Source organism: Prunus persica, chromosome G1 (assembly GCF_000346465.2).
Source record: "Prunus persica cultivar Lovell chromosome G1, Prunus_persica_NCBIv2, whole genome shotgun sequence".
Lineage (NCBI taxonomy): Eukaryota > Viridiplantae > Streptophyta > Magnoliopsida > Rosales > Rosaceae > Prunus > Prunus persica.
This window is the reverse complement of record NC_034009.1, coordinates 27,685,630-27,741,313: the sequence shown is the minus strand read 5'-3', so window position 1 is coordinate 27,741,313 and position 55,684 is coordinate 27,685,630. Positions and strand designations below refer to the sequence as shown.

General features: G+C 36.9%; 3 protein-coding genes and 1 pseudogene across 3 annotated transcripts; 2 read left to right on the top strand and 2 right to left on the bottom strand.

Moving 5' to 3' along the window:
- LOC18788535 lies at positions 20,289–22,950 on the top strand (annotated as a pseudogene).
- Positions 23,090–27,790, bottom strand: LOC18792698 (protein IQ-DOMAIN 31). Its single transcript, XM_007221951.2, has 7 exons — positions 27,626–27,790; positions 26,988–27,115; positions 26,179–26,484; positions 25,827–26,015; positions 25,620–25,688; positions 23,951–25,133; positions 23,090–23,464 (listed from the first exon to the last, which is right to left on the bottom strand). Exons 2-7 carry the CDS (start codon positions 27,069–27,071, stop codon positions 23,433–23,435), a joined length of 1,863 nt encoding a protein of 620 aa, XP_007222013.1. The 5' UTR covers positions 27,072–27,115; positions 27,626–27,790; the 3' UTR covers positions 23,090–23,432.
- LOC18790092 (probable LRR receptor-like serine/threonine-protein kinase At1g14390) lies at positions 43,846–47,460 on the top strand. Its single transcript, XM_007225155.2, has 7 exons — positions 43,846–45,688; positions 45,837–45,970; positions 46,084–46,327; positions 46,419–46,612; positions 46,705–46,766; positions 46,846–46,954; positions 47,067–47,460. The coding sequence occupies exons 1-7, from the start codon at positions 44,449–44,451 to the stop codon at positions 47,298–47,300; spliced, it is 2,217 nt and encodes a 738-aa protein (XP_007225217.1). The 5' UTR covers positions 43,846–44,448; the 3' UTR covers positions 47,301–47,460.
- LOC18791234 (ubiquitin-conjugating enzyme E2 2) lies at positions 47,652–51,197 on the bottom strand. Its single transcript, XM_007223606.2, has 6 exons — positions 50,931–51,197; positions 50,042–50,175; positions 49,903–49,928; positions 49,711–49,800; positions 49,202–49,290; positions 47,652–48,106 (listed from the first exon to the last, which is right to left on the bottom strand). The coding sequence occupies exons 2-6, from the start codon at positions 50,164–50,166 to the stop codon at positions 47,978–47,980; spliced, it is 459 nt and encodes a 152-aa protein (XP_007223668.1). The 5' UTR covers positions 50,167–50,175; positions 50,931–51,197; the 3' UTR covers positions 47,652–47,977.

The window sequence follows — 55,684 nt, the reverse complement described above, 5'->3', positions numbered from 1 at the left end:
CTGGTTGTAAGTGGTGATAAGATAGTACCTAAAACACAGGCAGGGAAGTTGGCTAACAAGATAATTGTCTTGTCTTTCTCCTGTATCTGATATCCATGTTCATCTTCTGTCTTTTTTTCCTAAGAAAGTGGCCTAATCAAACCCATTATGCGCAACATGGTACTTTTTGTTTTGTTTTAAAACTTTCATAACCAGATTTAAATTAGTCCATTAACTTTTCCTATTTGATTCTTGTCCAAAATAGGTGATATGCCTACCTAATCAGGGTTTATTAAGACTCTACTGAATTAGAGAGGAAATGCCAACGATCATGAAGGGCATATATGTCCTTTGATATAGTTAATAAAATGGTGGCCTTCATCAGAATGGGAGGACCAGTAGAGAAAAGAAAAATGCCAGAGTCGAAGTATTGAAAATTGAACCAGGTCAGGATTGCAGTCAGATGGAGAGAACAAAAGTGAAGTGCGTGGGTTGGCCATAAGCTCTCACAAATACTCTCAACCCTTTCATATCCCAACCTGTTCCTTTCAGCATTTTCATTGGATGCAAAAGCATACATTCCAGAAGCATGGCTTAGCAAGTAGCCACAGCACATATGAGGTTCTGATCAGCCCTGAGACAATCTCATAGATTTACTTGAGAATGAGTGTGGGCCAGTTAATTAATTTCAACCCTTCTTTTATTTGTGCGCCTGCGATTGAGTGTATATACCAGAATCTAGTAAGTACGAGTGCTTGTATATATGAGTAGGGCGGTGTTGAGATTTTGAGGGCCCTGTGCCAAATTTTAATGCTTTTGTTATTTATTTTTTTTTTAACTACTTAAAATTTTGACATCACTAACACCAAAACCTGGGCCTTGTACTAAAGGATATGCACTAGAAACCATCTCCATCAAATACACTTTTGTGTCAATGTGTTGCACGCTTAAGTATATATAAAGTTTTTATAATATTAATATATATAATATAAAGTAAAAAAAAAATTGAGGCCCTCAAAAATCGAGGGCCTGTGCAGTGGCTCCACTTGCACTATGCCAGGGCCGCCCCTGTATATGAGTTGAACGCTGAAAAGGAAAGGCTTCTCTCATGGAGGAAAATGCATGTGAACAGAGGATAGAATGGCACATGACAATCACCTCAATATTATTCCTTTCTTCCATCTAGCCTCCAATGTCGTCTAGGTTCATTACTTAAAAGATCGATTTCCTCCTCTGATTTTCTTCCTATTGACCAAGGACAAGGAATAAGGAATAGCAATGCAACATAAACACAACCAAATGCAAAGAGGGCCAGACACTATATATATAGCAGAGGTAGTTGCAACTCATAACCAACAAACCAAAACAAAGCTTTGAAAGTAGTAGAAAGAAAGAAGTAGGAACTTTGTCAGGTGTCACCTAGAGTTCCTCTGACCACTTCATTGGGAAATAGTCTTCTTGTAACTATACATCCTACTGAAGTGTTTGGGGGAACTCCAGGTGGCATTTGATTTTACAAAGAATAATGAAGGGGCTTATCTGTCACAGCTCTAATAAAGGACGAATGTTGTCAGGTGTCACCAAGAGTTCCCTCACTCACTTCATTGGGAAATAATTCTTTCTGATCAATTATATATCCTACTGAAGTGTTTGGGGGAACTCCTGGTGGCATTTGATTTTACAAAGAACGGACGGGCTTATCCGTCGCAATGTACTTATTGTAGATGCTGTGATGAAGAAAAAGGAAATATTGTCAGGTGTCACCGAGAGTTCCCTTGAACACTTCATTGGGAAATAATTAGTTCTGATCTATTATGTATCCCACTGAAGTGTTTGGGGGAACTCCTGGTGGCATTTGATTTTACAAAGAAGAACAAAGCGCTTACAAGCCTTCCACATTTCCACCACCATGGATTTCGAGTTTTAGTCCCCCATCGCAATGTACTTGGTTTATGAAGCTCTGGTAATGATCTAGTTTGCTACATTTCCCTTTTTGCAGCTAAATCTTAAACTGTGAGCACACGCACTTTTTTTTTTCATGTATTGATCAGCATGGAATAACACTGGACAGTTTTGCGACAACAGCAGCAGCAGCCGCGCAATAAGGAGTTATTCTCAGCAATGTCATACAATAACTGGTTCTTATATATTTTCTTCAGTTTTGCTTTTCTTTTCAAAAACTCCATTAATCATTTGCTTTTTCTATTTTGTTTTGTTTGCCGCAAGATATCAACAACAGGACAAAACTAAATCAAGATAGACAGTTGCAGGCAGAGCAGTGCAAGAACGGACGAACCTGTCAAAGCGAAGTTTGTGCCTTAAACCAGGGACTGAGGACCATAGGACTTATTGGCCGCCTTTGTATTGCCCACTAGGCCATTAAATCTATGGCCAAGACCTTGGTTGGATCCAAGTCCATAAAACCTTGAATGCTACAGAATAGTAGAAGCAAAAGTGGAAATGTCAGCCACTAGATTTACAGACAACAAAGCAAATTAAGGAAAACAAGTTATATTATGTTTAAGTTTCAATGTTTCATTGTATAAATATCATACAAGACAGAGCTATTAGCTATTTTCATGCCTTGTCTGGGCGATCAAATAGAGAAATTGAGGGAGTAACTTTGAGTTTAAAGTTCACAATTAAAGATCCAATTTTTGCCCCAATTCCTCCAAAGCCAAAGCGTAAATTAGGGTGTTATGCTGGAGAGAGAAAAAATAGAAAGAACTATATGACCCCATTTAAGGAGTTGATTGACAAAAGAAATGGGCCCAATGTTAATATTAACATCCAAAAGCACTATGGCCCCCAATAGAAAAAATATCCAAATGAAGTTGTTCCAGTAGAAATGATTTGGGCCTTGGAGGAGGTGTCCAAAACAAAACACCTTCACGTGATCACTCAAAATAATCAGAGCAAAGGACTCACTAGTGTAGTGGTTTGGAGTATTTACTCTCTCAGGCAAGGTTTTGGGTTCAAATCCTAGCATCCGTGTTATGTGTGTGAGTTTAATATGCTATCGCCCCTTTCAATAGGAAAGGTCCTCAAAATAAATAAATAAATAAATAAAATAAAATAATCAGAGAGCTGAGTACACCCTATGATCTAAGTACACGCTAATATTTAAATCAAAATGTAAAACTAGCTAAGTACATCCTATTTAATTACCAAAAATACCCTCGGTATAATATACTCTATCACACAACACCAAATCAAGCAGTCTGCAAACGCACATTACCTATCAAAATCAAAACCAGAACAGAAAACCAACAAGTGTTAGACTTATAATATATATGTTTAAAAGTAATGCATCATCTATATAGTTTAAACTTAGAAAATAAAATTATTAGTTGTATCTTTTCCTACAGGTTTTTTATGAAGAGTTGTATCTCTTGACTATATGAGAAGTTGAATCTTTTAGATATCAAAAGTTGTATATATATCTCTTAGAATTAATTCAAGAGCTGTGTCTTATTATGTAAAGGTGTAAATGTAATTATAAATAGCCAATGTTATAAGCTGTTGTTGTATCGAAGAAAGTTAATAAAATCAGTTTGTCTAATTCTCTGTTTTACAAACACTCAATGCCTTACTTTATATTTCTATCCTATTCTTTAGTTTTTGTGATCATTCCCCCCAACAAATTTGGTACCAGAGCAGTATTTGATCTTATCCATACCACTGTTATTAGCAATGACATTAAGTTCAAATTCCTCAAGCATTGGGAATATCCATATTCTAATGCTTATTTTTTATGGTGAGAATTATGAGTATTGGAGCGTTCAAATGAAGACTCTATTTATCTCTCACAATCTTTAGGATATTGTCGAAGATGGGTATGCGGAACAAGAAACTTCAACAGCAGGAAAGGAAACACAAGAAAGGCAACAGACTTATAAGGAAAAAAAGAAAAAATATGCCAACGCGTTGTTCCTAATTCAACAAGGAGTAAGCAAAAAATCTTTCCAAGATTACTTTCAGCAACAACATCAAAGAAGGCTTGGGAATTCTCAAAATTGAGTTCAAAGGTTCAGAAAAGTTGATATCCATCAAACTGCAATCCTTTTAGCGGGAATTTGATAACTTACTTATGAAAGACAATGAATCCATTCAAGCATTCTTCACAAATGTTTCCAGGATTGTGAACAAATCAGATGTTATGGGGATACAATTCTAGACAAGAAAATCGTAGAAAAAACTTTACGAAGTCTACTGTCAAAATATGATCATGTCGTTGCCGCAATAGAAGAATCAAAAGATTTATCTACACTTTCTTTACATGAACTAATTGGTTGATTGGAAGCACATGAAAAAAAAAAAAGAATCAACAGATCCACAGAACACTTGGTGGAGCACACTTTCCAGTCCAAGGTGAATTCGAAGGAGAAAGAAGACAGACAAAAAGGAGGACAATTCCGAAAATCTCAAAATGAGAGAAACAAAAAAATTGGGCGTAGAAATTCCAACAAAGGAGGCAACAGTTTTAATAATCAACAAGGAAGCAGTAGTCCTAATTATCAACAAGGAAGCAACACTTCCAATAATCAACAAGGAAGCAACAGTTCCAATTATCAACAAGGAAGCAGCAATTCAAATAATCAAAATGGAAGATTATCCCTTCAATGCTATGTTTGCAACAAATATGGGCATAAAAGTGTAGATTGCCGATATAAATGTACCTGGTGCAGGATACCCAACCGTTCACAAAGTGACTGGAGATATCAGAAAAACAATGAAGCAAATTTTCCAGAGAACATGACTCTCAAGAGCAATTATTTTATACATGTTTCAATTCTCATCAAGATTCACAAGATGTTTGGTACGTGGATAGGGGATGCAGTAATCATATGACAAGAAATAAGCAATGCTTTGTCAAGTTAGAAGAAAAAGTGAACCCACAAGTCAAGCTTAGTGATGGAAAACTACACAACATGGAAGGCAAGGGTATCATTTCAATGCAAACAAAAGGAGGTACTCCAAAACTTATCTATGATGTGTTGTATGTTCCTAATTTGGCTCAAAATTTAATAAGTGTGGGACAACTTTTGCAAAGAGGATTCTTGGTGAAATTTGAAGATGATTGTTGTGTTATTTCTGACAAAAAGAATAACACTCTGGTAGCAAAAATAAAAATGACAACAAACAAAGTTTTTTCGCTGTTCATGACATCAAAAGAAAACTATGCTTTGGAAGCAGAGAAAGTTGATGGTTCGTTATTATGGCATCTAAGATATGGGCATTTGAATCAAAGAAACATGCAGCTATTACACCAGAAAAATATGGTGGTTGGACTTCCGTCTATTCACTATGAAAAGGAGATATGTGAAGGTTGTATTTTTGAAAAATCTCATCGATTACCATTCTCACAATCAGCTTGGAAAGAAAAAGCCCTTCGTGACTTGCTACATGCAGATATTTGCGGACCAACTCGTACCCATCCTTCAATAACAAAAGGTACTTCATTCTATTCGTAGATGATTTCTCCAGGATGATCTGGGTATATTTCTTAGAAGTCAGAAGCATTTTCTATTTTCAAGAAATTTAAAGCTTTTGTAGAAAATCAAAGTGGTCACAATCTGAAGGTGTTAAGAACAAATCGTGGTAGAGAGTTTACATCAAATGAAATTTATGAATATTGCAAAAGCAATGGTATTAAAACAGAGTTGACAACAAGGTACACCCCACAACAAAACGGAGTTGCCGAACGAAGAAATTGAACCAATGTCGAGATGGCAAGAAGCATGTTGAAGGCAAAGGGTCTGCTGATTGCATTTTGGGCTAAATCGATTCATACAGCAGTGTTTATTCTTAATCGGTCTCCAACCAAGGCAATCAAAGATAAGACTCCTTTTGAAGCATGGCATCGTTTTAAATCAAAGGTGGATTTCTTCAAGATTTTTGGCTACATTTGATATACACATATCCCTTCTCAAAAGAGAGAAAAATTTGATGAGAAAGGTGAGAAATACATTTTTGTGGGATATAATGATTAGTCCAAAGCATATAGATTAATTGATCTAAGAACCAATAGTCTGGTAATTTCAGAGATGTTATTTTTGATGAACTCAAGGCTTACAAATGGGAGAATGATGATACTGAAGTGCCAAGATTTTTTAGAAACATCAAATTCAGAAGAAACTAAGATGCTTCAAAGTCCAATATCAAGTACAAGAACACATTCATCCAGTTCTAGTTCCTCTAAAAGAACACCACTTTCAAGTGCAAGGATTATTGAGAAAATACGTTTAATGGAGGATACATATGAGTCCACTGATGAAATTGTTTTGAGTGCCATTGAACCTCAAAAATTCAAAGATGCTGTAAAAGAAAATATTTGGCAAATGCAATGGATGAGGAAATAAGAATTATCAAGAAAAATAAAACATGGGGACTTGTTGATCGACCCAAATCAAAAGATATCATCGGACTTAAATGGGTCTACAAGATAAAGTTTAATAGAGATGGCTCAATCCAAAACCATAAGGTTCGCTTGGTTGCAAAAGGATATTCTCAACAACCATGAATTGGTTTTAATGAGACGTTTGCTCCAGCAGTTTGAATGGAGCTTATAAGGACTGTTTTGGCTTTGGTTGCACAACTGAAGACAAAGGTTTATCAATTGGATGTCAAATCTACATTTTTAAATGGAGAACTTGAAGAAGAGGTTTTTGTGGAGCAACCTGCAAGGTTATATTAAGAAAGGGTGGGAAGATAAAGTTTATCGCTTCCATAAAGCCTTATATAGCTTAAAGCAAGCGCCAAGAGCCTGGAACAATAAAATTGATCACTATTTTCACAAACTAGATTTATAAGAAGCTTAAGTGAGCCATCACTTTATCTCAAGAAAGAAGGTACACATGATTTTCTAATTTTGTGCCTTTATGTTGATGATTTGATCTATACAAGCACAACTCCAAGGTTGGCAGAAGTTTTCAATAAGAACATGATGAAGGATGAAATGACAGATTCGTGCACTATGAGATATTTTCTTGGAATACAAGTTCAACAATTAGATGAGAGGATATTTATTTCTCAAGTGAAGTATGCTGAAAATTTGTTGAAAAAATTCAATATGCTGAAGAGCAAACCAATGGATACTGCATCCATATATAGAAGTGTAGTTGGTTCATTAATTTATCTTACAAATACAAGGCCATAGATATTGTTCATGACGCAAGTGTGGTATCTAGATTCATGAGTGACCCAAGTAATCACCATTTTGCTGCAGTAAAAAGAATACTCGAGTATATACAAGGAACCAAGGGATATGGTATTAGATATACACAAGATAAGGAAGCACAGTTGGTTGGCTACACAGACAGTGCCTGGGCAGGTGCAATTGATGATAGAAAGAGCACCTTTGGATGTGTGTTTTTCGTAGGAAACAAAGCTTGGTCATCAAAGAAGCAAAGTACTATGACATTATCATCAACTGTTTGATATGTGCTTTACTAACTAATAATTTCTCAGTTTGTTCGTAATTAACTATCCAAACTCTCTTAATTAAGACTCGACTAACTTGGGCAAAATCAAATTTATTGGGAATGTCATGTACAGTGTATGTATCCATTTGCTCAAAGTCCGGATCTTCTGTCCCTAAACTCTGTGTCCCCTCCCTATTACCTACTTCTATCCATAAACTTAACAAAAGACAAACTCTGTTAATACTCTTGGTCCTTTCATCTTCTTCCCATCACCTCTACAATTTCATTAATTTATCCGTTGTCAGTCATCAGCGGACAAAAGCCCACAATTTCATCCATCTTGTTTTTCTAAATTTTTTTCCTATCCATTTTTTTCCCTTTAGCAAAAAAAAAAAAAAAAGCAATCCCAACTTCGAAGCTCCCTTCTTGACTTATGAATCCTAATTTCTAGCAATTGCTCTTTTTAGAAATTTCACTTAACCCATAAGCCCATCTGACATTATCAGCATGTTGGAATTTTTTGGTAATACAAGTAGCAAATCACTCAAGAGATTATGCAAAGATAAGAGAGAGAGAATTTTGGAATTGGAACTCATAGGTCTAGCTTCAAAGAGAAGTCTAAACTTGTTTCTCTATTTTTTTTTCTTTTTCTTTTCAATTGATTCATAATGCGAGCAACTCACTCTATAAAATATCTATTACAAGCTTAATTGCCCACTTGGTGGTTAGCTTACCTACCAGAATGAAAGGCTAGAAATAGCCAATTCACATACCACATATGTGGCCTCCTAATAGCCATACAAACAAAAACATCGATATTAAAGTTTCCAGCAAAATTTGCTCAAACTGTTCTTTCAGAGAATTACCACACTAGAGTTTCTCACAAACGTGCCTCAATCTCTATTTTTTTTCTTCAAAGAATTACAACAAGAGCATTACTCAAATTTAACACTCCCCCTTAATGCATTGTTGTTGAACTCCCATCGAAGCTCTCAAGTATTGCAAGCTGTCCTTTGGTAATGGTGAAGATGTCAACAACTTGCTCCTCTGTCCTGCAGTAGACAACATCCTTCTCTTCAACAGCATCTCTGATGAAGTGATGCTTGATTGCAATGTGCTTGGTTCTTCCATGGAAGAATGGATTCTTGGCCATTGCAATTGCTGATTTACTGTCACAAAGGATAGGAGTTGGCCCTCTTGCTTCTCACCAAGATCTTCTAAAATCATCCTCATCCATATAGCTTGAGAAGTTTCCAAATCCGCTGATACTTACGCAGCTTCTGCAGTAGATTAAGCAATAGTTTGTTGCTTCTTGGAAGCCTATTAAAATACAACATAACCCAAAGAATATGCATATCCCGATGTGCTCTGCCACCTCAATCACTATCACAAAATCCAAATAGCTATGGCTCAATCTTCCTTTCATACACAATGCCAAAATTTTATGAACCTTGTATGTACCTCATAATTCTCTTAGCAGTCCCCAGATGAATCTGAGTTGGTTTGTTCATAAACCTCGATAGCAAGGAAGTAACATACATAATATCTGGCCTTGTAGATGTCAAATACATCAAGCTCCCAACAACGCTTCTAAAATTGAGGCATCTACTTCATCACTTCCATTTTTTTTTTGTAGCTTTTCATTAGCCACTAGAGGTTTAGCAACAAACTTACATCCTCTCATTCCAAACTTCCCAGTGAGACCTTTAGCATATTTTTCTTCATACACGAAAATCCTATCATTACTTTCACACACACCAATTCCCAAAACATGATGCAACAATCCTAAATCCTAAATCACTCATTGCATACTTTTTCATCATATCTCCCATGAATTCAAAAATTATTTTTTCACAACACAACTTCCAGTAAACACCAAATCATCAACATAAATGGAAACAATAATGATTTATGAGTTGCCTTCAGTCCTGGGGTACAAAGTAGCCTCACTCTTGCATCTTTGAAAACCATTGTTGATGAAGTAAGCATCTATCTTCACATACCATGCACGAGGTGCTTGCTTCAACCCATAAAGTGTTTTCTTTGACTTGTACACTTTCATTTCTTCTTCATTCAAAACCCCATTTAGAAATGCTGGCTTCACATCAAGTTGGTGCAAAAACCAACCCTTATGAGCTGCCAATGCAATCACGATTCAAATTGTGTCAACTCTTGCCACTGGTGCAAAGGTTTCATGAAAAATCTACCCCTTATTTTTTTGAGTAGCGTTTTACAACTAGTCTTGCCTTGTTTTTTTTTTTATAGAACCATCCAAATTCAACTTTTTCTTGTAAATCCACTTCACACCTATGATGTCTTTGTCACTAGGACTATCCACCAATTCCCAAGTGGAACTCTTCTTTATCACAGTTATTTTTTCCTTCATAGCTTTCTTCCAAGCTACATCATTCATAGCTTCTTCAAAACTCTCTGGTTCAATAACACTGAAGTTACACCTAGCAAACACACCACTGAGATTCCTTATCTTCATTGGAATTGAACTAGGCGAAGAAGTTCGTGATGTTGAAGAACTTGCTACTTGATGAGATTGAGGTGTTGAAGGACTTGCAACTTGTGGAGATTATGGTGGAATGTGAAGTCCTTCCTCTTCATTCTCTTCTACTTAAATGCCATCATTAACATGAAGTGGAAAACGTTGGACTGATTTGTTCTTCCAATCCCAACATGCTTCTTCATTGAAGATAACATCTCTACAAATGATCACTTTCTTTTTCTTCAAGAAATAGAGCATATAGCCCATTGTATGACTACTGTACACCACAAAGATAAACTTCTCACTATTTTCTTCAAGTTTGTGCCTAAGGTTCTTGGGAACATGAACATAACATATTGATCCAAACACCCTCAAATGACTCATAGATGGCTTTTTACCACTGTATGCTTCAAATGGTGTCAAATCCTTCACTGCTTTAGTAGGAAAATGATTCAATAAATATACACAGCTGTATAAGCTGCTTCTCCCCAAAACACATAGAGTAGTCCCTTCTCATGTAACAAAGAATTTACCTTTTCGACAATAGTCATGTTATTCCTCTCTGCTACTCCATTTTGTTATGGAGTATAAGCTGGAGTTAGTTGCCTATCAAGTATTCTCACAAAATTTTCTGAACTCATTTAAAGTGTGCTCACCACCTCTATCACTCCTTAGAGTTTTGATTTTCAAACCTCTTTGATTCTCCACCATTGCCTTAAACTTTTTGAAAACGGAGAATAACTCTAATTTTTGCCTCGGGAAATATATCCATGTCATTCTTGAAAAATTATCTACAAAAATCAAAAAGTATCTATTACCTCCATGGGTGTCGGTCTACATTGGTCCACACACATCCGAGTGGATGATCCCAAAGGCTTAGATGCTCTCCATGCTCCTTCACTTGGAAATGAGTCTAGATGTAGGTTCCCCTTCGCACACCCTTCACATGCATATTTTGCTTTTTAGATTGAGGGTAAACCAGTCACCATATCATGTTGCTAAAGAATTTTCAGACTTTGGAAAGTGAGATGCCCCCATCCTTTTATTGTTATGTTTTCCTATTTAGATCCGTGCACAAGATACTAAGTTATATCATGTTTTATAAGAGTCTAAATTAAGTTATACCTTGAGGCCCAAAACCTTGTGGAATAAGGAAGGGTTTTGAAGCCTATTAAGGAGTCCTATTTTATTTACCTTTTGCGTGAACCGATTAAGTGGGCTTGGAAGATTAGTCAAGTCGGCCCTCGGTGATGAGTAGAGATGACTTGACCTAGCCCTATATAAGCTTAAGGATCTGCTCTCATCAAACACGTTCTCTAACCCTATTCTCATCATAAAGAGATAGTTAAAACAGATTCTAAGAGAGAGTAGAAGTCTTGAGCCGTTCCTATTTTTGCGAGGATCACTGTTGCTACGGATTGGATGAGTTCAGAGGTCGTGTACTCTAGGAAAATGGCTCCAGGTATGTGTTCATGTATTTAGGTATTTCAGATTATGTGAAAGATCTAGAACATATATAATATAGAATTCTAACAATTGGTATAAGAGCTTAAGGTTATTCACACACACTGAAATCGTTGTTCAAGCATGTCCACTATGTTTTCATATCTGTTTAGGTCATGTTCAGTTATTTGGTTATGTTTATTTTTTGAAGATGAATTAAACATGTTTATGAAAATATCAAGAATATTAAAGAATCTGGAAAAGCATGTTTTGATTTGGTTTTTCATATTTTCAAAACTTTAAACACGTTTTTGACTTACTGGATGACCTAAACCCTAAAAATGCATATATGTCACAGCAAAGCAGTGAGTTGTGTTAATTAGGTCATTCCCTGTTAAGAAATGTATTTTGCGTCAAAAACAAACACCAAAAACTCCTAAAACATTGTTCACGACAGTTTTTACTATTCACTGCAATTTAGTGTTTTTCCTTATTGAACTATGTTTTGTTTGGTTATTTTTCTGAGCTAGATAGATGTTTGTCTTTGTTCTGAGAATCAACAAACTTTTCATAACAAAACCAAACCTAAATACTCAAACCCTAAAGAAATAACCAAAAATTGCATTATGCCTAAATTGCTTGATAAGTTTCTTCAACAAATAGAATCTGTCATGTAATTTGTTTGTGATGGCACAAGATAACATGTAATTTTGTGTAAGTTATGAGTAATCTCTTGCCACAAATGTGTGATATTGCATATATATTATTTGTTAGTTCTGTGAATATAGTTAAATGGAACATTGTTTCTCTTAACAAATTGAGAATCGGTTTCTTGGAAAGTATTCATGCTTTTCTTTTGCAAATCCTTATAGCTTTGAACACTCTCTCAATCAATTTCTCGCAAATTGAAATCCTCACTGGATCAAATTTCAAAAGATGGAAGTTTGATCTTGATGTTGCGCTAGGCATGAGTGATATCGATTATGCTATCACCCAAGATGAGCCGACCAAACCAATTGCTAATTCCCCTGCTAAAGTTAAAAGGGTGCATGTAGCTTGGAGGATGGCTAATAAGGTTTGTCTGTTGGTTATGAAGAAGACTATTACGGAAGCTATTTTTGGTGGAGTTCCAGAAACAAAAAGTGCCAAGCAGTTTATCTAACTCAGGATTCTCAACAACTTGTTCTTGTGGTTCAACTGGTTCTTCAAACTGAGGATTTTCCAATACAGTTTCACTTAAAGGAATCAAGGATGTAACATCTTGCTCAGCATTCTCAATTACAACTACATCACACTCTTCTTCAAAGACAAAATCTTTATTCCCAGTGGGATTCTCCTCATGCTCTATAAACTTTGCACATCCAATCTCAACAATTCTGGTACCATAATTTGGACAGTAAAACCTAAAACCCTTTGACCTTGCAGGATAACCTATAAAGTGACAACTAATCGTTTTAGGATCTAGCTTCTTCTCTTGAGGGTTATAGATTCTAGCTTTAGCCTTGCAACCCCATACATGAAGATGTCGCAGGCTATACTTTTTGGTAGTTCAAATTTCGAAAGGTGTCTTAGGCACTCTATTAAGTATGTAGTTTGTTGTTTTGATCGCTTCTCCCCATAGACTCTTAGAAAAATCAGTTTTCGAAATCATGTTACAAACTATATCCTTCAAGGTTCGATTTCTTCTGTCAGCCACACCATTCTGTTGCGGAGTTCCTGGCATTGTGTACTAAGCAGCTATTCCATTATCTTGTAGATACCTAGCAAAAGGTCCAGCTCGTCGTCCTCCTTCATCAAAACGTCCATAATATTCACCCCCTCTGTCTGACCTCACAATTTGATCTTTTTCTCAAGTTGCCTTTCTACTTCAGTTTGGAAAATCTTGAACATTTCAAAAGCTTGAGACTTTTTTGCTATGAGATATAGATAACCAAAACGAGAATGGTCATCTATAAAGGTGTTGAAATAGCGATTTTTATCAATTGTTTAATGAGGGAATGATCCACAAATATCTGTGTGAATAATCTCCAAAAGATCACTACTACGTGTTGCACCTTTCTTCTTAGTCTTAGTGAGTTTTCCTTTGATACATTCAATACAAATTCCGTCATCACCGAAAGTCAGTGATGGCAAGATTTGTTCCTTAACAAGAATTTTCATTCTTTCTTTTGAAATGTGCCCTAAACGCCTATGCCATAACCTAGTGGATGATCCTTCACTTCTAATCCTTTTCTTACTTGATTCAGCCATTAAAACTTCACCCTCTTTATTGTAATTAAGACAGTATAATCCATTTGAGAGAAAACCAGTAGCAAGAATATTTGAATTCTGAGATAATGCAAAGCCATCTTTATTGAATTGAAAAACAAAACCAAGTCTTGATAATCTTGAAACAAAAATCAAATTCCTCTTCATTGAGGGTACTAAAACTGCATTATCCAACTCTAAAATAAATCCTGAATCCAATTTCAACTGCACTACTCCAATGGCTTCCACATCTACTTGCTCTCCATTCCCTACACTTTAACTTCATGCTTTCTTAGTTTCCTCCTTCTTGTGAATTCTTGCACATTATGAGCTATATGAATCGAGACACCCGTATCTAACCACCAAGAATCAAAAGGAACATCCACTAAATAATACTCAAAACTCACTAAGGCTAATTCTTTATTACCTCTGTTCTTGTTCTTCTCGAACCACTTCTTGTAATTGTTGCAATTCTTCTTCATGTGACCTTCCTTCTAGCAAAAGAAACACTTAAATTCAGTGGTAGGGGTCACGCCAAGAGGGTTGTTCTTTTGAAACTAACTCTGCTTCTTTATTCCCGATTTTGCAGCACCCTTATTATCATACTTCCTAGCAGTGACCATATTAAGCTTCTGTATTTCGAAAGGTTTGATAATCTTTAAATTAAGTTATACCTTGAGGCCCAAAACCTTGTGGAATAAGGAAGAGTTTTGAAGCCTATTAAGGAGTCATAGTTTATTTCCTTTTTGCTTGAACCGATTAAGTGAGCTTGGAAGATTAGTCAAGTCAGCCTTCGGTGTTGAGTAGAGACGACTTGACCTACCCTTATATAAGCTTAAGGCCCTGCTCTCATCAGACACGTTCTCTAACCCTATTCTCATCATAAAGAGAGAGCTGAAACAGATTATGAGAAAGAGAGCAGAAGTCTTGAGCCGTTCCTGTTTTTGCTAGGATTACTGCTGCTACGGATTGGATGAGTTCAGAAGTTGTGTACTCTAGGAAGATGGCTCCAAGTATGTGTTCATGTCTTTACGTATTTCAGATTGTGTGAAAGATCTAGAGCATGTATAATATAGAATTCTAACATTTATGCCTTAACCAAGATGGTTCAACTACATCCACCTTCATTGCAACTGAATTAGAATAATTCATTTGAAGTCGAAAGCTTCTATTTCCTTTCCTTCTAACCCTTGCAATAACCTGACTTTTGTCCTCTTTATCAAATATGTCACAGAAGTCGTCTTGAAAGTACACACGATGACCATTCTCATTCAGTTGGCCAATACTTAGCAAATTTTGATCAAGATCCGGAACAAGCATGACATCACATCCTTGATGAATCTTCTTCCCTTCTTTTGTTTCAATTGCTAACGTGCCCATTCCAATCACATATACCCACAATTCAACTCCCATCTTGACCTTAGTCTTCTTTTACTCATCAAAGTCAAAACACAGGTTCTTGTTGCTTGTCATGTAATTACTACAACCATTACCAATAAAAACCACACATTATCTTCTTTTGTTGAAAAATAATGTTCATTTGTGTTCTACACAATGCTAAAAGAATCATGACTACAATGATGATTCTAGAGTTGTGGAGAACATACTATGTCAGCTAGACAAAGAGATTGAAGTTGGAAGAACTCTCTAGAGCAAGAACACTCATGTTGCTAGACTGGCTGTGGAGCATGATGGCTAAACAATAGCCACAAAAATAATATTGTAAAATATAGAAGTTTCTAGTATACATACACTTGTGGCTGGAGTAAAAGAGACCAAGTCGGTGGAACTTGGTGATGTCGGCAAAGGTGCCTATAAATAGGCATGCAATGCAACAAAGCAAGGTGGAGTGGAGTCATCCGCCAACTCCCAATCTATGGGGAATTCAATGAAAAGAACTCCCAAACTAATGGAGCCAAGAGCTACCCAAATAAACTATGTTTAGGAGCCAATAAGCTCATCAATCAAAGTGTAAGGGCCAAATAGCCCAAACTAATTTAAATCAAGTGTGGTAGCCAATAAGCCAATATGCTCAAAAAGCCAATTAGTCTACACCATGCTATGTACTATTCTCCTTAATTTAATAAAATCACTTTGTTTCCCTTACAATCTAACATCTTTCTTCTCAATTGTAGCTGTCTGGCACGCATAGAAAAGGTTGCCTTCTTTGCTTTTCTTTTCAAAAATTGCAGTGCAAGAACGGACGAACCTGTCAAAGCGAAGTTTGTGCCTTAAACCAGGGACTGAGGACCATAGGACTTATTGGCCGCCTTTGTATTGCCCACTAGGCCATTAAATCTATGGCCAAGACCTTGGTTGGATCCAATTCCATAAAACCTTGAATGCTACAGAATAGTAGAAGCAAAAGTGAAAATGTCAGCCACTGGATTTACAAACAACAAAGCAAATTAAGGAAAACAAGTTATATTATGTTTAAGTTTCAACGTTTCATGTTGTCTACTAAATATCATACAAGACAAAGCTATTAGCTAATTTCATGCCTTGTCTGGGCGATCAAATAGAGAAATTGAGGGAGTACGTTTGAGTTTAAAGTTCGCAATTAAAGATCTAATTTTTGCCCAATTCCTCCAAAGTCAAAGCATAAATTAGGGTTCCATGCTGGAGAGAGGAAAGAGAAAGAATCATACAACCTCGTTTATGAAGTTGATTGACAAAGGGAATGGGCCAAATGTTAAGATTTAACATCCAAAAGCACTATGGCCTCAACAGAAAAAATATCCAAACAAAGTTCTTCCAGTGGAAATGATATGGGCCTGGAGGAGGTGGTCCAAAACAAAACACTTTCACGCGATCACTCAAAATAATCAGAGAGTTATGTTATTTTATTTTTCAAAAATGCTAGTCATACAACATTGTATATCACCTCTCTAATAGAGATGAGCCCTACTATTTTAGTGGGCTCCACTTGGTATCCCTAACATTGCTCTTTATTGTTCTTCGTCAAAGAGAGCAATTATGTTATTGGAACCTAAAATCGTGATTTTACTCTTAAAAGAAATGGGTGTTGTTAAACAGACCCTAAAATTAACTGAGTACACCCTATGATCTAAGTACACGATAATATTTAAATCAAAATGTAATATTAACTAAGTACACCCTATTTAACTCCTAAAAATACCCCTGGTACGCCCTTATACACTATCACACGATATCAAACCTGTTCGAGAGCTGGCTGCCGAACACTATCAGACCACCAAACATGAGCAATTGAATGAAATTTGGATTTTGGATTCTTCCAAAGTGCAATATCGAACTTGTTAATGAGCTGGAAGCCGACTATGGAAGTATAACTCTACTAAACATCTACCAAATTTATATCATATACATCAGAATTTAGGGAATCCATGTTGTATGCGATGCTTCAGGTTTTTCAGTATGAATCACTTATCAACAATTTCATAAGGCTTAGAACAGAAAACAAATGATGTACTCATATACTAATGGTCAATATGCAGTTGGAAACAAATGGTGTGCTGGAAGCGGATGGTCTTACGGTGCCTCGCATCTGATGTTTTAATTTTAGTCCTTTGTGAGTCTCTCTACTTTGCTATCTATGGCGTTGTGTGTACTGGCTAAGTTTAGTTTGCTTTGTTTATGTGGGTCTTTCTTTCAATGAAGCTATCAGTGGTTTGCAAATCCATAGAGATTGATCATCACTTGCACGAATTCGGGTCTCTGTGGAATAACATATCTAGGTAAGTCTTTTTTGTCATTTTATATGAGGGTAAATTAGTAATTCAATAAATAATTTAGTAGTAGAGTGTACTCAGTTAATTTTAATGTTCGTTTATAACAGCACCCAAAAAAATCTGAAATCAAAATTGACTAAGATTTCAAGTATATTGACCCATTGACCCCAATTTTTTATTATATACAATTGATAATCTAAATTAATAATTTTCAAGGAGGGGTTTCGAATTTAAGTGCAAAGGGATAGACTCACTCTCATGACCATTTTACGTAATATTCCACATATACCCTATTGGCATTGGGGTTAAATATTGACTCAGGTAGGAGCTAACATTTCAAAACATATATAGAGAAAAATGTCCATAAATTACTTGTTCTTCTTCTTTTTCTTTATTTAAATTTTGATTGAGAAACGTGCAAATTGATGAGAGGAAGGTTACTTGCACTCCATATAAGACATTCAGTCACAAACACAATGAAGAATATGGTTGGAGTAAATAAAAACTGACGAATTTAAATCATGTAAAATTCATAGTCTAAGCAATCTTCTAAGAAGAGTGCCAGCATGAAATTGCTTCGATACATTAATTGTGCGAATGTATAGTTAATCAAGCCATGTCTTCATCATCATAGTCCTAGCAGTCTGCAAACGCACATTACCTATCAAAATCAAAAACCAGAACAGAAAACCAACAAGTGTTACACTTATAATATATATGCATCAGAAAGTAGCTGGGAATTATCAGATTACTGTAGAAAGCTATTTAAAAAATAGCAGAATTTGTAATTGCATGCATAAGACTCTTTACATTTATCCCTGTGATCTTGAATCTTTATGATATATGGTATCAAATGATCCCAGGAGTTCCCCCAAACACTTCAGTAGGAACTTCTATTTGAGAAATAACTTATCGAAAAAGATCGTTTATCGGTTCATCACCCAATGAAATGGTCAAAGAAACTCTAGGGGTCATCTGACTTGACATTTGCTTTCTTTGTTGTTCATATTCTTGCTTGATATATAATAGGTAATGTCAACTCCATGGATCTATGCTATTTATAGTGGTTGCTAGAGGCCTTTAATTGTGGTATTTTGGGTTGGAATTCAATTGGAAGAAAAATATGTGGGGATAAAGTTGTAGGTGGTGAACCTAGACTGTTATGTGGGCTACATAAACAGTAGGGAATAAAATGTTGCATGAAATGAAAGCGAGTGCTCATTCCTCCCCCCATGCTAGCTAGCTATATAACTTTTCCATTTTAATTCATTCCCAATCCCAATCTATCCATCCGTTTCCATTCCCACAGCCACAGCCACAGCCTTTTTTTTTTCTTTTTTTTTGTTTTTCAATTCTGATATGAAGCGATCATAATCCATCTAGATTTTCTGGTATATATACATGACCCCATCGATGATATCACATCACACAAAAATAAATATATTCTTATGGAGTTGCAGCAGGTTCTAGTGATCAAAAGTTGGCATGGTCAACTGGACTGGAGTGCCAATCTGATAAAAGTAACTGGCCCCACACCAGTCAAAATATGCCACATTTTAATCCCAACTTAAGTTTAGTTTGATATTAATTAAGGGAGCTAATTTTTTCACTTACACTTCTTTTTGTTTTTATATATTTTTAATCAATCTTTTTCTTTTTTATTCTTTCTCTTTCTTACTCTACTGTTATCATACATTAATTTCTTTATACTTGACTTCTATATTATTTCTTTGGCTTTAATATCAAAACGGTCCCTATGTTTTATCACCTTGGCCAATTTAGTCAATGTGTTTTTAATTTGGCCAAATTGATCCATGTGTTTAAGACCATTAATTAATTTGGTCTGTTCTGTTAAAGTTGTCGTTAAATGAACATGATAATCTTTTTTCATTTTATTTTGAAAACCTATAAAGCTTTTTGAAGTTAATAAAAAGTTGTATTAATTTTAAAATACATTAAAAGTTCAATTAAAGTAAAATACATCATTAGAAAAAATATAAAAACTTGAAAAGAGAAAGAAAAAAAGGGCGTAGTTTAGTCAGGAATGGGAGGAAATGCTCAGCCGGGTGGAGAAGTGGGAAGGACCATTGCAGAGTGCTAAGTCTGCATGAGCTTTTAATATATATATTAGAGGTGAATTAATGCATGGAGTTGGGGAGGTAAGTGTGGCTTGGAGAGTTGGGGTCTTTGGGTGTAGGTGGGGAAAATGGTTGGGGATAGAGATTGACATGGTTGTTGGGTTGCTCCCACTTCTACAATCGATGTGCAACTCCTCCCCTCCCCGACTATGCCCTTCTTTTCTTTTTTCTAATGCTTTTAATTCAACTTTTTATTAACTTCATTAAGCATTATAGGTTTTCTAAAAATAAAATAAAAATATTATCATGTTCATTTAACGGAATAAAGAAAAAGAAATAATATAAAAATATAAAGAAAAAGAAAATGTAATGCAAGTTGAAAAATTAAGTATAAAGAAAAAGAAATAATATGAAAGTGAAGTAAAAAGAAATTACTGTAGGATAGGGGTAGAATAGAAAAGAGAAAGAACAAAAAAGAACAAAATTAATTAAAAAATATTTTTTTTTTAAATAAAAGAGAGTGTAAGTGAAAAAAAAAAGAGTGGGAAAATCAGCTCCCTTAATTAAATGCAATTTTTATAACTAAGTATCCCTACATTGATACCTTAAGAGCATAAATATCTTAGAATAAAGTCAATGCATATCTGGCTTGGATTAATTTGTGTTTTATACATAGCTCTCTCATTAGAATATATATACAATGACCCCCCCTCAAATATATATATCTTTCTTCAAACCCTTCGTCTGAATCTGATTCTGACCCACAATTGCGGCCAGGTTCACTTGCGGCCTAAAATCCCACTTCTGCAAATTTCTCTCGATCTCCAATGGTTCTCCTAGACCACCTAAAAATCTAATCTAAGAATCATGAAAAGTGAGAACTCATGAGAGCCTTAGGTTATAAATATGGGGTGCATATATTTGCTCACCCAGAAACCAAATTGAACAAGAGAAAAGGAGATCAAAGGGAATGAAAGTCAGTTGTCCCCTAGAGTTTCCCTGACCACTTCACTGGGATCAAGCTTTCCAAAACCCTTCAACTGAGGGTGAAATTCCATGCATGCCATCCCACTGAAGTGTTTGGGGGAACTCTGGTTGCCACCTGACCAGTTAATTATACCAAACTGGTTAATCTAATTGTGATTAGTTCGGTTTTTAATTAACATTCTTAATTTCTCTGCAGGTCATCATGCTTCTGAATTGTGTGTTCTTTCATGCTCAATATACAATAACCATGTTTTCATTAACTTCCCTGCTTGTTTTCTCAAAAGCCCGGATGACATGAGAATATTGAAGCTTGTGAAAGAAATTATATGATGACATCATGGAGAGAAGGCAGCTTCCTCAATACAGTAAGCTTTTTTTACCAAAATTCTGTAACTTATAACTCTTTTTGCCCGATAAGCAGCTGAAACTCAGTCACTTTAACCAGCTCTTTTTGAACTTAATTATAGCTTGTTTAGAGTGGGGCTACTTAAACCCGACTTTTTTCCTAATTAAGTTTACCCTAATGTACAATGACAAGAAAAGGTCTACTAAAAGAACTGGTTTGGGTCTTAATGGGGGTATTTTCCGGAATATTTAGATTTCCAGTAGCAAGTTGGGTGTAAGTAGATGGGAGGGGTTGGCATACTTAGGAAAAAGTTGGGTTTAAGTAGAGCCGGTAGCCAATGATTTAATGGTTCCCAAAGTAGCAAGCACGTAAACTTATATCATCCATAGCCAGAGAGAAGAGAACCATTTCACCAGCCATGGCTTGTAAACAAAATCTGATGAAATGCCATCACACCATGAAAATGGTCGTCATGGTGGTATGTTGGCTTACACTTCTTGATGCCACATACGCCATTGTAAGTACCAATTAATTAATTAAGCTTAATTTTTCCAATGTGATGTTTGTTTTGCTCTAATTTTGATTATATGTTTTCAGTGGACAAATCACGGGGGTGACATTACCAACAGAAGGAACGCTGTTGGGGAAGTGCTAATCAACCCAAGGACAGTGTTAAACATGAGGTTAAGATGGTGATTTTTCGCTGCGACGCCGGCAGTAGCTGATGGAAGGGTCTATTTTCCTTCATGGAATGGATATTTATATGCTGTGGATGCGTTCACTGGTCGTTTAATATGGCAGCAGAACCTTGGTGCCTTGACTGGACTCAATGGAACAGGAGTTGTTGTGAACGTCACCGTTTCAAGATCAACCCCAACTATAGCCGGTAACCTCTTGATCGTTGGAATTTATGGACCTGCTGTTGTGATTGCTGTTGATCGATCAAATTGGAGGCTTGTGTTGTGTGGTCAACTCAACTTGACCCACGTCCAAGAGTTCTTATCACCATGTCCGGAACCGTACACTTAGGGTTAGTAGTACACTAGTCAAGTACTCAAATATTTCAACTTTTACATATTGTTCTGCGTTTTTTAGGCTTGTCAATGTATTTTTCGATTTTGCAGTGCATTTTATGTTGGGTGTCGTCTTTGCAAGAAGGTGGCGGACATGCTACAGGACATCCGCCGTAGATTGGGAGGTTACTCAGGAGCTGCAGTGTGGGGAAGCAGCCCCGCCATTGATATATCCAGGAGACATGTATATGTGGCTACTGGAATCCTCTACACAGCTCCACCTGAGGTGACCAAATGTCAAGAGAGGCAGAATAAACAGAGAGGAAAACCTACCCATCCTGATCAGTGCATTGGTCCAGATATCAACTTCAATTCAATTCTGGCGTTGGATTTGGATTCTGGGAGGATTGTATGGTCCAGGCAACTTGGCGGATATGATGTTTTCTATTTTGCTTGTTTGGTACCAACAACCCTGACTGCCCACCGGGACCTAATCTGGATGCCGACTTCGGAGAGGCACCCATGCTGCTCACCATACACCCTAACCGAACAAGGCGTGATGTCGTAGTGGCCGTGCAGAAAAGCGGGTTTGCATGGGCAATAGACCGTGACAATGGAACGATAGTCTGGTCTAAGGTAAAATGAGTTGCTAAAGGAGTTGGGTTTTGTGCTTAAGATAAATCAGTGTGGAATACTCAGAGGCTAATAAATTTGCTGGACTTTGTAGTTGGCGGGTCCGGGTGCCAGCGAAGGAGGCGGCATATGGGGTGCAGCCACAGATGGGAGAAGAGTGTGTATACAAACATTGCCAACGGCGACCGAGAAAACTTCACTCTTGATGCAGATTCAGGGGAGATTTTGTGGACAACTGCAAACCCTAGCAATGACACTGCCCAAGCACCTGTCACAGTTGCTAATGGCGTTGTTTTTGCTGGGTCTGTAGCTTCGAATGGTCCCATTTATGCTATGAAAGCAAACACTGGAAGAATTTTGTGGTCGTATAATACTGGTGCCACAGTATATGGGGGTATTTCGGCAAGCTACGGGTATATTTACGTTGGAAGTGGGTATTCAGTTGACCTGGCCAAGTTTCACCCTACTTGGACAGCTGGGACTTCACTCTATGCTTTCTGCGTTATATGAGGGAAACCTCTTTGTGAAGAAATCTTAGAGATGTGGCTTCAGATTGAGGCTAGGCTAGTTAAGGTGTAAAATATTGCACTTCAACCTCTGAGAAAAAGATTTTAAGAATAATAAAATCATTGCACAAGCAATGGACTTTCTGGTAAATAATGTCACTGTGGCCTTATAGCAGTAATCTATGAGCATTGCAGTTGGTAGTATATTGAGATCATAAACACATGCCCCGGCATCAAAATATCAATTTCCAATAGAAAACCCCGAGTGTTTAACATGCAAAAGAAAACCAGAAACTTAGAGGCTTGAAGCTCTCACATTTGTACATAATTTGATGACACGGAAAATCACAAAGGATCAAGGCTAACACAAATTATCCAAACACCAAGACCTATCAAATCAACCCCTAATGCTAAGTAAGAGAACAAACTAGGCACTTCAAAACACTGATTACACAACAAATCAATCTTGGTCTCAACTATACTTTGGTGACAACATCAATAAAACCAGAAACTGGAAATGAGTTGATATGTTTCTCTTGAAATATTTCCATGGGGCAATACCTCGTCGGAATTCACCTCCTCCACTCAGGTTGGATTACTTTATCTGAAATTGGCATTACCCACAATAAAAGGACAATTAGAAAGCATACCATAAATTTCAAATGGTCCAATGACACCAAGCAATTCATTAGACTGATTTTTTTTTCCCTAATAAAAACAAGATAAGAAACTTTATACAGCAGATGACCAAGACAAGTGATCCATAAGGAAGCAAGCAAAAAATTTTGTACACAGTTTTATTATATAAACTATAGAAAAATTGATATGTCCTGCTTAAATTCAACATAGTCTTCTCTGACCCTGAGACCAAAGGGTCAATGTGCATCCTGAAAATACCCCAACTTACACTAGCATGAGCAAATAAATGCTTGAACAGATAGGTGTCATGTATAGAAGGACAAACACATGTGCAAGAGAGCTTCGAAATTTGTTGGGGGCATAGGGGAATGGAAATTAAGAAGAAAAAGAAGTGTCAACAAGACATGGAACTGAAAAGCACATGGTGCAACTCCTCGAGTTCACAACTTACCTAAACCATCCCTCGAAGATGATAAAGATCTGTCACTTCTGATCACTCCTTTGCCAGCTGCTTGAACCAGTCCCTGTGCTCGTGGGGAAAGGGAAGTTAACTTGGTGTTGGTGGAAGCAGACAGAGAATGCCGCCTGGTTATAACATTCTTCTCAACCATATCTCGGTCAAACCTGGGGGAGCCCTGTCCTCTCAGCCTAGCTTTTGCTGATGCAGTTGGTGCCATATAACTTGGGACTCTTGGTGTGTTATGAACACCATTCTCCTGATTATCAAACTTCACAGGGAAAGAAGCCCTTCTCTGGCTTGTTTTCTTATCCTCATTGCTAATAAAGTGGTCCCTAGAGTTTGGCACCTCATTGATTGCTTGAACTTCTTCATTTCTGACATTTTTCTCCATGAGTTGCATCTCAGCAGAAGGAAGGTCTTCATTTCTGACATTGTTCTCTGTGGGTTGCATCTCAGCAGAAGGATGGTCTTCATTTATGACATTGTTCTCCATGGGTTGCATCTCAGCAGAAGGATTGTCTTCATTTCTGACATTGTTCTCCATGGGCAGCACGGCAACAGAAGGATGGTCATCTAACTTTTCCATTGGTTCTTCTGCTGACAGCAGATCCACACTTCCTTCTAGATTGGAGTGTTTTGACACTGCAACTGCCATATGTTTCATTTTCTCGGAAAATTCACTAGTGCCCTGCTCTGAATCATCAGGAGCAGCAGAAGCCAAACTCTTCATCATACTGTGCTTTGATCTCTCATCACCGACTACTGACCGATCAGAAACCCCCTTCTTGGGATCAGAAGATTTTCTTACATTACTTTTAACCTTCTCAACTTCATTTTGTTGATGTTCCGGAACTGAGCTTGCTGGATGCCTAGAGAATTTCCTCAAATTACGTTTGGTCTTTTCAGAATCTGGAGTGGCACTATTTGACACATTTTCAACATTTGTATTCGACAACCTCCGGACACTTCTTTTTGGCCTGGCTTTTTCAGTTTCTATTGTTTGACCCTTCTCATGCTTCCTACGAGACCTTGAATCGAGATTTTTCTTTGGTTGTAAAACAGGTTCCCAAAAGCATGACCTGGTCCAGCGCTCAAGCCACACCCAGGTCGAATTAGGTTCCTCTGGACCATATTGGAGATGTAGAGGACTAGTAGTAGGCAAGGAAGCCAGAAGCTGAAAGTGAAAATTTATAATCAAATGCCCATTTTCTTTTTCTGGCAATCAAATGGCCAATACAGACCAGCAGTAAAAGTGACAAACAGGTGCAGGCATAGATTGTGCATAATGCTCCTATTTTTAAGATCAAAGCTTAAAATGGAAGTGGCATTACTTAGTTTCGGAACTGGTGTTTGGAGCCATAAGTTGCATGGATCTCTTTATTAGGCTGAGGACACAATGGTTATTTCCCTACATGATAATCTAAATTGGCGGAAAATCATTAAAAGTAATACAAGCATATACGATACCAGACTATTCCCCAATAGAGTGAAACAAGAGCACAGTGCTGACAATAGTGAGAAGGAAAATCCCTCTGTCATAGATTGTGTTACTCTATAAAACAAAGTTGATTTCAGTATATTTCCCGTAATGAAGAACCAAAGAAATGAATATCAAATAACCAAAATAACCAAATCTTGGGCAATACTAATGTAATCTCACCTTTTGAACGAAAGCAATTTTTGACAGCCTCTCCACATGGGAAGATGCACTTACTTCTGATAAATCACCCTGATTCACACATAACAAAAATCATATTGGCATATTCATTTCAACAAAAAACTAGGCAGGCTTTTGCTCTGGTCAAAAAGCATGAATCACTAAGCTCCAGTCAATGCATGAGCCAACTGAAAAGTAACCAGAAATTACCAGATGAGTTTTATTCACTTCAACCCCAATATCAGAATGTCTAGCAAGATGACCACGAATCAGAGCCTGCAACTTGACAATCCCCTGGACACAGAATAATGTGGATACAGCTTGTCTTCTAACCAAGTGACCACGAATAAGTGCTTGCAGCCTTATGATGCCCTTAAGGGTTCGATATGCACGGCGAGCCTTCAAAGATAATAGAAAGCATTAGTGGTTGGAAGATTGCCAAAAATAAATTCATCAGTTACTTAAATCATCTCACAGAAGTACAACAGAAAATGTGAAAAAAATAATAAAATAATAATAATAATTGTCAAGCAAAAGCAGAACATCTATGGGAGGAAAGTACCACATAACCCCTATAAGCACTTTGCGCCTTTGTGGCCGCTTGCTCTTGCTTGATTATTTCATGATCTTCCTGAGAATTCGAACTAAAGATAGCTTGTGTTTGGCCATCTTCCTTCACAGATGAAAGAATAATCCCATCATTTGGCAATTTGGCAGCTACACCGATCTCTGAGTCTACTGCATTGCTAGCACCAGTCCCAACCACTGGTGGTGAAACTAAAGGTGGTGATATTAGGGGAGCACTCACAGTTAACTCGGACACAGATAAATTTGAAGAGACAATTGCCTTCCCTTTATTAGTAGATTTCTGTGCACAATAATCAGATTTGCAAATTAGAACTTAATGACCAGCAACAACTATACAAATAACAAAACTACATAATTATTTAAGAGTTGAAATTTAAAACTATAGTGTAATATGAAATTTGAACTTCCAGGGTCAACATTCTTTATGTTTTTGCTTAATATCAAGATATAACATGACAATTCACTTGCCAAAGAAAATAGACATAACATACTAACTCAAACGGTCACTCTCAAGAGTTTGTTATCCATTCCCAAATTATCGAGGGAAAAAAAAAGCTCAATCAATAAATTACTTAAACAACCAGCCATGGTATAGGCCACAATGACATAAATTTCGGGTCTGCTCTGCTCTCATCAGGCTCATATAGAACAATTTCAATTGACAGGCTTTCCTTTTTTCCTAGGTTAACTCGACATGAAATTACAACTTTGTATCCTTTTCAACTTAGTGCTGTTTAATCACAATACTAATTGATTGCAAAGCAATGTGCAGCTTAGCAATACCTCTCTTCCTTTGGACAAACTATACTTGGATGATTTCTTCCCAAGAAGCAAATTCTTGATCCATTTTCCGGGAGTTTTTCCCATTGAGAAAAGTCAAAGACAGCCCACAAAACTTATTTCGTAGAAACCTGCATGTACATACACAAGTTGAGCCATGATAGTAGCTAATGATCAGTTGATCTTCTTAAGATGAATAAAAAGCTAAAACGCAACATCCATTTAGGAACAAAAAATTTGGGTCCTAAACAACATGGTATCTTCTACTAGTTAACCTAAACTGAGATTTTACAATAAATATGAATAATGAATATACCACAAGGACACAAAATTGAAAGCTTTTCTAGCTAAAATATAAACCCTCAACTTGAAATAGAAAAAACAAGTTTTGAACAAAAACATATACAAATACACTGAAATAGCGTTAAACATAAAAATACTGGAAGAATGCACAAAATGCAATAAACGGTAAAGATGGTATGATTTGAAAAACAAATATGAAGAGGGAAAAGAAAATTCAAAGCAAATGAAATGCCAAATCCATTCGATCTAAGCATTCCCCAAAAATGCAGTACTTGGAAACCCTAAAGCCTCCCGCCACTACCGAACAAAGAAAAATGAGAAACGAAAATAAGAAGTACCAGGAAACGACGAAGGAGACGAAGAAGAAGAAGATGAGGGTCTATGTGTGTTGTGCTTCAGTCACAGAGTCATTTGGCTCTCTGCTCTGCTCTACTAACGACTGTGAGCTGAGCTCTGCTTTCACTGTTGAAATCACCTGAAAATTTTGCTAAAATGGAAAGTTTGCAAATCTAACGCGGAAATGGAAAGATATCCACGAAACTAGAGGGAACACAACGACGACGTTTAGGTGGGTTCACTTTATTTATTGGGAGGGAGCCCAAATTTGAGTTGACCCAAAAACAAACAAACCGCAGGCCCAATACTAGAGCCCAACTTTAGGCAAGAATTTTATAGTGAGGGCCTTATATATGGTCTTTATGTAAGGCCCTATCTCTTAATTATTGGATCAAATTAGTTAGTCGTTAATTGGTTAGCCTGATCCAACGTTTAAGAAATAGAACCTCACTTAAGGGCCATATATAAGGCCCTCACTATAGAATGACTCCAATTTTAGGTAGGTTTACTTTGCTGTGATGTAGAATTCTATAGCGAGGGCTTTATCTTATTCTCTATCTCTTAATCCTTAGATCAAATTGGTTAGGACCTCATCTAAGGGCCTTGGCCCTCACTATACAATGACTTATGATGTGGTTAGTTTTGCAATTAGTTAAGAATATTATTTGGTCGCTTTTGTAATTCAAATAGTAAAGGAATATTCATTCCGCATTTAGTGTTCGATTTTTTCTTCTAATTATTTCATTATTAGAAATATAATATTATTTGTTGGAGAGAAATTCTTATAATAAGAATATCTTCCACGGATTTTCGGCTTTACTCTGCACGCAACATAAGTAAATCTCCAAGCGACGCTCCTTCGAAATCAAATGAGAGAGGGTAGGGTACCTACAAAAGGTACTCCGACGCTCAAGTCAATTTTTGTATGTATTTGAGTGCACTAATTAACTTGAAATCGCATACCTTCATTTGGCTGTGAAACTTCACATTTGTACTTGATGACAGCTTTGGGATGCAAATTCCACTTTGCACGTCATATGCCCACTTTCGCCATTTTCAGGTCATTAAGAGTCATGCAAGATGAACCCTTAACCATGTTTGTCTTGTCCCGCAATTCATGCGGATATAGGAGTATGAGTATTTGAATATACCCACGAATCCATGTCGAGTTGTTCGTGTATGAGCCCATATAGGGTAATGCACACATGAACCCACGTTGATGCACATCCGAACTCGCATTGGGTTAATGCACATACAAACCTACATTGGGCTAATGCACATCTGAACCCGCAGTGAGTTAATGCACATCCAAACCAGCATTCGGTTGTGCTTAAATCCAATCCCGTAGCAGATTGGTACCAAATTTACTTGCTCCCACATTGCCCCCTTTTTTTCCTTTTCCTACTCGTGCCTAACATGCGGTAAAGGGAAAAATTTAACTCATCTCATATTCTCTCTAGGATTTTAACCTTGTTATCTTGGACCATCAGGTATAGGTTTGTACTGGACTCTCTTAACAATAAGACAATAATAATAAATAACGTTGTAAAGGCTCATAAAAGTTTGATACACCTAAGGGAATTACAACTAGCAATGTTGTGTTGATAGCAAAAGCAAATTGCAGCTCCAGCAATTACACTTCACCCACTTTGACAAGACGCATCCTCTAACCCACCATGCACTTAAGGGACTCCCCAAAAGTAGCAGATTTTGATGGGCTAACAGTTCAACCTCCAAAGCCCTTACACCCGACATTGATTTAATGTTTCCCTTTCTCCCTTAGAATTACGTGCCCTCTTCTCCATTTACAAAAGAATATGTGTATATGATAGAAGCAATCGAAAGGAAAGCAAAAAGAAGGGAGAAAAGGAAGAGGAAAATAGGAAGGGAGGAGAGGAAAAATCTCACCACAGACATCGTTCTTCTTTGAAGTTAAACAATTTGTCACAGTTCCTAAACGTCCCGAGTGTTTGTGGTTTCCTTCGCCGCTGATAATCTTGTTGTCAAGGTATCAATTAGATAGGAAATAATCTATATATGTCTACTCGCACTAATTTCCCCTTAGTGCACTAATTTGTTTGTGATGAGCATGCATATATAATTATATTCATATGCTTGTATGCATGTACACGAAAGAAATAAATTATGTGTACGCACAGATACCTCAAGTAGACATAAGTGACATTTATATATGTGGGTATGTAAAAAGACTCGCATAATAAAATACTTATATATATATATAATAGTCGCCCGTCCCTTTAAGATCCCTGATCCAGAAAATAAAATAATAGTTCAGTAGAATAATTACACCAACTAGAGTCTAGTTGTCATAGGTAAACAATTAGATAAGATAGAAACAAAAGTTGACAAATTATTACCGAAAGAACTCACACCTAAGCAACATGAAAAACCTTTAGTCACATTCCAAGATTTAAAATCAAATCCCACTTTTAAGACGAAAGAAACAATGACAAAAATTGAGAAAATGTTAGAAGAATTAACCCCAGTCAAAAGAAAAGATAAAGAAAAAGTTGAAACAAGTGTTAAAGTCTTAGGGTCTTCCGAGTCACCCTTTGTTTTCCATAACTCCTCTGAGTCTGAGTCAATTGTCAGTATGGAAACAGAAACTAGTAATATTTCTAAAATTGAAAACATGTTTAAGAATCTTGAACTAGAAAGTAATCCACAAGTCCAAAGAATAACGAACAAAGTTAGCCCAACTAGTCATACAATGAATTGGTATCCTAAGCCCACACCTCCTGATATACAATTTGAAGAACGAAACACTCAAAGTCAGTTTTCAGTCTCTTCAGATAAGCTATATGAATGGAATATTGATGGTCTTTCTGAGCAAGAAATCCTTAATAAACTTCAACATATGTCCATGGTCGCCAATAGTTACATCACCAACCATAGTTTCAGACAGTCTGAAATCGTTCCCTTATTAGAAACTGGTTTCACCGGAACTCTTCGTTCTTGGTGGGACGAGCATTTAACCTATGAGTCTAAGCAACAAATAATTCATGCAGTCAAACTTAATGAAGACGGTCTTCCTATTTTCGATGAACAAATAGGTCGAGGCATTGAAGATGGAGTCAACACCCTACTATACACAATAGTTGAGCATTTCATTGGAACACCCAGTAACACTACTGCTAGAATTCATGATCAGCTTAGTAATTTAAGATGCCCTAAATTATCTGATTTTAGATGGTATAAAGATGTGTTTATTTACAGAGCCATGATTAGGGACGATAGTAATCAATCATTTTGGAAAGAGAAATTTGTTAATGGTCTTCCTAATTTATTCGCCCATAAAATCCGAACAACCCTTAGTAATGAGCAATGCCATATTGATTGGGATAGTCTAACATATGGAAATATAATTAGCACGATTAATCAAGTCGGTATGAGAATGTGTGTTGATATGAAAATTGGTAAACAAATTCAGTCTGAAAGAAATTCTGCTAAATATGAGTTAGGTAATTTCTGCGACCAGTATGGTCTAATGTCTACTCCCCCATCTAGAAAGAATAAGCCCAGTCATCACAACCGACAATTTAGTAAACGTCGTCATTATTCACACAGAAGACAGTCATTCCAACATAATAATGATGATAAAGAATTTTATAGTAAAAAGAGATTCTCCCCTAAGAAAAATTGAGAAAAGAGTCACGGAAAAGATAAGAAAAGCCACTTTAACAAAAATACCGACAAGAGAAAAGTAAAATGTTACAAATGTCAAAAGTTTGGTCACTATGCTAATAATTGCAAAGTTAAAGACACAATCAAACAATTGAAAATCACAGATGAGGATAAGGATAAACTGATTAAAGTCCTTGAGTTAAGAAATTCTGAGTCAAGTGAAAATGAAACAATGGTTAGTGACACTGAGTCTTTAGAATCTATCTCCTCAGATTCTCATTTAAGCTCACCCAGAAGTCAATTTGGTTGCCAAGATAATTGCTGTAAGTCTAAGTCGATTAGTTATCTTACTAAGCAAGAAAAACAAGAAGAATTATTAATTGATTTAATAAGTAAAGTTGAAAACCCATAGTTGAAATCTGAGTATTTAAAGAAATTAAGAAAGTCATTAGTCAAGAAGAACCGAGACAATCTACCTCCCAAAAGATAAGTCTAAACACAACCTTAGAAAAATTTAATATATAAAAAAAAGTCACTTTATAGGATTTACAACTAGAGGTAAAGTTAGTCAAAAAAGAAATCATTGAGTTAATCATATTGAGTAGGTGAATCAGGGGACTCAAACTTAGTATCTTCTTGTACTGGGGTTTTTCCATAAACAGGATGGGTAACTTGGGAAGTTTTCCGCAGTGATTCTAATTTTAAATCAATTAAAGCTTTCTCTAACTCTAGGTCTCGTTCTAGAGTAGAGGAAGAAGCAAGGATCTCAGTGTGATCTACTTTTTCCCATTTTTCATGGGTTAAAGTTTTTAACTCATTGGGCAAATGTCGGCTTCCTACAAAATCAAGATAATAAATTTCAACTTTAGCAGTGCGCATGTATTCTTTCCAATCATTAAAAATTATTTTGTCTTTTTACTCTATCAGGGATGACTGAATGGTAATAATCTCTTCTAACTTGATTCTCAGGGACATGAAGGTGACTATCTAATCTTTTCCAATCAATTACAATTTTTTTTTATTAAGTGTTCTTAGCTGATTACCTATGAAATCAGATTGAGTAGGTGAATCAGGGAACTCAGACTTAGTATCTTCCTGTACTGGGGTTTTTCCATAAAAAAAAAGAAGTCAAAAGCTGCAAAGTGAAAATTATGAGATAAAACAAGATTTAGTTAACCTATTAGAGAAAACTTCTACGTCTACACCAGTAAGTCCCACAAATTCTAATGAAGAACCCTCCAATCAGGACCCTGTCATCAATTTAATCAGACAAGTCAATTTTAGAAAATGGTACGCTAAGGTCACCATATTTGTTAAGAATTTTGAGTTAAATACAGTTGCCCTATTTGATTCAGGAGCCGACCTTAACTGCATCCAGGAAGGTCTAATCCCTACTAAATATTACAAAAAGTCAAAAGAGTTATTAAGCACAGCTTCAGGAAAGTCATTTCAATTGAATTATGAGATCCCTAAAGCCCATGTCTGTCAAAATAAAATCTGTTTTAAGACCTCATTTGTCTTAGTTAAGAACATTATTGATGAAGTCATCCTAGGTTTACCCTTTATAGCCCTTTTATATCCTTTCCAGGTAGAACAGATGGTGTCTTTTCCACCTGTTTAGGAGAAAAGGTTAAGTTTGAATTTCTGAGTAAACCAGAGTTACATAATTTAAAAGAATTACAGAAGAGTGCAGTCACTAAAACAGTCAGAGTCATTCAGAATAAGAATAAGCAACTAAGATTTCTCCAAGAAGAAGTTAAATCTAAAAGAATTGAGCAACAGCTTAGTCATGAGCCTTTACAGTCACAAATTCAATAGTTTGAAGAAAAACTAAAACAAAAAGTGTGTTCTGAGTTACCCAATGCCTTTTGGCATAGAAAATAACATGTAGTCAGTCTCTCTTATGTTAAGACCTTTAGTGAGAAAAATATCCCCACTAAAGCCAGACCAATTCAAATAAGCCAAGAATTAATGGAATTTTGTAAAACTGAGATTACTGAATTACTTGAGAAAGGAATAATCCGTAATAGTAAGTCACCTTGGTCTTGTCCTGTTTTCTATGTCCAGAAAAATGCTGAATTAGAACGCGGAGTCCCAAAATTAGTCATTAATTACAAGTCACTAAATACTGTCTTAGAATGGATTAGATATTCGATTCCTAATAAAAGAGATTTAATTAATATATTAGAAAAGTCAGTCATCTTTTCTAAGTTTGATATGAAGAGTGGTTTCTGGCAAATTCAAATTCATGAGTCTGATAGATATAAAACTGCTTTTGTTACCCCTTTCGGTCATTACGAATGGAATGTTATGCCCTTTGGTCTTAAGAATGCACCAAGTGAGTTTCAAAATATAATGAATGAGATTTTTAATCCATATAGTCACTTCTCCATTGTCTATATTGATGATGTGCTTATCTTTTCTTAGTCGATAGAGCAGCACTGGAAACATTTGTATAAGTTCTTACAGATAGTTAAACAAAATGAATTAGTTGTCTCTGCTAAGAAAATTAAGTTATTCCAAACTAATGTGAGATTTCTTGGGTTTAATATCTGCCAATCACAGATTAGCCCCATAGACCAAGTCATTCAATTTGCCGATAAGTTTCCTGATCAAATCCTAGCCAAAAGTCAACTTCAGAGATTTTTAGGATCTCTAAATTATGTTTCTTATTTCTATAAGAATTTGAGAAAACAATGTAAGCCTTTATTTGATCGTCTCCAAAATAATCCTCCTCCTTGGTCTTCTATTCATACTAATATAGTCAAACAAATCAAAACTCATATTAAGACACTTCCCTGTCTTGGTATCCCTTCTACTGATGCATTTAAAATAGTTGAAACTGATGCCTCTAACATTGGTTATGGAGGTATCCTCAAACAAAGAATCAATCCTAATCAATCTGAGCAAATCATTCGATTCCATTCTGGCACTTGGTCTCAGTCCCAAAATAATTACAATACTATTAAAAAAGAGATATTATCTATTGTATTATGCATTAATAAATTTCAATCTGATTTATTAAATCAAAAAATTTTAATCCGAGTTGATTGCAAATCTGCTAAGCATGTATTAGAAAAAGATGTTCAAAATATTGCATCCAAACAAATATTTGCACGTTCTTTGGGATTGACCAGGTGTAGGTAACTGTTGTAACTGGACTGTCGACTTTTATGGGGCTTGATTACCAAAATTAATTTTTACTGTGCCATCTAAATATTGTTGTATGTAGTCTAAATCATTTAGACTACACTGGATGAGGACTAGAGGAATCTCAGTGGTTAGGGCCCAATCAGCAGGAAGGGTAACATCTGACCATTTGATAGAGTGAGGAACTCTAACAGTAGCATTAGGCGTATGACTTTGGATTAACAAAGTTTGACTCTTCGGACTTTTGTTTAAGGCTTGAAAATTCATATTGGTGTCTGTGACTTTATAATAAATTCGACAGATTAGTGCCAAGGGTTGGCTTCCTGGCAAGACCTCATAACCTTCAGTTTTAATATTTAAAATGAGAGCTTTTAATATGTGTGGATCACTCAGGCTGATAGTGAAATCTAGGTAGCAATCAAAATGAATAAGGCTATTGGCAAGACTGGATTCAATAATTCTTAACGTACTGTCGTTGAAATTAGTAAATCTAGCATCACGCAAACAGAGAAGGATTGAAGCTTTTAATCCTAATATGGTTAATGGCTTGACAGCGACTTGGACTAAACCAATATGGAGGAAATTGTTTCCATCATTTTTATGTTTTCTTATTGACTCAAGATTAAGCAATTGACAGGTCTCATGATTTTTACTCAAGGCATAGACTTTTTCGACTGTTTTAACATGGGTGGTTGACTTAAAGCTGGATAATGACCATTTTTTCTTATAGATGTCCTAACTGGGGACTCTAGGTATATTCCAATCTTTATAATCTAAATTATTATTACTATTATCATACTCAACTTGTTCTTCATTAACTATCTATGGGATACAACTATTGGCTCTAGAGCTGCTAGAATTGCAAGAATTAGTTCTAAATAAGCAACTCATATTTCTCAAGGTTCTGGGGTTGGATTTCTAAAGAAGGAAGTGAATAGAAACTCCTAAGACTAACTCCATGGGATAACAGGATACCTAAAATTCTCTCGTCCTCCTACTAATGCCACTATCGCTCAGGCCTCCCTGGGACTTACTGTTTGGAACGGCACTTACAATTCGGACACCAAGAGAGAGAATGACAGGTAGATTGAAAGACCAGAAGTAGAAAGAGAAGAAACTGAAAACTTACAACTCAGAAAACCTAAATCAGCCACTTGGGTTGGATGAATTGCAGACTTAGACTAATTCTTCAACACTTACGGCTCTGATACCAGAAGGGGTCTAGAACCAGAGAGAGATAGAATAAAGCAGAAATATGTATAAGCACAGAGATTATAGAACAGACGCAATTTATGCATGAAGCAAATTAATGAATAGATGAAAATATATGCAAGCAAAATAGCATTACTCAAAATATTATTGATAACTTGATAACTTGCAGAATGCAAAATACTTACAAAATCTTTGTTTCACCACTTAGTTCTTCAGAGCATTGATACTGAAAGAACTTTGAAACTAAGAAAAGAAAGTGGACTAGTTTACATTCTATTGATAACTGAGGCCGAAGCCTTCTTAAATAAGCAAATAAAAGTGAGCTGGTAACATTGGATGCTTTGGAGAGTGACTTAGAAGCAGCGAAAGCATTTGCTTTTACTGAGTGCTGTAACTTTTACTTTGTCGGAGAATCTGACTAAAGGAGCACGGGCTATCAGACTGTTGAAGCACAGGTCCAAGATTCCAAATGCTTTATCTTCTTTGGGGCTCATGATTTGGGCAACTTTAATCATCTCCGAGGTCAAGAGGACTAAAATCATAGGGATCTTGACCATGGATTTGATCATCAAGGGGATAATCACTTCACCGCATTTTGGGGGCTGAAGTCTTTTGACTGGATAATTTTGGTTGGCTAGTAGATGACTGCGACTTGGGAGTGGCATCGCTATCATCGTCTTCATTCATCTGTGTGGCTTGTAACATTAGTTGACGAGCAATTTCCTGCAACTCATACTTAGATTTTCCCTCGATTGCGAGAGAAGAATGTGAAGTAGCAGAGGATGACTTTTTCTCAGGCTGTGGATTCCTGACTAGAGGAAAATCAGCATAAACATAATCTACAATACGTTCAAGTTTAAATTTATCCCACTATTTGATTGAAAATTGACGGGATAGGACTCTGGTTTCCCAATTAACCTGGTAAGACCATTTGAGGATCCAAGGGACTTTATACTTGGCGACAAAATGGAGAAGATTTGGGAAGAACAACTCAGATTCTTTAAACTTATTTTTATTAGTAAAATAATTGACTAAGTCTTGCATTGGAGGAGGAAATAGATCAATGAGTGGACCATGTTTTTCCCACCAATGATTGAACCAGTAGGGGAAAAGACTCTTGAATTTGCTGTCAAAGTTTAGGAACCATGAATGACTAAAATCAACTGTTTGGTGAAGCAAGATAGAATACCATACTTCGATATAATCATAGTAACTATATTGAAGTTCTGATTGAAGAACTTTGATGGGGACTAAAGAACTTATATATATATATATATATATATGAAATTTATCTCATTTAAAATATATGCCATATATAAAGTAAATATGTACTGTAATTTGTTCACACATTATGAAGCAAACAACTAATATGAAATGTACGTGTTGTATACTTATGTATGGATAATGTTCACTTAAGCCATATACATGCAACTTGTGCATTCTTTTAATATGCATATAAATATGTATATGTGCATGACCATACTTAATTAATTCACATATACATATAGGTAATATATAGTGACAATACACTAATGCTCAATGTGCATACTTGATACTTGTGCACTGTAGTTGGTTTTGATTTGTTTAAACATAGGGTTTAGGCTCTTTGGTTGTTTTGTGGTTACTAGGCTTGTACTATTTACTGGTCCATGCAAATAACCAACTTGTTTTTCTCTAAAAAAATATTCCTTTTGATCACACTTCTTTTAGGCTATGTTTGATTTTGACTATCTCAAATATGACGTTGCATGAGACTTACCTTATTTGAGCATTTCCATTTCGGGGTTGTGTTTCTACTAAACCGGGTTTCCTCAAGTCTCACTTATTCGGTTTGGGTTGTGTCGATCTCCGAACCTAACTCACATTGAGCTGATCTTGCTGTACGCATCCCTTTCTCAAGTTGTCTCTCTCATGCAAGTTTTGTTTCATCCGTGTTCTTTCTTGTTACTTCAATACCAAGACTTAATCTTTGGTCAAAGTCAAAGGGGGGGATATCCCTGGAGGTCTTAGATAAATAAGATGATAGAGAAATTTCATATCTCTAACAATGTTAATATTGATCGGTTACCTAAGGAAGCAGACATGTACACATGGGTTGGAATCTCATAATGAGCCTTTATGCTCTCACCATCTCACTTAGAGTTCATTAGGTTTCTACTTCATCCCTTATTTCAACTTGTGTTGAATTTTTTGAACCTCCACCCTATGCAGTTAAATCCGAAATCGTATTTATTGATTAGTGGTATGTTGGCAGTTGGCATCAAATTAGGGGGGTGTCACTAGGCTTTGTAGATTTCTTTTACCACCATTATGTTAGCACGGTTAGGTGTGAGACTGAGTATTTCTACCTAACCCCTCAGCCTACCCGTAAGTTCTTTGGCTACAAACCATCTTCCGCGAAGGATTGGAAGACCCAAACCTTAATGATTATCGGGAATTAGGCAGCCCTTGAGGTGTTTTGTACCTCTATTCCTTCATCATTCGGGCTCGAACCTAGTATTCCTTATTATGACTACTCTTCTAATACTGACTTTGATATGATTTTGCAAAGGAAGCTTATTAAGTGGTTACTTCATTTTGTAGTGCACAACCTAACCTGATCGGAGATTGTCCTTGCTCAAGCACAGATCTAGGGGTTAAACTATCACTTGGTAGGTCAAGTTTGGGATGTTCAGTATTTTCTCAATCCCAAAATACTTCTGCAGATCTTTCACAATCAGGACACCATATGATTTGTAACTCCTGGGTGATGTTGTGATCAGTATGTTTCCGACTGATTGGTCCCAGAGGATTGGTAACCTCAGGGTAGTGGTAAGTTCAGCATAGATCCGACTGATAAGTTCAACCTAGCTGGGTTCACAACAAATTTAAGCCAAGTGCACGAATTAAAATTTAAATGGAAAGTGCTGATTTTATTTAATAAATATATGTGAAATAATGGATAAGTAAATGAATTTAAACATAATATTTCTTCAAATGAATTGCATTCCAAGGGCATGGCATATATTGACCAGTCTGAACCCGTTTCAGCTTATCGGCATCATTTTTGTATACCTATGTGACCTCGAACGGTTTTTCCCATGAGCAACCAAGCTTGCCTGTATTAAGATCTTTGGTGTTTTCCATTACTCTCTCGATGACCTATTCACTAACTTTGAACTTTCTTAGGTAGATTCGTTTATTAAAGTAATTAACAACCTGGTTCTGATAAGCGGATCCACCCAATTACTTTACATATTGTAATCTATATAGATTGCGATGCGACCTCTCGATGTTCCTCAATCAAATATAGGTTACGAGCAACCTGTTAATCGTTATCTTTTCCATCCATCACCACCACCATTCGGGTTGTAGGACTATAGGCCAAAGAAAAAGGACTTTCCCTAATTGGCTTTCGCCTGGTGGTTCGGTATGCCCACAACACGTTTGGTAGCTCTTTAAATCATTTTCCCTTGCGTTGCTCAAGTTTCTTCTTCATGCAATCAAAAATTGTTCAATTTGTCTTTTTTGCTTGGCCATTTCCTTGGGGATAGCTGCGAGATAAGAATTGTTGAGTGATCCCTATCTCTATGCCATATTTCATGAACTTTCAATTGTGGAATTGAGTCCTGTTGTCTAAAACAATGGCTCTGGGTATCCCAAACTTGCATATGATGTTGCGCCAAATGAACTTTATCACATTAGTCAGGTTATAGTTACATATGCTTTGGCCTTCACCCACTTGGTGAAATAGTCTGTGGCAAAAAGAGCATATTTCTTCCCCCCATGCGCAATTGGTAATGGTCCTATCCATTCCCCACCGGGCAAATGGCCATGGTCCCATGATCGGGCTGAGTTATTCTGCTAGCCGCTTAATCGTAGGCGCATGTTTTTGGCACTTATCACATTTCCGCACAAATTGCTCGACCTCTCTAGCCATGTTAGGCCAGAAGTAGCCTTGCGTTATAGCCTTGTGTGCCAAGCTTTTCCCCTATAGTGATTGCTACAGGTCCTCTCATGTAGTTCTTTCAGAGTCCACTCTACATTGAATAAGCTTAGGCAGCGTATATAAGGACCTAAAAATGACTTCCTAAATATGACATTTTCTATGATTGCATACTTGGCACTCTTTATCCTGAGTTTTCTTGCTTCAATTGGATCTCGGGGTTGCGTTCCTACCATTAGGTAGCTTACTATTGGTGTCATCCACGTTTCACTCAAGTCCAGTTGCATAACTTTGGATTCGTCAGCTTCCATACTGGGGCTTTCTAAGCACTCTATTGATACGACCCTTATAGAATCTTCTCCTGAAGCTGAGGCTGATGTCGCACATGCCAACCAATATGCCCATTCATTTTGCTCTATTGAAATTTGCCTTAACTTGAATTTCTCAAATTGCTTAAACAAATGCCTTGACAATTGTTGATATGCCTCCATCTTTTCATCTTTGGCTGTATATTCCTCATTTGCTTGATTGACTATAAGTTGGGAGTCACTATACAGCTTCAATTTTTTTATTTTTAGTAGTCTGGTAATCTTCAATTCCAACACCAAGGCTTCATATTCAGCAACATTATTTGAGGCGAGGAAGTCCAGCTAGATGGAGTATTCTAACTCAATCTCTTCCGGCGATAAAAGGAAATCCCAACCTTGGCTCTCGCCCGGTTGGATGAGTCGTCTGCATATAATTCCCACAGCGTTTCCTGACAAACCCTGCTTCTTCTCCATCACTCGATTTCTCCTACATTCCCTTTTTGGGATCACGTTCGACAAGAAAATTAGCAATTACCTATCCCTATTGAGATGTTCGAGGTTGGTACCTGATGTCAAATGCTACTAGCTTGATAGCTCATTTTGTGACTCTTCCCGACAGATCTAGATTGGACAAGATTGCTTTAATAGGTTGGTTTGTGAGCATTGTAATGGTATGAGTCTCAAAATATTGTTGAAGCTTCTTCTTGGCTATTACCAAGGCCAAGACTAGGTTTTTTTATGTAGGGGTGTATCTCTTTTTAGCATCAATTAGGCTTTTACTGACATAGAAAATAGGCTGTTGGAGGTAGTTCTCCTCTTGGAATAATGTTGCATCTTTGTTCCCAGCGTCACTCCTTCGCGGAATGCCAATGACGCAATATGAGAATCATAAGTCTCTAAAGTAGACATTTCCTTTGTGAATCACTTCAGATAATCCTTTAGACTTTCGCCTAACTTTTGCTTTGTGCTGAACAATGTTGTAATTTCATTCTTTCTCATTTGATTGCACAAGTATTAAGATATGAAAGCATCACAAAGCTCAGTGAAGCTGCTGATGGACTTTGGCATCAGCTGCCTGAACCACGTCAAGGCTAACCCTGATAGGCTAGACGGAAATAGTTTACACAACAACCTTTCGTCTTTTCTTTGAGGACCATCTGCTATTGAAAGTGGTAAATATGCTCAATGGGATTGGTTATATCTTTGAATAACTTAAATTTGGGCTGAGCAAACTTTGCGGGCTTCTTAGTATTCAGAATATCATTGGTGAAGGACGATGTGCAGATCCCCTGTGCAGCTTCAACGGCCAATTTGGCACGTGTTTGCAGTTTTTACCCCATCACAATCTTCTCGATTTGTCTTCATAGCTAGCTCTCTTTGGACTTTTTTAATTCCCTTCTTTGGTCGTGGTTGTCCTCATAGTCATAGTGCTGATCATCGGAGTGAATACTTCTCGTGGAACTTTCATCAGATAATTTTGTCCTCTCTTTCCTTTTGATTCCCTTAGGGCCTTCCGGATGCGACATGTAGTTGCCCTTGAACTTCTCTAAAGCTTTGGTCTCCATCTTCTTCGTTTCACGCAACTCCTTCAGTGCCCTCTTAAGCTGGATGGCTGCGAGACTGGGTTCTCCTTCCTGAAAGTTTGATATGACATTTGCGGATCAGGGGGTTAGATTAGGCTAGAGCGTCTTTTGCGGATTCAACTATTGATTGATTTTGTGAGAGTTCCCATAGACATCGCCAACTATTAGAGCATAAATTATTACAATAGGAATATCTTCCACATGTTCTCGGCTTTACTTCCGCACGGAGGATAAGTAAATCTCTAAGCGACGCTCCTTTGAAATTAAATGAGAGAGGGTGGGGTACCTACAAAAGGTACTCCGACGCTTAAGTCAATTTTTGTATGTATTTGAGTGCACGAGTTAACTTGAAATCACATACCTTCATTTGGCTATGAAACTTCACCTTTATACCTAGTGATAGCCTTGGGATACAAACTCCACTTTGCACGTCCTATGCCCACTTTCGTCATTTTCAAGTCATTGAGAGATACAGGATCAACCATTAACCATGTTTGTTTTGTCCCGCAATTCATGTGGATATGGGAGTATGAATGCTTGAATATACCCAGGGGCGGAGCTACAGCCAGGCCTGCCATGGCCCTGGCCCCCCCCACTTAATTATTAATCTCTTGTAATATATTATAAAATATATGATATAGCAATACAATTACTGCAATTAGATTAGTGATGGCCCTCTCAGTTGAAGATGAAAAACCTAGTGGAAGTAATTTTGAAATTTTGGCCCCTCCATACTAAGAATCCTAGCTCCGCCACTGAATATACCTATAAATCCAGGTCAGGTTGTTCGTGTATGAGCCCATATGGGGTGGTGCACACGTGAACCCACGTTGAGTGACGCACATCCAAACCCATGTTGGGTGGTGCACATCAAAATTCGGATTGGGTTAATGCACATTCGAACCCGCATTGGGTTAATGCACATTCGAACCCGCATTGGGTTAATGCACATCCAAACCCGCATTGAGTTACGCCTAAATCCAATCCTATAACGAATCGGGTTGCGCCTAAATCTAATCCCATAACGGATCGGTACCAAATTTATTTTCTCCCACATTATTTGATGATCATATCACTACAAGAAACTGAAGACAAAGGTCTCTCTCATATATGAATGATTCAATAAATTGAAGACAAAGGTCTCTCTCATATATGAATGATTGAAGGAATAGTTGTTGCATTTAAGTGGACAATAAGTTGGAAAATGAGTATAAGTTGAAGCTAATTCCAATAATTACAAATTTGGGTCCACGGAGGATAAGTATTTTTAATTCCTCATGCAACTTTCTTTGTTTGGCAACGCATGCACACTAAACCTTGAACTTCTTATGTGTCAAACAATCCAGAATCTTTTACTTCAATGGAATCATTCGCTAAAAAAAGAAAAAAATATATAAAAATATTGTAACACCAAGTTGTATAAAACATTAACACATAAATATTCATTAATGTTTCATTGAATTCAAGGCTTTCTTTTTCTTGTATGTACATATTTGAAGATACTAACAAGTCGTCGTCTTGCAAATTGCAAACAAAGCTTGTTTCCATAAGAAAGAACAAAACACGTAACACACAGATAGATAAAAACAAGTGTCAGGCTGGCTGGAAGGAGCACCACCCGCATCCCAGTGAGTTAATCTAATTTTATAAATAAATAAAAAAAGGATTAGGTAGAGCTAACACCTATTATATGTCTTAATCAAAGTATCCAATTCTCTCCCCTTTTTCTTTTTCTTTTTTTCTTTTTTCCTTTCCTCTTATTCGTAGACCGACACAACTTCATCAACACAAAACGACATATGCATATTTGTCACTCCACTTATTATTTGGATGACTCATATTTTCGACCGACATAGACTCAGAGGCATTCTGGTTAACAAATTTTTTTAGCAATTATTTGAAACAATCCTACAAAAGATTACTTGAGGTGGGGTCTTTTGTCTTTTTCATTCAGAAAATAACAAAAGTTGAACTCTCACTTGAAAAGGATCACTCATTGTCGGTGGTGGGGTGCCCCTTACTACTGACCCGAAGGCATAGGGGGCCTCACATACTAAATAGGGATAAAGAGATTAGACTCTTGCCCACTTAATTTAGGTTTCGTCACAAAACAATCACTTTAATGCTCGGCATGTGTTCACGCTACAAGATTTCATGAAAAGGATTTTAATTTAACATAACAATGGATTTGTTTTTTTTGGTATGATAAACATAATACTATTTTTCCTCGTAACTTTGATGATGATGATGATGAACAATTTTACGTGAACAAGAACATCTCGTGATTTCATCATGAGCTCAAATAAATACAAGCCTGGCCATCACGAACCGCAAGTGCCTATGGAGCGTAAGTTTTGAGATACTAGTCGCAAGTTTGCCATAATAAACGTGGTCAACATCGAGGTTCTCGCAAATGAATCAGAGCCCAAGTTGACTTGAGGCCAAACAAAACAAGTGGCAGTAGAAAGTTTGAAACTTTGAGAAAGATAAACCAGTTTGCAGCTTAAAATATTGGTTTGCGTAGCGCAGGATCAGGATGGGCTGGCTTGCATTGTCCCTTTCTACTTTGAACTTGACTGACGCTCACTTGCACTGTCTCCTGCTTCAGCTTGCTTCACTTAAAATTCTGAAATTTCAGTCTTTTCAGATCCTTCATTCTCTGCACAATAATTGGTTCTCTTCCTTTTTGTTGAAATTTGAGTGCTTTTGCTTTCATCACCCACAAGAATTTTTCTCTCTTGCTTTCTCGGTAAAATCTTTTCTTGTTATCTTTGTACACCAAACCCAAGATCTTGATGCTCCATACCTGCTACCTTCTTATTCTATTCATTTCTTAAAGCATTTGCTGTTCTAAACAAAACCCAGAACTTAAATTCTGCTTTTTCTATCAACTTTATATAGATAGAATTGTGGTTGCAGTTCTGCGTTCTCTGTTTTTGAAGTTCTTAATCTCATTTGTATGACTCGAACCTTTCTCTCATGTGCATTTAGCTTTCTGAATAATGAAGAATTTCTTGGTTTCTTTCTGTTCGTTGTTTCTCATTCTAGCCATTTTCACTCCAATTTCGATTGGGCAGTTAACTCCAAGTGAGAGCCGAATTCTTTTCCAATTTCAGAAGCTTCTTGAATACCCTGGAGCTCTTCAAGTATGGACAAATTGGACCAACTTCTGTTACCTCCCTCCCACACCTTCTCTCAAGGTTGTCTGTACAAATAATCGTCTAACCGAATTAACTGTCATTGGAAACAAAAGCTCCCCTTCTCACAGCCCAAAACCAGTTTCAGGGAGTTTTGTGATTTCTCAGCAGACCCTGTCCAAAAGCTTTTCCATTGATTCTTTCTTCACACTTCTCACAAAGCTTTCCAACTTGAAAGTGCTTTCCTTGGTGTCACTGGGTTTGTGGGGTCCATTGCCAGCCAAGATCAACAGGTTCTGGTCACTCGAGGAGCTCAACATTAGCTCAAATTTCATTTATGGGCAGATTCCTGCATCCCTCAGTTCAATGAAGAATCTTAGAAGCATAGTTTTGGCTGACAATTTGTTCAATGGGAGTGTGCCAGATCTTAAAAGCTTAGCTGCTCTTGAAGAAATCAATTTGGGTAACAACCACCTAGGACCTGGATTTCCTTCATTGGGAAATAGTCTTGTAAGTATCATTCTGAGAAACAATTCCATGAGATCTGAGATTCCTCCAACATTGAGGAACTTTGATCTGCTTCAGAAATTAGACATCTCTTCCAACAAATTGGTGGGGCCAATCCCTGCTTTCGTGTTCTCTCTGCCTTCAATTCAGTACCTCATTCTGGCTCAAAACCAACTAAGTGGTGCTCTCTCAAACAATGCAACCTGCAATGGGAAGCTCCAAGTTGTTGATATTTCTCAAAACCTTTTGATAGGGAAACTACCATCTTGCATTGGATCAAAGTCTTTGAACAGAACTGTTCTTGATTCATGGAACTGTTTGTCTGGTGGGAAGTCAAAGTATCAGCATCCATATTCATTTTGCCACAAGGAAGCACTGGCTGTTAAGCCTCCAGCTAAAACTCAAGAGCAGGAGTCAAAAATAAAGCTAGGCCTTTTACTTGGTGTCATTGGTGGTGTTGTGTGTGCTGCTGCAGTCATTGGGTTGCTGATTTTGGTCATTATCAAAAGGGCAGGGCAGAACAGAGAAGATAAATTTGACAGATCCATAGTTGAGAAAATTTCTGTTCGAAGCTCCCCAAAGCCGAACATCAATGCAAGTAAGGCCGTCTTTCTTTGTTTCCTTAATTCCTTTGAAAGTCTCTGACATTAATGACTGAAAAAAAAAACACAAAACAAAGATGCATGCTTTATGGTTTTTAGTTCATGAAGCATTGAAGCTGATTAATATTGATTTGGATTTTCCAGGGCGTGTGCCCCAGATGATGAGGTTACCAACACTTGGGCTCCCACCATATCGTGTCTTTACATTGGAAGAAATTGATGATGCAACAGACAATTTCGATGCCGCAAATTTGATGGGAGAAGGATCTCAGGGACAGGTAGTAACATTGAATTTTTGCTGTTTGCTGGCTTTGAATGCATTATTTGATGGAGCCAACATTATTGTTCATCAACTTGATGGCATTATTTCTGTGCAATATTTACATTACAGGTCTACAAAGGCTGGCTCAGAGATGGTTTACTGGTACAAGTGAAATGTGTGAAATTAAAGCAGAAGCAGTTGCCCCAAAACTTGAACCAGAGCATGGAAGCCTTGTCAAAGCTGAGGCATAGGCATTTGGTCAGCCTTCTTGGACACTGCACTGTCACTTATCAGGACCATCCAACTACAGCTAGCACTGTATTTATTGTTCTTGAGAACATCTCAAATGGCTCTTTGGTGGACCATCTCACTGGTAAAGCTCAAACTAAAAGCAATTATCAGATCATCAATAAAAGGGTTAATTAAAATACTCAAACCAATTCTAATACACTTTGGTTTGGCAGATTGGAGAAAGAAGGAGTGGCTGAAATGGCCACAGAGAATGGCTGTTACCATTGGCATTGCAAGGGGGGTCCAGTTCTTGCACACAGGGGTTGCACCTGGCATCTTTGGAAATAATTTGAAGATAGAGAACATATTGTTGGATGAGAGTGTTTCTGCTAAAATCAGTAACTATAATCTTCCATTGCCGTTTCAGGTGAGAATATGTTACAGTATATATATGCTTGTCTTGTCAAATTTGAAAGGAAACTTTTGTAGCAGCTAACGATTGCATTTTCTAATTTCCAGATTGGTTCAGAGAGCCCTCTTAAAGGACAGGGTATTAGCAGCAGTAAACCTCTTCTAAACAGGTATTACTTTTCTCTTCTTGTTCCTCTCCTTTTCTACTGCAGCATCCAAATTTATCTTATACGAGCCGTAAATACACAGTGCCGAAGCTGAGAAGGAAGATATTAATCAGCTGGGGATTATTCTACTTCAAGTTCTTACTGGTAGATTGATCAAATCAGCTAGTGAATTGGATGAGCTAAAGATTCAGGTAAACAATATAGAAAAACTAAAAACAAAAGAACTCCATGTCATTGTTTTTGCTCTTTTGGGTTCTTGCAACACCTAATTCAATGGCTTTCTTTGCATCTTTCAATGAACAGTTAGAAAAAGGCTTAATAGAAGGACCTTCAAAACTAAGAGGGCTCATGGATTCGTCGATACAGGGAAGTTTTGCGTATCAGTCATTGAAGACCGCCGTCGAAATCACCGTCAATTGTCTGAGCAGAGATCCAAGCAAGCGTCCTTCCATAGATAATGTTCTCTGGAACTTGCAGTATTCAATTCAAGTTCAAGAGGGATGGACCAGCAGCGGCAACCTTAGCGCTCAGATGTAGTAGCAACACAACACGTTTTCATTATAAGTGCATTCAACTCTGTTCCTTGTTAGGCACGGTGTCTATATGAATAAAATGTAAATACAGCTCGTGTTTACTGTTTTACCTTAAAACAATTTTTAGCACGTCTCAAGTTTTCACCCTTCTTTGGTCCAATGAATTCTTAGTAACTTTTTCATCAACACAAAATTATTCATTTTACAATCCAGCTAGAGTGCTTTTCATGTTCAAACAGTGACAAATCAAACATGCCATATGCATCTTAGCCGTCAACTTTAAAACTCAAATACATGATTATATTTTGGTTCAAGTTTCCAGAGCGAGTAATAATCATGTTTTTGCTCAGCCCCATGAAAAAATCTTGCATACAATCGAAACCAACCTCCGCATGACCAGATACTGTGAGGGCAATTGTACACAACAGTTGCATACAACAATTTCTCCAACCACAGGCTCGAATAGGTTAAAGCAAAATTAAATGCAGCAGGTGAAAGAAAACTCCAAGGCAGGTGGTCCAACATATAGATATACGAGGCCTAGTGCCATTGAATTAAAGCCCGAGCAAACATTTCACAAGACCAGAAGTCAAGTTCTTCACAACACAATGGTTTTCAAGTTTCAAAGTTATTTAAACAGGATGTTCAACTGATTTTCCAAAGATCTCCATCAGGAGTAAGCTAATCAGCAGTCCAACTCTGCTCAACAATCTCACGGACTCTCCTATTGTATTCACGCTTGTTCTCGCTAAACATCCGTGCAGCTTCTGAATTTGCTGGAGAGTTTGGGTTTGGATCACAGAGCAATGACTGCAATAAGAAAATATTATGACTTAACATCTCAAACAACGGACACTAAAAAAAGTAAACTTCCTCCATAATCTTATATTTGATTTATTTACATTGATCAAATGTCATTTATCCACAAGCATGCATGCACACGTGTGTGTGTGTGTGTGTGTGTGTGTGAGAGAGAGAGAGAGAGAGAGAGAGAGTAGCTACAAAGTTTTGTGTTAAAACAATATCCATGCATATACATATGCCATACAATGGAAAATGGAAGTGGTTAGATGGTTACTAAGTCTATGCAATATGAAGTGGTAACCAAGAGTAATCTTTTGGCCAGGCCTCAACCATGAGTTAAGAGAGGCGAAATAAGAAACTCTTGATTATCTACAAGCTTTTAGGATTCTCTCTTTGGAATGAGAGATGCAGCAGATAGGGATATGCATGCAAACTTTGTGAAAAGAAGTAATTGACATAATTAGGCCTGAAGGTGCAGTTGAATGCATTGGTAAGATGGTTGATAGAAAACAGATAACACGGAATATTTTCTGAGGAGGAATAGAAATTAGTACAATCAATGATGCCTTGCTCCAGTAGTGCTCAAATAGAAGCTACAGAGTTACTTATAAATTGGAATGACAAGATGGGACAATCAGAATTTCAAAGACCACAATTGTGACTCAAAGATAATGAAATATGATTTCATACATGGTGTCAGTGGCGGATCTAGTAAGGAGCCAGTGAAGGCACTAGCCCCCACTCAGCCTTGTTGTACACCTAAGAAAGTGTCAAGTTCTCATGATATTTTTTGTTGAATGGGGGCAAACTGTTTGATAAAATGCCTCAAAAAAGGCTAAGGCAGTACAAGGGGGCGAAGGAATGGCTAAGACTTGAGCTGCATTAGGTAAGAGTTTACAGGTTGTTGATAGGCTCCATTAGCCACTTCATGCTAAGCCAGATTTTAGAAATTCTAGCCCCTAAGAAGGAAAATTACTGGATCCGCCAGTGCATGGTGTCTTAACCAATTACAAGCTTATCCCATGACACACTTAACAAGAGAGTCATGATTAATTAAAGCACTCAAAATCATCAAGCAACGAATAGAATATAACCAAATACCTGGATGGAGGTAAGTATAGCTGCTACATCATAGATAGGACTCCACTGATTCTGTAGGATGTCCAAGCAAATGCTTCCATCCGCATAAACTGAAAAGGGACACACACAAAAAAGGCAGAACTTAAAACTTGAAACATCTGAAATATTTCCAAGTAACTGCATTCCAGTTAATTTCTTAAAATATATTAACAAATATAAACATTAAATGACACAACCAAAGCAACAAGCTATAAAGGCTAGCAACAAGTTGTGAAAGTGAAGCTGATTTGTGATTCAATACTCAATTAACAAATGCTTGGGAGCTTAAAAACAAATACCAAATATTTCCCTTGCTCAGCTCCTTTTTCACCCATTAGAAGCTAGTTTGGCTAAGTAAATGGATGTAAAATGATTCAATACTCAATGAACATACACGTGTTTCTGTTTCTATGTGCACACATATGTACCAATACATGTACAAACGTAATATGTGCATACATGTGTGTGTGCAGTTTCTGTTTCGAACTTACTATTTGGATGAAACATCCGAGAAACAAAACGAACTGTTGGTGGCTTATTTGGATAATCCTCTGTGAATTGAAGTGTCAACTTAAACGTACCTGGAAAACACAAAAATATCATACAAGATATAGCTTAAAATTTAGAAGTGAAAGAAGAAAATTTCAATTGCAATATGATATGAGGTTCTTCTCAGTTTTTACCTCCATCCCATGGGGTGTCATCAGGACTGCAATTCAAACAATGTACATAAATAAAATTGTACGAGATTTCAAGAAAAAACCATCAAAATGAAGAAAAACTGAGATAGGCAACAAAGTATAATCTCCTTCCGAGACATACCCAAATATAACAGCATTCCAAAGCATAATATTATTGTTTTGAGGAGCACCACTTATACCGGCAGGGGGGTCCTGTTGCAACCTCTTGAAATCCCTCATCAGTCTCTTCCTCGCAGGAGTCGACATCCTCACCGCCTATATATTAGGCCAACCAAAAAATAATACTTAGTGATAGTCAAATACATTTGTGCACAGACGAAAACATGCAGGCACCGTTGAAAGAAAAATGAAATTGATAACTTTCATCAACACAGAGGTCCAGGAAGTACCACTACCAACAAAGCAGCATGTATAGGCATCCAAGCAACATAATTGAGATTTAACTAAAGATTAAACCTATAAATGAACAAAGATTCACATACTTGATTCTGAAAAGCTGGTGTAACCTCTACAATCTAAACCGATATTAGAGCAAAAATAACTGCACTTATGGACCTCAAAGCCCAAATCGTGCCATTTCCAAGATACCTTGAACACATGCACTGAACCTAACTAAACCATTCAATTAACTCATTAAAAAAACATATTCTATGGTAGACTGAATTCGAGAGTAACTGGATCCAAAAGTTACAGTATTAGACCCCAAAACTATAGTCAAACTGGTTGCTACCGTACAAGTTCGAGCTATAAAAAAAAAAAACGAAAAAAACACAAGTTCATATCAAAACCCGAGATCCATATCCTAATATGCGAATCGCAAGAAGCTAATATGATGTACAATTTGAAAAAACAAAACAAAACAAAAGTTAGGGTTCATTTTCTTGTAATGCAATTAAGAAGCTAGATCTTCTTCGAAATCAGTTTCCATACAGACCACAAATCGGAGCACAATTCAATTAAGATATGCGTAATATAATACAGGGAAAAATTAAGCTAAAAATGAAAAACACCTGTTGGCTGACGGCGAGAGAATTTGGCAGCTCAGGAATTGCCGCGAAACAAACAGATAGATATATAAAGATAGAGAAACGGTGTCAGAGATGGATTTTCACGGTGACGGGCGATCAAGAAAGAAGGAGAGAAAGGGAGAGGGGTAGAGAGAGATGGAGAGATTATTTTTAGGTTAAAAGTTATTTAAGTTGGAATGATTTTGATTTATATTTAGGCACAGGGAAACAAAATTGCTATTGGAAGTCTCCCCGGTCAGCGCTCTTTCTTTATCTCTCCTACATCATCACCATATCAATTTCATGTCTTGTATTCGGCTTATAGCATGTGTGTCATATATTATTTACTATAAAATAAAGTCTCGTCTTGCCCCGGAGTTTATTAACACTCTCCCTCTATCTTTCCACCTCAGTTCTGCCCTAATAACCTACCCTCTCTCATTCTCTGTGTTTTTTTCGCTATACCCTTTAGAGCACTTCCACCAGTTGACTCTTGCCATGGCAAGATTAGCCCTAGGGCAGGCACTATTCACGTGAATAGTGGCTGCCCTAGCCCCCTCCAGTAAAATGTGTTTCCAGCAGTTGGGGCTTGCCATGGCAATTACTATTCATTTTTTTGTTTTTTTCACAATTTTGTTTACTTAAACAATTAATTTGGATAATATTTTCGGATAAGATTTTTGGGTTCCTACGTGTCAATACTATTCATATCGGATAAGATTTTCGGTTTCAAATTTCAGATAAATTTCAGATAAATTTCAAATTTCAGATACATTTCAAAATTCAAATTTCAGATAAATTCAAAATGTCAAATTTCAGATACATTTCGGAATTCAAATTTCAGATAAATTTGAAATTTGAAATTTCATTTGAATTTCAAATTTCAAATAAGATTTTCACCCTCTAAGATTGCGCCGCGTGTCATATCTATCTGTGTACATTTTTCTATAAAATCAGAGGTTCAGCTCATACCTCCCACACCAGTTCTTCTCTACATTTCCATTTCTCAAATTTTAGATTTCATTCTCCATTCTCAATGGCAGACATGGAAGAGGTTTTGGAGAGGCAAGAGCGAGAAACTAGAGAAAGAATGCGTAGACGAGCTGCAAGCAAAAGGGCGCAGAGAGAACTAGATGAGCAACTTGGCATAGCAGTTGCTTTGCTGGAGGAAGAAAAGCAGGCTCGCCGTGGTTCACGAGAAGGCCGTCGCCCAAATGTGGACAGACATAGACATTCCCGGGGTAAGAATCTTATGGAAGATTATTTTATCCCACAATCTCTGTACTCTGATGTTCATTTTCGAGGGAGATATAGAATGCAACCCCATTTGTTCAATAAAATCATGCATGATATTTGCAATTATGATGAATATTTTGTTCAAAAGAGAAATTGTGCTGGAAATTTGGGACTTCTTCCAGAGCAGAAATTCACAGCTGTGATACGAATGTTGGCGTATGGGTCATCTGCTGATCAGGTGGATGAGATTGCACGGATGGGGAAGTCCACTATTTTGGAGAGCTTGGTGCGATTTTGTGATGCAGTGGAAACTCTGTACACCAGAGACTACCTCCGCAAACCTACGCCCAGGGACCTGCAAAGGCTTCTCCAAAAAGCTGAGTCTCGAGGATTCCCTGGCATGATTGGTAGTATTGACTGCATGCACTGGCAGTGGAAAAATTGTCCAACTGCTTGGCAAGGGGACTACGGAAATAGAAAAGGGCAGAAAAGTATCATCCTGGAAGCAGTTGCTGGTTTTGATACATGGGTTTGGCACGCCTTCTTCGGAGTTGCCGGATCTCAAAACGATTTGAATGTCCTAGGTCAATCCCCGGTGTTCAATGATGTTTTGAGAGGTGAAGCCCCAAATATCACATATGAAATTAACAATACCATCTACCAGACCGGGTATTATCTAGCTGATGGCATATACCCGAGGTGGACAATATTTGTGAAAACAATTCCACATCCCCGATCCCATAAGGAAAAATTTTTTGCTTGCTATCAAGAGGGGTACAGAAAAGATGTTGAGAGAGAAGTGATATGCTAAAGATAAAGCTTCACCATGTTTATTCTTTCCTTAATCTTTGGTAGAACCACCTATTTATAGGCTTACAAGATAGGAGATTGAATACCATCATTTACAATATACCTATAGGTTACAAGTATTAATTACAAATACTTAGTGCATAGGTTACATAAAATCCAACGATGGAATATTAAGAGGTATGGTGGTCATCCACCAACTCATGCATTTACAACACTCCCCCTTGGATGTCCACCACACAATAACATTGTTTCCTCATTAAAAACCTTGCTTGGAAAACCCAGTGGGACAAAACCAAAGCGAAGGGAAAAAGAGTGAAACTTTCTTCTGAATCATTGATATGGTGTTGGATGAGCTTATATTACCTCGTTAAAACCTTGCTAGGAAAAACCCAGTGGGACAAAAACCTAGTCGAAGGGAAAAAGAGTACAACGCGCATCTGCCTTGAATGTAGTAGAATTGGGATGCTCCCCCCTGATTGATATCTCCCCCTGATTAATATCTCTCCTTCTCTGATTTGAGCAATACAAGCAACATTGTCTTCATACATGATCATCTATCACACTATTCAACCTGCTTTTCACTTTTCAAATGATTGAAATCTTTAGGAGTATCAACAACTAATTTAGTAGTTAGAATATGTTACAACAATATCAAATTTGAATTCAAAATACTCAAACTCTTAGTGTTAATTCTTAATTAAGAATATTGTGGTACTTTATATCCTTCAAGAGGTTGCTTCATCCGATATATCTCAAATATTTCATGAGTTTTGAGGATTTCCATGTACCATATAGTCTTAATAAATATGCATTTAACACATACTATAAGTTTTGCGTTAAAGTAACAACCGCACTTATAGAAATGTGGATGCATTTACGATGAGATTGGAGACTAAAACCACATGTCTCTCCCAGGAAACCTTATGTCATATTAGTGATCTTATTTCACTTCACAAACACCAATTCGTAACCTTCATACTGAACATTTGTAATTTGGTGTTTGAGTTATAGGTTCAATATCCAACTCTTCTTATTTAGTGATAAATGGAATTGCCTATTTCCATTTTTGGCCAATCACTTAACTTGTCGACATTCATGAAACGTGATTTAATATAATCATAGCCCTTGATGATTGTAGTAGCTACTAATAAACCAAATGTATCAGCAATTTGTGATCCCACAATTCTTATGTGCATGCACATGCGTAATTTATAATCATCTCATTGCTTTGGGGTACCAATGCCTCTTCAGGGGCTTATGTTGTCACTTATGGGACAAACATCTCTTTTACAATGAATTATTTAGAATATGTGGATCATAACCTCCTATAGGGCGTTATTTTTTATAGGGCTTGAATTTTTCAAATAATCTCCATTTCTGAGGAGTTTAAGTCTTTAGAACCTATATTTCTGACATGCTTCAGGCATGCATTATATATATAGTCACCATGTTAATGGATTGTGATACGAGAATATCAATCCATGTTAGCATATGTACAACTTATATATGCATTATCTTGATGACACAAAAGCGGATTGATTCAACACTATTTCACGACGTTCTTTAGGAATTGTCATTTCTCCCCCTAACGGCGGGAAAATTGTCTCAAAATGTAGGAAAATAAACTCACAGTCGTTATCAAATATGTGACCATTTTAGTAGGCACATTCAGTAAAACTGGTGAAGTGATCCATAATTAGATGTTGTATAGGCTCACAAATATCCCCTTGAATTATTTCAGGAAAGATGGCTCAAAGTCAATTTTTGACTGAGATGATCTTATGACAGCTTTTATTTGTGAGCGTTCTTTGTAATGATATTGTTGGACAAGACAATAATTTGAGTCTTTAAACGATGTCCTTACAAATTTATAAAAATCTTATGCATCATTGTGGGACATGGATTGCCAAGATAGTCATGTCACAACATAAAAGTTATTCGGTCAATGAACTTCTAGTTCATGACATCATAATCTTCAACTATAATAGTTGTGTAATATTGGGGCCTCAAGAACTTTTGGTTCATAACATCATAAACTTCCTACCCACAAAAAAAAGTAGGAAGTTTCTCCAATAGACGCCTCTGGCTATCAATATTGGGGCGGTAATACAAAACATTACCATTGTAAAACAAAATTAATTAATAACCTAACATAAATAAAATATAATATAATAAAATAAGTAAAGTGGTATAAACAAGAAATAAAATAAATCAATTAAAGATTATGAAATTCCAAGATAATCCAATATTAATGTGGATTCAATATGTAGATAAAACTACAAGTTTAAGAATTGGATTTCCAACCAATTCAGGTTCATATAGGCACAAATAAGTAATGAACTTCAAGTTCATATATAGTATTAAGATCCATGAAAAACTATGAACTTCAGGTTCATATCAATATATATTCGAAACTTCAGGTACGAATACGTAGATCTAAATAGATTGAATTAATAGTTGTGCTTTGAACTTCATACTCAAATCGATGTATATGCACTCGAAACTTCTGGTTCAAGTTCTTGACATATGTAGGCCTCATGGAATTCTGATTTTGATTAATACAAAATCGAGGAGTTTTATGTCCTTATGTGCTCTTTAAATTCGCGGAACTTCACGCCCTCAATTATTTGGAATCAAAGAACTTCAGGTTCTGATTCATCAAAAGGACTCTATATCCTAATCTAGTTATATGATGGAGGATCACGGAACTT

What these genes read in the sequence shown, in the direction of transcription:
- LOC18790092 (XM_007225155.2), top strand. Translation starts at nt 44,449, where the DNA reads ATGAAGAATTTCTTGGTTTCTTTCTGTTCGTTGTTTCTCATTCTAGCC. An exon ending in GAGAAGGATCTCAGGGACAG is followed by an intron (nt 45,971 to 46,083) that starts GTAGTAACATTG and finishes TTTACATTACAG; the next exon opens with GTCTACAAAGGCTGGCTCAG. An exon ending in TTTGGTGGACCATCTCACTG is followed by an intron (nt 46,328 to 46,418) that starts GTAAAGCTCAAA and finishes TTGGTTTGGCAG; the next exon opens with ATTGGAGAAAGAAGGAGTGG.
- LOC18791234 (XM_007223606.2), bottom strand. Translation starts at nt 50,166, where the DNA reads ATGTCGACTCCTGCGAGGAAGAGACTGATGAGGGATTTCAAGAGGTTG. An exon ending in TCGGATGTTTCATCCAAATA is followed by an intron (nt 49,291 to 49,710) that starts GTAAGTTCGAAA and finishes GTCCCTTTTCAG; the next exon opens with TTTATGCGGATGGAAGCATT. An exon ending in CTATACTTACCTCCATCCAG is followed by an intron (nt 48,107 to 49,201) that starts GTATTTGGTTAT and finishes TTCTTATTGCAG; the next exon opens with TCATTGCTCTGTGATCCAAA.
- LOC18792698 (XM_007221951.2), bottom strand. Translation starts at nt 27,071, where the DNA reads ATGGGAAAAACTCCCGGAAAATGGATCAAGAATTTGCTTCTTGGGAAG. An exon ending in AAGTGAATAAAACTCATCTG is followed by an intron (nt 25,689 to 25,826) that starts GTAATTTCTGGT and finishes TGTGTGAATCAG; the next exon opens with GGTGATTTATCAGAAGTAAG. An exon ending in AAATTGCTTTCGTTCAAAAG is followed by an intron (nt 25,134 to 25,619) that starts GTGAGATTACAT and finishes TTTCACTTTCAG; the next exon opens with CTTCTGGCTTCCTTGCCTAC.